The 72,089-nt window shown below is 31.2% G+C and overlaps 1 protein-coding gene and 1 pseudogene across 1 annotated transcript; one reads left to right on the plus strand and one right to left on the minus strand.

The window, feature by feature from the left end:
* Window positions 1–23,338: 23,338 nt before the first annotated feature.
* Window positions 23,339–25,326, minus strand: LOC122850522 (annotated as a pseudogene).
* Window positions 25,327–38,085: 12,759 nt separating this feature from the next.
* Window positions 38,086–38,502, plus strand: LOC122850523. The gene has a single exon (XM_044149654.1). The coding sequence runs from the start codon at window positions 38,086–38,088 to the stop codon at window positions 38,500–38,502; it is 417 nt and encodes a 138-aa protein (XP_044005589.1).
* The last annotated feature ends 33,587 nt before the right edge of the window (window positions 38,503–72,089 follow it).

Consider the following 72,089-nt stretch of genomic DNA (forward strand, 5'->3'; position numbering starts at 1 on the left):
GGGCCGAAGCTCCATTGTTTATTTTCGACTAGAGCTTTAGGCAGCTGACCTCTCGATAGTGCATCAGCTGGATTGTCTTCAGATTTGACATGTCGCCAACAAGCTTTTCCAGAAAGCTCTTGAATATTTGCTACTCGGTTGGCAACGTATATATTCAATAAATTAGGAGGAGTCTTCAACCAGTGTAAAACAATGGTGGAGTCGCACCGGAAGATTATTTTTGAAGGCACAAATTTAAATGACCTGGAAGCTTCATTATACAATTGAGCCAATACCTGAGCTCCACAAAGCTCGAGACGAGGTATTGTTATTAATTTTAAGGGGGCTACTCTGGATTTAGCACAAAGTAGCCGACAATGCACTGACTGGTCTGGTAACGTGGCTCTCAAAAAAAGACATGCGCCGTAACCGATGTTACTGGCGTCACAAAAACCATGGACCTGAACGTCACAACATATGTCAGTCAAAATATGACGATCAAAGGAAATATTATTTAAATAATTCAATTCCTTGACAAAAGTCTGCCATAGTGTATATAGATGAATAGGGACTGATTCATCCCACTTAACCTTGGCCTGCCAGATGTCTTGCATAATCTTTTTTGCGTGCAAGACAACTGGTCCAACTAGGCCTAGTGGATCAAATATTTTGGCAATTTCTGATAAAATATTTCTTTTAGTAACCTTTTCCGGTATCTGAATGGAATTGACTGAGTATCGAATCACATCAGGTTTAGTTTCCCATGCGATTCCAAGGGTTTTTAATGTACAGTCTTTATCAAGTGAAAAATTGGAATTAATATTAACATTTGACAAATCTGACACAATTTTTGAGTCATTGGAGGCCCATTGACGAATATTAAATTGACCACATTTCAATAAACTGATTATTTCATCTCGGAGCTGACGCGTTTCTTCGAGCGTACTAGCACCAGTTAAAAGATCGTCCACATATAAGTCATTTTTTAAAATATGAGCAGCCCGTGGAAAACGGTCTGACTTGTCATTTGCTAATTGATGAATGACACGAATGGCAAGGAAAGGAGACGACGTCACTCCGAAAGTGACTGTATTTAATTCGAAAATTTTTATTTGATCATCTACGCGCCAAAGTATTCTTTGGTACGCGCGGTCATCTTTATGCAATAAAATTTGGCGATACATTTTCTCAATGTCAGCAGTAATGACGTATCTGTGAGAACGAAATTTGAGCAGCTGATTGAAAATCGTGTCTTGAATGGTCGGGCCAGCCATCAATATGTCATTTAATGATTTATTATTGTTTGATTTTGCGGACGCATCGAAGACCACTCTAACCTTGGTGGTCGAGCTTGATGCCTTAATGACCGCATGATGTGGTAAAAAATAATTATGATCAGAGTCATCTGAGACAGGTGACATATGACCGAGATCAATATACTCCTGCATGACCTTATAATATTCGAATTTTAATTCTTTGTTGGATCGAAATTTATTTTCTAGGGTATGGAAGCGCCTATAGGCAGCTGACCTAGAATCGCCAAGAGTGTGATCACCCTTGATAAATGGTAACCTCACGATATATCTACCGCTAGGGTCCTGTGAAATATTATTAATAAAATGGTTCTCGCATAACATATCTTGTTCAGCCTTCAGTTTTTCAAAACTGATTTCTTCTAACCTCCAAAAGTCGGTTAATTGCTTCTCAAGCCGAGTTAGCTGACAAGATAGGGACTCAGGTTGATCTGTAGTCCTCGAGGTCCCTGCCATAATCCAACCTAATAAAGTTTTTTGTACACAAATTTGATAATTTTCAGTTGATAATTTATGTTTACCGACCGACATCAAAGATAGAGTCGGCTCGGCTCCTATCAACATATCTATTGGCTGTGGCATATAAAATTTAGGATCTGCTAATCTTATATTTTTTGGTATTTTTAAATTTGTGTCATGAAAAAGTTCGGGAGGTGACATACTTACAATTTCTGGTATGGAGAAAAATGTAAGAGTTTGATGAAAGTCACTAGAGTGCGCATAAATTGTCAACTCTAACGTACCTTGTGTCATGGTTGTCATTGAATTTAGACCGTTGATAGGGATAAAGCATTTTTTCATCGGTAAATTCAAACGAGAGGCTAGCCTATGAGTTATAAAATTAGCGGTCGAGCAGGTGTCTAGAAGAGTTCGACAAAAGATGAATTTTTGTGAACTGCCCTTGGCTCTCACTACAGCACTAGTCAGCAGAGGAACAGCTGGTTTTAGTGATCGCGTCATTAGACATGTGCCCTGCTCGTTAGGAATTTCTCCGGCTAGTCACTCTTTCTTTTTCTCTGCATATTTGGACTTAGTCTCTCTTTTTAAAGAGACTGGGATATCTTCATGCAAATGTATGTTATGTTTTTTGTTACATAACCTGCAATTTTTTAGATAGCATTCACCTCTGTGATAGCGAAGACAAACTTCACATAGATTAGCTTTTTTTACGATCTCACGTCTTTCCGTCACAGATAATTTTTTAAAATTTTCGCACGTGTATAGAGGGTGTTGCCGGTCGTTACAAATGACGCAATTATTGGACGTGCTGATTGCAAATGTCGAATGAGTATTAGTGTTATTTGGTTTATTTGTTGGTTTATTATTAAAACGCCTCTTCTTAGACGGAGGCTGAACTTTTTTACTTGATTCGGTAATATCGGATTCTTTTCTCTTGAATTGCGCTAAACAGATTGCTTCGTTAGTCAAAAAATCACAGAGAGAATCCAGAGTGGGAAATGTGTCTCGTTCGAGTGTGTTGACCCACTTTTGACCAGTGGATCTATGCAACTTACACTCTAAAAGACCGATGAGCATTTCCGGACCAACATGTACGTTCAAAGCTTCGAGACATGTTACGTTAAGTCATAATTGATCAACAAGATTGTTTAAACCTTCGGTAGATGCTTTATCTTGGGCGGGCAAATTAATCAACGATGCTATATGGCGCGAGATAATTATTCTTTTGACTTCATAAGCCCGTTCTAAAGTCGCCCAAGCCTTTTCGAAACTTGATTCGGCAATTGGGTAATTTGCAATTTTCTTTTTTGCCTCACCAATTATGGCATCATCAAGAAGACGGAATTTATCGATTTCGTCTAATTCTGTATGTGCTCTAATTATAGCTTGAAAGGCATTTTTAAATGACAACCAATTCTCAAATTCTCCATTGAACTTTGGGATCTGAGTTTGTGATAATTTGATTTTGCTTTTCTTTTGAATGTTTTCTGGAGGAACGGAAGTTGCTTCGATTGATTGCGAAATTAATTCTACCTTAGTTGCTAACGTAAAGTATCGTTCAAGTATTATGTCATATTCGACTTGATGGTTTTCGTTGCCTCATCGTGGAGTATTTCGTATTCTTTGTATAATTCGGTAATTCGATTCATGCGTAATCAAATGTTTGTCTCTTCGATAGACTCTAAATTCCGGAGGGTCGTCATCTGAGTTTTCAAAGTTGCCCTTTTTTGGGCGATGTTCCTTATATTCACCATATTCGATTATTTTATTGACAATACGATAACGGACGTCAAAAACCAACGCACTCAACTCGATACAATTTCAAATATATTTTATCAATTGCTCGATATTAAATTTGATTAATAAAATTTAAATTGTTTTTTATTAGAATTTATTACGATACTTTATTAATTGTGTTTCTTTAATTTTTTGTACAATCGTTAGACATTTAACTTACGTAAAAGGCAACTAAGTTTAACTGTAAACGATTGATCAATTAATTTAGTTTTTAAAACGGATAGCAAAATTGTAATTCTATCGAAGAATTGAATGCGATGATGTTCCGAGCGCCAGTATCGATCGTATCAATAATCGATTGCTCGATTATCGATTAATTATTTATGATCTTTCGATTATCGATTGATCACGGTTATTCGTCGATATTTTTTTTGAATTCTTTAATAATTTATTAATTTTTTAATTCTTCGATTATGTTCGATTTTCAATTACGTAATTGTTACTATTTGGTTATTTTAATTATTCGATTATTTAATTGTTCAATTGATCATTCACTTATTATTTATTAATTTTATAATTTGATTGATAATTCAATTATTTAATTGGATTATCTGACATTTAATTTTCCTAAATATTTAATTTTTTAAGCAATAATTGTTGACTTTAATTTTTTAATTTATTCGATTTTTACTAAACAAATGATCAACTGAGCACTTCGATAATTGTAATAATTTCAGGCTGTAATCATCAAATTGATTATAGCGGTTATTTAAAAAACATCTCAAACGTATTAATTCGATTATTTAATAATTAATTGATTATTTGGGGTTATCGCACATATATTCTAATCGATAAAAATTCAAAAGACTTGCCGTTTGTTGATCCTTGATTCGAGCTGGTAGAACTTGACCGTCTGCAGGTTTGCTGACTCAATGACCTCTGGCTGGATGGATCACGTTGTTGTTTATCTTTTTAATTATTTTTTTACACAAATATAATAACTGAAAATTATATTATTCAATTATGGTTTATGCACAAATGTTTATGTGTGAATTTTATAATAATGTTTCATAGTTATATTTAACACAAATATAATTATTAAGTGATATTGATCACTTTTTATTTTTATTTATTTTATCTAAATTGTTCTTTAGATTTATTGTTCATTACTTATAATAGTTGACAACAATTATCTATCACTTGAGATTTGTGCGTAGTTGCGTTTATGCGCACGTATACATTGAGTGTATATGTGTCTATGCACACGTATATGTTGAGTGTATACGTGTCAGTGCATATATGCATGTATGTGTCTGTACATACGTATGTATAATTCAAGTTTTGATAATCGTTTGTGGCACTTGTCACTTGTCTTAATGTTTATAATGAATATATTATATATATTTTAATTGTTAGTTTAATATTATTTGCGCAAAAATGAAATGCTGTCACTTTAACTTTGATTAATTTATATTGTTTGAATATAATTGTTCAAATTGTTTATAGTATAATAAATATATTTTGTATATATATTTATTATGAGTGTATGAGTTACACAAATGTACGCACTTGTCACTCGGTTAAATTAAATTACTTCACTTAATTTGTATATTTATTTTTTGTTTTTTGATAAATATATTATTTTATTTAATTTATTTAATCTAAATGTCCCTGGTTTCGGCACCAAAAAATGTTGGATATATTGCCCGTTAAGGGATTTATATCTAGTAAGGAGTTTAGGATAGTTAATTTGAATAATCAACACAACAATTTTGTTTGTTACTGTTCTAGTTTAAGGTTGATTCTGGAAATCTGAAATCGCAACAGATTGTTTTTTTTTTTATCTTATGTTTAAATGAAATAATTATCTACATTGTCAATTTTTTTCAATTTTTTTTTGTTCGGTTTTTTTGAGATATTTACTGTCAAAGTTGACAACTTTAACACGCAAGGTATAGGCGGTATCTCATATTTTTATTAATAACTTTTTCAAAACGCAACAGAAAACGTTAAATTTCTATCAGTTTGTAGTGCTAGAAAAGACAAATTTTTTGATATAAATTTTTAGTATTTCGTCTTCTGCGTTTAAAAAATAAATAACTTTGAAATTCAAAAATTTTGCGAGAAGCGCAGCACACAGACATGAACACAAGCATGGCTTCAGTGTACGATGTAATCTTTGCTCGCTAGTGTGTAGCCACGACACACATACTACTAAAGAATTTGTTTTTTTCATCAGTGGCGCCACAAAAAATTTTAGGACACGGGAATAAAAAATAGCGTTATTGATATACGGGCCCTTCGTGGCATAAATATTGGTTCGGTGATGCGACTGGGAATCAACCTTAATAATTATCATGTAAATTACTCTTTAATTTTTATATTATTATTCAATTTATTTGTGACATTATTTAAGTTGATTTTTTGTAATAGCAAGTGACAAGAAAGAGTTCCGTAGGCTACGGGATTGCGAATGCAACTGATGCTAGAAAAAAGGTCCAGGACGCTAACCAGCTTCTGGGCCTTAGTAATGAAAAATCTGGAAAATTCTAGAAGGCCAAACGACGCTTGTATAACCAAGCGTCGCTTGGACCCGACAAAATTTCCAAATGTTTTAAATGTATTTTATGGTATTCCTCGAAAGACTGGGTGGTCTTCGAGGTCAGCGGCCTAATCCTCATTGTCCTCAAACTGCAACATTTTCTAATGGCAAACGTTGTCAGTTGAGGGATTAGTCGGCATCGGCTCGTGCCGTCAGAAGATTAGACTCGCTAGCTCAATGTGTTGTATGTTTTATATATATTTTTTTTATTTTATTTTACATTTTCAAACTTATTTTTTCTCAAATAAAATTTATCTTTTTCTTTCTCTCTCTCTTCTCGCTTACCTCTATTTCCGACGGAACACCTCCTTTATACATCTATTTTTTGTCAACCTTTCTCCTTCTGCTTTTTGATATTAACATCATTTTTGTTTTTTTCGTATTTACCTTCATCATGTTCTTTTTTTCAAATTTTTTAACTAGCTTTAGTACCTCTCTTTTTTGTGTTTCATTTTCTGCAAACATGATGACATCATCTGCATACTTTAGCATAAATATTTTTTTGTTCCCTATTACTACTCCCCCTGTATTTTTTTTCCCCATTCTTCTCCCATATCATCTATAAAAATGTTAAAAAAGATGAAGCTCAGTGCACAGCCTTGTCTAACAACACTGTTTGTTTCATACTCCTCTGATTCCCTCCCTTTTACCTTTACTTTACATTTTTTTTTTTTTTGTATATGCTGTTTAAAATTCCCAGCATTTTCCCTTTTATTCCTATACCCTCAATTTTTTTGAATAATAAATCTCCGTCTACATAGTCAAACGCTTTTTTGAAGTCAACAAATAGCGCATATAATTCTTTTTTTTCTTTAAGCTTGTGTCCTATTTTCGAGTTCAGCACAAATACCTGCGCAATCGTTCCTCTACCTTTTCTAAAACCCGCCTGAGATTCCCTTAATTTGCCATCATCTTCTATCCATGTTTCTAATCAATTAGCTATGATATTTGTAAAAAGTTTATACCTGAATTTAATAATGATATTCCCCGGTAGTTGTCGACTTTGTTTATCTTGCCACCTTTAAAAATTGGACAAATTATCGCGTTACTCCAGTTTACCGGTATCTCTCCTTCTATCCATATTTTGTTTAACCCCGCTAACAATATCTCTTTACTTATGCCCCTCAGTGCGATCAAAAATTCCAGCTCGATACCGTCTGTCCCTGCAGCTTTCCCTCTCTTTACTTTTTTTAAAGACTTCTCAATTTCCTGGGAGCTAATTAATCTGTTCATTTTATTATTCTCTGCGATCATGCTAACCTTTGACGTCATAATCTCTTCTTTTTTTCTTTTTATCCCCGTAGAACGTCTGTTTTCTATATTTACTATGTTTTCCTCGGCTGTACCTGGACTGTGTATCTCTCCCTTCCCTTCTGTAACTTTTCTAAAATGTTCTGGCCATTCATTTGGTTTAATACTCTCACTCACCTTTTTCACTTTTCTCTCGCCTCTAAATTCATTTATTATTCCCCACTATGTACCCATGTCTCTACAACAGTCGAGGCTTTTCCATCTCTTTTTTCTCTACTTATTTCTCACATTATGACAGACTCTCACATATTCTCTTTTCATGCTTTTAAACGCTTCAGTTATTGTCACATGCTATTTTCCTGTACTCATTTGAACATTCATACATCTCTCTCTTTTTTAGTGAACATTCTCTGTTGTACCATGCAGTGTGCTCTCTTTTTTTTTTATTGCCTATTTTGTTCTTTTTTTTAATTTTATATTCATATTTTTTCTTACCGTAATTAATGCTGCTGTCTTCATCTCTATTACCTTGTTTTGCCTTATTTGGATGGAGACACTGCTTATTGACAATAAAAGCATTATCTTTTTTATCATAAATAATTGTAAGGTTAAGAATTTAATTATTTAATTTTATACATATTGTGTGTATTGGACCAAAAATGATGTACCCAAACGTGCCATCCCACCGGAGTTTAGGAAATTTTTAATTTCCAATTAGTAAAAGACTAAAGGTCGTCCGTTAATGAATTTTTTATTATTTTGAATTTGTTTCAAATATTTTAATTTTTTTTAATATCATTTGTTTATAATTATTACTCATATAAAAATAGTTTATAATATTTTTAATTTGTTTTAAATATTTAAAAATTTTTTTTTAATATCATTTGCTCATAATTATTATTTACACAATAATAATTAACAATATTTCGAATTTGTTTCAAATATTTTAATTTTTTCATTATCATTTGTTTATAATTATTAATTATACAATAATAATTGATAGAATTTTGAATTTGTTTCAAATATTTTAATTTTTCCAATATCATTTGTTTATAATTATTATTTATATAATAATAATCAATAATTTTTTGAATTTGATTCAAATATTTTCATTTTTGTTTATAATTATTATCTATACAATAATAATTAATAATATTTAGAATTTGTTTCGAATATTTTTTATTTATTTAACATTCCTTGTTTATAATTATTATTTATATGATAATAATTAAAAATATTCCGAATTTGTTTCAAATATTTTTAAATTTAAAATGAATTGTTTATAATTATTATTTATACAATAATAATCGATATTATTTAGAATTTGTTACAAATATTTTAATTTTTTTGAATACTCCCTTGTTTATAATTATTATTTGGACAATAATAATTTACAATATTCAGAATTTGAATCAAATATGGGGTGACGATCACACAGAAAGTAAGTGAATTAAGAAAAATTTCCGACAAAGAGTCCAGGTAAACTTGCAACCGTCCCTCTAAGCGAAGAGGGACAGCGTAAACAAATAATTAACGAATTTAATTAAAAAAATATTGCAACTATGGTAGCGACTAGATTTGTATCTGATAAAGAATGTGTAATAATTAAAGAAATTAATAATAACTCAAATAATGAAATATTTTAAATAAATCAAATTAGATAGAATAAACCAGTCATCCCCATAAATGCAACAAATTTTAATGCTATCCCCTATATAGAAATTAAGCTGGATAACGGTAACGACAAGGTCAAAATGATGTTAGATTCGGAAGCAACCCCAAATCTTTTAAAAAAATCCCAGGCATCAGGCCTAGAAATTAATAAATTAATAAATATCGGAGAGTCTTATCAATACTTTGGGTAAAGCCAAGATAGAAATTTGGGGGGAAGAAATAATCTGTTTAATTATACCTGAAGTGCCTATTAATTGTGCAGGTATCTTAGGTTCGGAATTTTCCGAATCAACGGGCGCAATTATAAATTTTGAAAAACATGTATTGGAAATTAACGATAATTTCGTTGTTTTCGAAAACCCAAAAATTGAGGGATTTATGAGAATTCTACCAAACAGTCGCAAAGTATTCTCGGCTTTGATAATTAATAATGACAAAAAAGAGGGCTATTTGGAACAACTGAATTTGGTTGAAGGTATCATTGCATGCTTCCACATTTATAATACGAATAGTTATGAAATGGTTATTAAAGAACCAAGGATAAAAATGGTCGATTTCAAAATTATTGACGAAAATTCTTTGTGTGAGAATGTTAATGAAAAATTAAATGAAAATTCTTTGTGTGAGAATAGTTATGAAGGGTTAAATTCTGTGTGTGAAAATGTCAATAAAAAATTAAACGAAAATTCTTTGTGTGAGAATATTTATGAAAGGTTAAATTCTTTGTGTGAAAATATTAATGAAAAATTGAATGAAAATTCTTTGTGTGAGGATGTTAATGAAAAATTAAATGAAAATTCTTTGTGTAGGAATGTTGATGAAAAGTTAAATGAAAATTCTTTGTGTAAGAATGTAAATGAAAAATTGGAGAAAAATTCTTTGTGTAAGAATGTTAATGAGAAACTAAATGAAATTAAATTATTTCACCCATATAATAAAAATACGTTTAATATTATTAAAAAGATAAAAGAAAATGAGGAAACAAACTGGCGAAGAAATTTTGATTTCGCGTTAAATAAAAATGAATTAAATTCTCTAAATAATACAAAGTCCAACTCATCCGAATACGCGGAAATAAATTTAGTTAATAAGGTATACACAATAAATAAAGTGAATAATTTAGAACGTTATATACAAGTCAAAGAATTAATAAGACTTGATCATTTAAATACGGAAGAGTTGGACCATGTAAGTAATATAATAAAAAAATATTCCGATAGGATTAAATTGCCCGATGAACCATTGAGTTCAACGCATTTAGTTCGTCATCGTATTCCCACAACAGATGAACTTTCAATAAATAATAAAATTTATAGACCTCCTCATAATCTACGGGAAGAAGTTGAGAGACAAGTACAGGAGGGAGTTTTGAAGGGCATAATAAAGCCTTCAGAAAGCCCTTACAATTGTCCTGTTTGGATTGTCCCTAAAAAACCCGATTCCAGAGGCAGTATTAGACATAGAAAGGTAATTGATTATAGACCATTAAATGAAAAAACGATTGCGGATGCGTTTCCGTTATCCAATATTACGGATATATTAGACCAGTTGGGGAGATCAAAATATTTCTCTGTATTTGACTCAGCATCGGGATACCATTAAATAGGAATGGATCCTAAGCACAAGACTGCTTTTTCAACTGCACGTGGTCACTGGGAGTTCACACGCATGCTATTTGGCCTAGCTAATTCCCCTGCAACTTTCCAGCGATTAATGAATTTAGTCTTTGTCGGTATGCGAGGAATCTCTATGTTTGTCTATCTAGACGACATAGTCATTTTTGCAAAAACCCTCGAAGAACATGACTCAAAAATCACTGAAATGATTGAATGGCTTCGTAAAGCCAACCTACGCTTGCAACCAGACAAGTGCGAATTCATAAAACCGGAAGTACATTATTAAGGCCACGTAATTGGTGAAAACGGAGTCAAACCCGACCCAAAGAAAATTAAAGCGGTTAAAAATTTCCCTAAGCTCAAAAACCAAAAGAATGTTTGTCAATTCTTAGGGCATAGTGGATATTCACGTAGATTCATTAAAAATTATTCAAAAATTGTTACTATAAAAAGCCTCCTTTGTAATGCCCCAATTCTACAATATCCAGATTTAAGCAAACCGTATATCATCACTACGGACGCTTCCGGATATAAGATAGGTGGCGTTTTGTCGCAAGGCGAAATTGGAAATAATAAACCAATCACTTATTTCTCAAGAGCTCTTAGAGGAGCTGAACTGAATTATAGCACGTACGAAAAAGAAGCCAGAGCCAATTTGGACTCAGTGGTGAATTTTTGAACTTACGTGTATAATTCAGAATTTACAGTGGTAACTGATCACGAAGCCAAAATGGTTCAGTAACCCAGTTAACAATAATAATAGAATATGTAAATGGAGGCTAAAATTAGCTCAATATAGATTTAACGTAGTATATAAACCAGGTAAACTAAATTTGAACGCAGACGCACTGTCCAGAAACCGAGTAGAGGAACCTGAAGGCAAACGCGAAAAAGGTATTTTTGTTGTCTCAAAAAACGAAAATAGAAGGCCTCAACCTGTTGTTGAAACAAGGTCCATTGAGGTTGTGACAACACCAGAACCCATTCAAAAAAAGGGGAAACAAATAGACGAAACGATCGAGACTACACTAAGTAAACATCCAGTTGATGTTGAAATAGCAGTAGACACGCCAAATCAAATAAATAAAGACCACTTAGACTCACAAGAACCAGAATCGAGTAAGGACGAGATCGAAACTACAATTAAACACGTTTCAAATAATATTAAGATTTCTAGAGAACCTTTCCAAGTTCAAAAGAATTATAAATCGTACTTTTTATCAGAGAATGGCGAGCCGTGTGATTCAGGCGCCAAGGAGTTATGTAAAAAGCATAGTAGTATTCTAAAACACCCTGTGGAAGCAGGAAGAGCAAGTTGTAAAGTGGGGCGTAAAAAACTTCGTTTCCTTCTAATAAGAAAAAAGGGGGGGGGGAATCATTACTTACAATAATTAAATATATAGAAGGAGCATTAAATCACGCTCATGAAATTATGTTGGAAAAAGATATAGAATCTGTAGTAATTTTAAAATCGTATAAAATTTGTAATATAGAATGGACGGAAATTTTGGAAATTATAAAAGAAGAGTTTATAAATAGTAAAATTAAAATCATAATTTGCACGAATGGAATTGAATTTTTCGATATAAAAGAAAGGGATAAAATTCTTAATGAAGCCGATCAGGCACCCATAGAAGGACATAAAGGGGTAAATAAAACTTACAATAGGATTCAAGAAAGATTTTATTGAGAAAATTTGAAAGAAGATATCCAGTCACGGATACAACATTGCTTGGACTGCCAGAAAAATGAATTAGTTTGCAAGAGAACGAAGCAACAAATGCTGATTACTGATACACCAAGGTCTGCCTTCGAAAAAATTGCTGTAGATGTGGTGGGTCCTTTAACCACCACCAAATCGGGCAATCAGTGCATCCTCACTATGCAATGCCTATTGACCTAATTTGTAGTGGCAGTAGCCATTCCCAACCAAACTACTCCAGAAATAATCAAAGCTTTCATTGATAACTTCGTAAGTACGGTACTCCAGTCACAGTCCTCGGTGACAGAGGGAGAAATTTCGAAAGTCAGCTCTTAAAAGCGATGACTGGTCGTTTCAAAATTGATAAATGTCGGACCACTGCTTTTCATCCACAAAGCAATGGTTCATTAAAGAGATCACATCACCCCCTGGAAGAATACCTTAAACAATAAGTAAATCACAAAAAGGACGATTGGGAGGAATGGCTCAAATTGGCAATTTTGTCATATAATACGAGTGTTCATGAATCTACCAAATTTACCCCATATGAATTAGTCTATGGAAAAAGGGCAATATTACCCGCAGGTAAACCTAGAGTCGGAAAAAGTACCAACAGTCCAAGGGTACATGGAAACCTAGTAACAAACATTCATGAAATTCAAGATTGTGCAAGACACAACCTCATACAAAGAGAAGAGAAAACAAAAAAATATTATGACCAAAAATTAAATCCAGTAGATTTTAGGATTGGAAATTACGTTTATATTGAAAAAGGACCCAAACCAGGGAAGCTTCACCTTTATTGGGATGGGCCTTTTGAAATCCTAAATGTAACAGATAGAGAGGAAGTAGAATTGATAGTGTTACGTCTTGGTATAATTAAAATTAATAATCAATAAAAAAATAATAATCTCATAAATTAAACGCATGTAAAATGCCGAGCAAGCAATAAAATTTTTCCTTTTTATTTTAAATTATTTCTATTCATTTTAAATAAAATGAACATTTTACATTTTTACACAATATTATATTATTATTTTTAAATGATTTTTGTAAGCAAATTTTAAAGTCACCTTTGCAACGCGAGATGTTACATCCGTTGAAATTATTAAATTATTATTAAAAAAATGTTTAAACAAATTAAATAATGCTGACTATCGTGGGACAGGTAAAATATAATTGGTCGAGATGTTTCCACTTTTAATCATCCCTTCCTTATTTTATTATCTTTTATGGGAATTATTTTTTTATAATTTAAGGAGCTTCATTCTTGCGACAACTTTTGTTTGGACAATATTTGAATTAAATTTAAATCAATTTTATGAAATCAAATATAATTAAATAAATAATAAAATCAATCGAAGTTTAAATAAAATGTTACAGTGAATTTAAATTAAATAATCTTTGTGTTTGAATTATTATTTTTTTTTTCGTTTATCAATTGACTGTTCCTAATACTTTATAAAATAATTGACTGTGACATTTTTCCGGAGTGTTGTTTTTTTGTGCTTCAAGTTTATTTTACCGTTTGGATTATTCGAGACTACCAACATCAACAGGCGACCATCCAGATTGACACGCTCTCAACAACAATTGTTTCGGATTATTCTTCCATCAAGGTACATCTACAATCATACACATTCCCTTCTAACCCGTTACCCTGTAGGGAATAACAAAATAAGAGGATTTTTTAATATTAACGTTAAATACCAAGTTGATTTATTCTAATTATTCGATGATTATTTGCCTATTTAATTTTGGTTTTACATATTCTTTCTTTTTTTTGTTATTTCATAGTTTAATTTTAATTTTTCAACTTGGTACGTAACAATAGACGGTGGAGAATGGGGAAGAAGTCTTTCCAAATCGTCTCAGGTTATCAAAAATTACTCCTGAAGAAGCTAAAATAATAGATAAAAATAAAACTAAATTAAAAGAATTAGAACAAGAGGAGGAATGTATATTGTAACGAAATTTATTATTTCGTGGGTTCTCGAAATAAATAATCATCCGAATAGATATTGATTATTTATTTGTTAACGTTTACGTATTGATAACCAATGGGAGTTGGTTATTAATAAATAAAGGATCACTAGTGCAAGGCTTTGTGTAGGGTCAAGACTATTATATATGACATCAATGGGGCGCCTATTCGATGTTTATAAGATGTCTTGATACGTAAACCTTATCGCGGCGATGCTTAGAGCTCACAGCAGCTAAGCACTGAACGTCGTCGTTAGAACTTGTCTGGCTCTCGAACTGATCACTACCTTCTCTTGACTGGCTCTCTTGGTTCACTACTGGTTCTCTCGACATCGTTGGATCTCTTGTAAAGGTTCCCTAGGTATCAGACGTTAAGTCCTGGTGAAACTCTGCTTGAATTTCCAATGACGGACTGATACTAATGATCACGCTATATGGTTCTCTTACTATAATAATAATAATTATTATATTCATCGCACATAAATGTGTATGTGTGAGTTTACGAATGGATCGCTGTAAATAATAACAATAATAATAATATTGAGATTTATTATTATTGCAATGGCAACGTATGTGTAAGACTTGGTCACGGATGGATCGCTGTATGGTTCCCTATACAAAATACATATCTCACATGTAGACTATTTGCTCCCACACTTACGATACTTGTGACGTAGGTATTTTACTATAGTATGGTCGCAATGTAATATAGGCGTATGTAATACACTGTGCTTGGTTCACGATAGTTCCCTCAGGTTTGGTTGCGTATTTCATAATCCAATCAGGTGGACCGCACCTCTCTACCATTTCTAAGACTGAGTTAGGCTCCTGAATTAGTTCTCGTGACTCCCACGGTTGTTGGCTTCCGTGATAACCAACATGGCCCCTGGTGATTTTGAGGAGGATGGTGAGAAATCCTCGTTGTTAACCTTGGCCGATAGTTCTCGCCGTGCAGGTCAAAAAATCGGTTACAATATATAATTATTAATTACAACATTCACTTACAAAGTTTATCCGCATGTTAGATATAAGGTAAACATTTTGGACTAACAGTCAACTCCGTCTCCAGTGAGTCCAAGCTTACTGTGGGGGAGGGGGGAAGTAAGAGTCCAAAAGAGTAGAAATTGGGATAAACTAACATTGTATAAATGCCAGAATATTATAATAATAATTTACAGATGAATAAGAAAAGCATAGCCATTTTGGTATTAGCGTTGACCACGGTCGAAGCCCTCATTGGGTTCGATTGCACAGGGCCCATGTTAAATACCACAACCATTTCGCTTCTGGACGTCATTGAGTGTGAGATTGCTCGAGATCCAGTGAAGACCAGTAAAGCACAGATGATGCTGAGCGAACTGGTCTTGTACAGTCAGGCAGAGGTGTGGCTGTGTAAAGTTGAAGTATCTAAGATAGTCTTCAACTGTGGAGCAGCTACAGATTATTTGACAATTACCGATAACGGAAATGCTAAATATATTAATCCTATTTCAAGGGATGCGTGTAAAACGTTGTACAATCATGGTACGGTAACAGTTAGCAATACGGTTATACAGCAACTGTTACCGAATATTGAAAACTTTAGATCTGTTACACTGGCAGGAAGTGCGAACTCAGATGGAGATTGTTCGGGAGAAAAATACTCAGATGCTCATGGAAGCTGGAACCATGTAGTAGTAACAGCTTCCGTAACCATCGCATATACTAAACAAATAGTTAGAGTTAAGTTAGAACAAGACAAAATCCATTTTTTTTCGGGAACTTCTTGCCAGCTGAGTGCTGAATCATGTATCGACATGTATGGCGGTTACGCTTTCTGGGACAATAGACCAGCAAGTCAATGGTGTGATGTAGATAAGTACCCAACCATATAGTTTGGCGAAGCTAACGTAGCGGAAAGCAAAGAAGGCACTTTATACTCAGTGGACCAAGACGGTTATAGTTTTTCTCTTAGGACAAAAAGATCATTCAAAAATTGCGGTATCAAAATACTTACTACCGAACACCCCAGATTATTTATAACCAGAGGTCACTCGTTATCCTCTAAAGATAGAAAAGATCTCGAATCACACGATATGATGAATTATGTAGACGCTAAGTTCGTTTATGTTGAACGTTAAGCAAGAAACCAAATGAGGGAATTATATTATAATTCATTGGAAAACGAATGTAGATTAGAGAGGAAGCTATTGCGTGCAAGTCTGTTCCTCGCTGCAAATATCCCCGATGAGTTCGCTTACCAATATATGGGTAAACTTGGCTATACAGCGATAGTAGCAGGAAAAGTAATTCATATGATTCAATGTATCGCCGTGGAGGTAAAAATAAGACAAGATGGTAAATGCTACAGTAATTTACTTATCACCAAAGGTAGAAATGAAAGTGTGTTCATAACTCCTCACACACATATCATGACCCCCGAAGCAATTCAATTACCATGTAATAGACCCCTACCACAATTTTTCAAAATTGATAATTTATGGTATAAATTTTTTTCTAATCCAGTCTTAGGCAAAGCACCTTCAATGTGAAGCCTGCCACTACAGCTAGCTGCAAATACAATGCATTGACAGAGTTAGCCTCATTAGTAGAAAGAATTATGTTTCCTATTGAGAGATCCATGGTATTAGGTGACTTTGCAGCCTAAGCCTCTGGTACAAGTCTAGTGTATGCTAAAAGATCGTATATGTATCTTCAGTGACGAAGATTTTGAAAAGATATCTGAAAGTGTATGGGAAAAGACTTGGGGTAAATTTACTGATTTTGGCAACATTAGTGCCGGAATTGACGGTGTATTCACTATTGTACACATTTTTAAGCGGACACCATATTACGCGGTTACGCCCTTCATGCTGTATACGGTTAGTCAGTACACTTGTTGGCAGCATTATGGTCGACTCTTGCCACTGGCCTCTTGCACGGAAGAAAAGCCAGCCGAATTGGTAGCGGCGAATATCTCAATGTGACCTCCCCCGACGTCGAACTACCCCTTAAAAACGTAGACACAGGCTTGTACCCTACTGCTCCCACCAATAACGAATATCACCCGATTTCCCAATCAAAATAAGTATAATTAACAATAAAATTTAGGAAGTGAGTTAGAAAATTAAGTTACGTTTAATTATGTGGTAATAAATAAATAAAAAGGTATTAAATTGAGGTTATTATTGTGGTTGTTTTAGGGTCTGATTGATTGTAGATGAAGATTCAAGTCATAATAAATAGCCCGCTACCAGAGTCTACAGGAACCATCCGGATCACCTATCGACAAATCCGACGGAAGAAGCACTCGTAAGTGGCCAGCAAAATCAATCAGCTGGTTACAAACAGAAAAGCAACTTCACGGTTGTCGAGGTAGCGGATGGGAACAATTCTGTTACAACAAACAACGATTGTTACCACCACCAATCGATAAACCAAAGGAGACGACTCAGGTGAATTTCAAGCCGTATCGCATGCGAGGACGAGCAAATTCATTGGGTGAACATGCTTTTTGCCCAATACAAGTCTCACCTTCAAAAAATCAAGGTAATAAAACTCCTATAAGCTCGCTAGAGGAAGGAGGAAGAAGAACTCCGCCAATTGAGAGTTCACCCAGAGCAAGCAACAACGCAGTTCTACCACAACCTGGCCAAAACAAAGTTGGTGAAGGGAACTGGGTGTTGTTTGATGGGATCCCTCCTCCACTAGAAGACGATGAGGTAGACGAAGACGCAGAGATGGATGTCGCAGGAGTGCCATCACGATACGCACCACTCCAGTGTCCAACGCCCACAAGAGTCCGACGACGCCTGAACTTCGGATAATTGACCACCATATTTGTTTTACCATGATGTATGTAAATGATGGATACGAATTTTTTTTTGTAATTTACACTGTTAATTAAATACACACTTTTATAATTGTTTATAATATTGACGACGGATATCTATTCATACAATCATACATACTAGCGCCGTCGACGGCCGCAAGCGGCCGCCTCCGTTGTTGCTATTGCTGTAATGCTATATCCTAGATGCCAAATGCCAATGACACGTCATCAAGTGGTGTGAATAACAAAAAAAAAAAAAAAAATGAAATTTTTAATCAGAGGAAAAATCAATTTACAAATAATATTTGACGATGCCTAATAGAATGCGTAAGCCCAGCTCACGGAAACGGAACCGTTTTAAAATACTCTTTGGAAGCCTTTTGATTTGTACTAATATGTAATAATTTTCTGCACAAATTTTAATTACTCCCTATTGAAGGGTTAGAGGATGGTTCAATTTTTTTTCTAATTAACTCAGAATCATGAAAAAAGTTGCTCAATGATCAGAATTATTTTGTATTAATTTGGACTATTAACATCGAAATTTTCACTTGAAGAATAACGACAAAAAAAATAAAAAATTACTCCAAAATGTTTATGCAATATACAGACGCATGGTGCCTTTAATGATAAATTCTTTTTTTATTTGTTTCTTATCTATTTTAAAGAAAAGAGCAAAGGCTATAATTTGCATCAATAAAATAAAAAATTACACCTCAATAACAATAACATAGATTGTAAAGTAAAATCACGTAGCTCATGTCTTTCTCATCAAAAATATCCACATCAAAAATAATAGGCACCATGCAATTGTTGATAAATAATTTTCATTCAACAGTTTTTTTTCATCTATCGTCTGCCATCATCTGCTATTTATTGTAAGAAGAAATAGCCTAGTCCAAATTTTAATTCACAATATTTTGTTATTATTATTGATGTACAAATTCCGATTTTATGAGTGCAAATTAGCTTCTGCTCTTTTCTTCAAATTTGATAAAAATTCAATTAAAAAGATCCGATGCGTTTGCATATGAACATTTTAGAGCAAATATTTAATTTTGTCGTTGTTCTTGAGGTAAAAATCCAATGTTTGTACAAATTAGTACAAAATATTCTGATTATTCAACAAAGTATTGTAAATTTAAGTTCTCGAGTAAACTATTTTTTTTTTAATATTATTAAAGTACGAATCCTGCTTCCATTGATTCAAATAAGCTCATTACTTTTTTTTCGAGAATAAAGAAAAAAATTATCTATCATTATTTATTATCCGAGGTGCCATGCAATTGTTAATATTCAATTTTCGTCAAACAATTTTTTTCTATTATTTTCCATTGAAGGACAAATTCTGTTATTATCAATATAAATTAACCTATGACTTTTCCTTCGAGGGTAAAAACAAATCATTCAATAACATTTATTTTTTGAGACACCATAGAATTGTTAATAAACAATTACATGACACGCTCAAAATAATAGAATAATCCTTTTAAATAATTCTTTTTTTATCTTTGGAGAGAAAAACGTTGGCTGATAATAGCAGAATTCGTACTTCAGTGGAAAATAATATAAAAAATTGTGAATTAACGATTACATGTCACCTCAAACAATTGTTAACATTTATTTATAAATATATTGTTGAATTAATTTTTTTTTTTTCTTGAAGAGAATGTCGTGAGTTTATTTAAACCGATGATTGCAGGTTTCGTACTTCAATAATGATTAGATAAAAAAATCTGTTTACTCCAAAATTTTAATTAACAATACTTTGTTATTGTTAATCATGTACAAATCTTGATTTCATTCTTACAGGTTCACGTGCCCTATTTAAAAATGAATCTATCTTTTTTTTTTTGTGTTTGGATGTAGTTTTTTTTTTCAATGTTTCGTTTTTTTTTATTTATAACACAAGAGTCATTCTTTTATTTATAACAATTCAAATAAATATTGGTAAATCATTTGAAGGTAATGAGCATTAATATTTTTCGACAGATATAAAATGTTGTTATAATCACATATGTCAACACACACATACATATGTAGATGCAATTAGCGCCACCCATATCAATTTATACGACATGCACGTGACCTTTTGATACCCCACTCAGATTCCATCAAATTCAAAAATGAGGCGCTAAGTTTGAAAATGAAGCGCCAAGTTCAAATTTGGATGCGCACGCAAAATGTGACGCCATGACACCATGCTTTTTATAGTATAGGATGTGCATCTTTAGCCATCTTTAGTTTCATATACCATGCAATATGCATTATTAGAAGGGGGAAAAGCTTATACCCACTCTATGCATTATACATTAAAAGCGCCCCTACATTTTACTTTTTGAACGATTTTACTGACGTCATTTTTTTGCCGCTCACCAATAGAGATGTAAAAATACCGGTATTTTTTTTTTCGGTATTAATACAATGACAGATACCGTATTTTTACATGGGAACATCGGTATTTCGGTATCTAAATTGTATTTGGCGCGCGGTATTGATACGGTATTAATACAGTATTTAATACCGTATTAAATACGGTACCGTATCGACTCACATCTCTACTCACCAACGATTTCAGAAAAATTTGAAAAAATTTTTTCACACATTTCTCAGTATGGGTTAATTTTAAAGAAATTCAGACTAATTTGATACAGATGAAGTGCTACTACTTTTCACTTCTTATTGATGAGTCTACATTTGTGCGAAAGACTTGAAATTTTATTTGGGAAGAACCGGGCGAGGTCAAGTATATAATTTTCTCAAAAGTTAAGACCATTCATATGGGTCAATGATTTTCAAAGAAATTAGTACTTTTGTACTTGACTTTTTTGATATTCTCTTTTTTTTGTATGTTTAAAAAAAAAAATAATAACAATTTCGAATACTTGACTCTCCTTTTTGTACAAAAATTTATTTTTGTTTTTTGTTTGATATCACATCTTTTTGTAGTGTTTTTTGATCGTTTACAATAAAAAATAACAACATATCATACGTCCTGATCATCAAAATAAACGCAAGGTGTTTAAAGCTTGTCTATTTTAGACTACCCCATACAAAAAATATTTTTTATCTTAAGATAGAAAAACATGAAGGCGCTTGTTGTTGCTTTCATGTGAAGCTGCCATTGTGGTATGCAAATGCAAAAATAAGGTAAAATTTACATGAAAGCAACAAAAAGCGCCTTCATGTTTTTCTATCGCGAATAATATTTCTTATCGGCGAATCATTATTGCGAGACTCGCAATAACTCCCGCAATACGGGACCAAGAATAGCGCCCCAGGTCTTATTATTCTTTGTAATTGATTTGTTTTAACCTATCCCTGGTAAAAATAATCTGGCAGAATCTGGCAGTTGTTCCGAAAACCGGTGTAAATCTGCGAGAATCTGTGAGGATCTGTCAGAATTTGCCAGATTTTTTTTCACCAGGGATATTATTTCATCAACTCTATCATAACCCCATAGCTGTAAACATTCACGACCAAATTCCGTAGCACGTCCAATTACCCGAAGAAATAATAAACCTTTCTCTTGTAATGCTGGTATCCCTGGTAAAAATATTTCTACGAATTTTCTAATAGCTGTCTGCGAATTTTAACGAATTTCTACGAAATTGACCCATGCGGAGAAAAAATTTTAAAAAATCTTCGAAAGTTTTCTCCGTACTCTTAATTATTTGTCTGAGCTTCGGGAAATATTTTAAGGTTTCTTGCCGAATAATTCATAGTAGAAATACTTCTACGAATTTCAACGAACTTTTTACAAATTTCTGAATAGTTCTTCTAAAGTTCGCAAACAATCGAAGAAGCTTCTTTGAAGAACTAAATAAATTCCGAAAAATGTTCAAAGAAAATCTATAAATTATTTCTACCAATAGTCCATCTTCTCTGAAGCTCAAAAAAACTCGGAGAAACATTCAAAGAAAATTTTGGAACTATGTTAACACATGGTTGACTTTAAGAGAAGTTCCCGAGCAATTGGAGAAGTTTCTCCGAAGGCCAAAAAACTCGAAGAAAAATTGAGAGATAACTCCGAAACTCTCGACTGGGTCAATGTTGTAAAAATTCGTAGAAAATTCGAAGAAATATTTCCACCAGGGATGCCCAACTGTTACATTTCATCATCAGACATTGTACTATATGGTAATTCCATATGTATATTCCATCAACTTCATATTGTACATATCTGTTGAAAATCAATTATTAAAATTCAGTATTACTACCAGGTACTAATGTTGTAATTTAATACGAATTTCTTTTTTTGACAATAAACAAAAACCGATTATTTTGTGTAAAAGCTCCTGTTTTTATAAACAACGTAATGAATGAATGAAGAAATAATTTAAAGTTTATTTTCATACAATTCATTTTTTGTTTAATTAATATTTATAAGAATTATTTATTTATTTAAATATACAAATTTTTGAAATTTTAATTAGTATATTTTATGAGGTTAAAAAAAAAATCAAGAAAATATGAGTTCTATTGCACGCAGCCATTTTAGCATTATTTAAAAGAAAAAAAAACATAAAAAAATAGATGCACATATGAAGATGAATTATGAAAGAAGTATAAATATAAATAGCAACAGTCATTTTGAAAAAGAAAATTTCAGAAAGCTAAATGTCCACTTTAAATTAATATTGGCAGTGCAGCCAAAATATAAACACTAAAAAAAAGAGACGTCTAGGAGAGAGAAGAAAAATAATTGTAAAGTTTTATACCAACTGAAAGAAAGAAATCTGGTCAATTTGATAAAAACTGATAAAAACGCAAAGACCGTAAATATCAATTATGCTTTAAATATATATATTACCGCAACGAAAAAATCTGATTTTTTTTTTTAAAAAAAGCTCGACATCGATCTATGGGATCATAACTAAACCTCAGCATCCTCATTCAACTCTATCATATTTTAATTAAATTTCTAAAAGATTAGAGACGGAAGGGGACAAAATATTTGATGTATAATAAGGCACGGTAGTAGTTAACTCTCATCATCACACATATTCTCATCAACACAAATACATTTCTTTCGTATTTGGTAATTGTTGTTGTGATTCAATTTGTTGTTGTTTATCATCTTTAATGTTATAATCTTGATTACCATTTGTCATTTCAATAACTGGCTGGTAAAAACTCATCAGCTGATGCTGGTCCACGAACTGATAATTGTAATAATTTAAATATATTATGACAACAATTAATAATTGATCATCTGTTGTCTGTGGACTCATGTAGATTCAATTGATGGATCAAATACCCAGTTAGATCAAATTGTCTATACAAATCTTTGGGTTTTAATTTGGAATGTTCTGGTGGTAAACTAGCAACACCAGTTATTGGTATACCAGCTGCAATATTACGTGGTATTTTTTGTACAACAGAATGATAATGTCTTTGTAATGCAACAAGTTCCCATAATGATGTACAATATGCATCACAACATTCTGGTTCATCAAGTTCTGGTTGATAAAAACCATCAGCAGAATTAGCATCAGTATCAAAAAGTCCCTCAATTGATTTTGTTAGCATTATTATTTTAATAATACCAAGTAGCCTCAATGATCCATGATGTTGTAATTGCAATGACATTGGTGCAATTCTCTTGATAAATGCTATTAAACGATTTTGTGTTATTTTTTTTCTACGATTAATCAACACTTGAATTAATATTTCAATGATAATATGACAATCTTGTTGATTTTTCCCAGCATTAATTGATAATAATGAATTTTTATACAAATGTACATAAAATCTGTATGAAACAATATTTAATGCTGGTCCTTGTCCAGATGATATTGTAAATACAGTTTGTATACAATGTAATTGTTCACGTAAACCTAAATTTTTTCTTCCATCAGTGTATTTATGATATTAGCTAAATCTTGATAAAATTTAAGATTAATACAATGTGCAAATTTAGCTAGACCCTCTGAACATTATAGGTAAAATTTGACTATTTGGTGCTTGTTTTAACATTCTAAAATATATTGTAAATACAATACTTGTTATTTCAGTTAATATTTTTTGTTCTTCAACTTTTCAAGCCCTTTTTCAACAACTTCTAATTTTTTACTTTTTTCACTTTTACTCAATGAAAGTATACGTTGTTGATGACTCATTAATTTTTTTTGTGTTATTTCATCATCACGTTTTTTATCAAGATCAATATCTTTTATTCTCAATGACAATAATACTTTAACAAGTTCAGTATGAACCAAGTGACCACGTAATTTAATATATTGGTTTAATTTACGAATAATAACAAGTGATAATTTACCACGTTTATTATCTTTAAATATATTTTTTACACAATTAAATACTTTTTCACGAACTGATGGACGTTTATTGTCCAAAAATGATACCAAAAAATTAGCTAAATTTGTTGGATAGTTGAAATAAAATATGGATGTGTTACTAAAAGATCACTAATACTTGTTTATGTTATTTCAGAGAGAGTTATTTCTGGTAATGTAAATACTCTTCTGTCACCTTTTTTTTTTCTCAGCTTATGACATGTTACCCATTTTAATTGACGTATTCTATTTTGTATAATTAAATCTTAATCTCATCTCACACATATTCTCATCACACACATACTTTTCTTTCTCATACTTGACTCGAAGCACTACGTGCCTCTTGATTTTTTTTGGGTGTTCGGAATAATAATTCCGATTCATACAAGTTTTAATAGTAAGCGTATACTCTGTGTTAAGCGCTTAATCAAGTAATCATTGAATAACGTAAAATATTGTGGCTAATTTAATTATTGAATAGTGTATTGAAAACATTTAATTTAAATATAAAAATTAACTACCTCGTGGTCATACATTTGGTTTAACTACATTTTATAGAAGTCAGTAACAAGTTTGAACAAGTTGTAAATTAAATAGAGCTTATATATCGAACAATATATTGTAACCGCCATTGATTTTTTGGTGGGTTACATATCCTGCCAATATGCCACCACAATATATTGTTATCGCCAACGGTTTCTCGGTGGGTTATTAGCGGGTTATAGATCCCGCAAATATCGCGTCACAGAATATTGTAACCGCCAATGATTCTTGGTGGGTTATTAGCGGGTTATATATTTTGCCAGCCCTAAAAATATCATACAACAAAACAATGGATCATTTCGGAAAAAGGTAGGACAATTCACACAGTACTTTTTTAGTAAATTTGTATACATACATCATTAGGATTTATAAAATGATACATTTGAATATTAAATATCTCTATAATAATACATATCTCTCGTTATCAACTCCTCATCTGTCTATAAAAATCTGGTTGTCGACTCGGCACACTCCCCAGCATTTTAAAAAGATTTTGACAATAACTCTTTTACAATTGCTTTATTGTCATTATTATTATCAGGCACAGCATGAACTGGTTCAACTTCTGCACAACAGGAAACCGAAACAAATCAAATTTTACTCACCCGCACAATTATAGATGAAAAAACGAAAATCGTTTTCTATTTTTATGTGTAATTTTGCCTGATACTTCATTTCCGCTTTTTCTATTAAATGATACATTGTTTGATTTGTTAACCTCTGAAATACAATGGAAACAAATTATAAGAAGCTACAAATGAAGTATTATCAAGTTTATGAAAGATTCATACCTAAAGGTAATTGTTCAAAAAAATCAAGAGGCACGGTAGTGCCCATGAGAAAAAAAAGTATGTGTGTTGATGAGAATATGTGTGAGATGAGATTTAATCACAACTACCGTGCCTTATTATACATCAAATATTTTGTCCCCTTCCGTCGCGAATCTATTAGAAATTTAATTAAAATATGATAGAGTTGAATGAGGCTGCTGAGGTTTGGTAATGATCCCATGAATCGATGTCGAGATTTTTCCGTTGCAGTAATGTATATTTAAAGCATAATTGATATTTACACTGAAAAAACGTTCCCGCTGCCGTAGCAGTAAAGTAGACTGCGAAGCGCTGTACTGCTGTGAGAGCAGTACACCCAACTTGGAATTTCTGTACTGCTCTCACAGCAGTACAGCACTGCTGCCATTTACTGTCGATGAGTTCAGGTGTATTAGCAGTACAAAGAATAGCTGTATGACACGTAAAGACTCATTCGATAAATTAAATGATGTATATATATGTATATTATTAATATTAATTATTAATAAATATAATTATATATTACTATTATTATTGAATATGAACTGATTTTAAAATCTTGTATATTATAAAAAAATATGAATAAAGAATATGAAAAAAATATATTTTATTTGAATATAGAATTAAAAAAATTACATTTTAATTTACCGTGTAATAATAAATTAACTTATTGAATAAACGAAAAATTGCATTAACTATAATGAGCATAATAGTATATTTCGTTACAACACTCAGAGAGTGCTTCAACGAATTTGGAAAGAGCACGAGCCTTGGCGAAAATGAGTTGTGAAGGCCTTCTGATTGGGCACATGTATTGAACTATATTATGTTATTAGGGATAGATAATGTGAATTTCTGCGCAATTTCTCTTCTTTGAAAAATTATTCATCACAAATAATAAAATAATTAAAAATGTAAAAAATTTAATTTTTTACGTGTAAAAAAAATTTTCAAATTTAACATTAAAAGAAATGTTTAATTGAACATTTAAAAAATTCTAAATTTCAATCCTAACCTATAAGTGATGTCAAAGTCATAAACCGTATATGACCGCGCATACAGATGTGCACATTCAGTTGCCACAGTAGTGCTTTGTACTGCTCTCACAGCAGTACAGTTTACCGAGAATATACGAGTGCTTACTGTGGATTTACATGGACATCCTGCTACTGTAGCTGTCTACCATTACCGGTACAATAGACCGTGCCTGCAGCGGGAACGTTTTTTCAGTGTACGGTCTCTTCGTTTTTCTCAAATCGACTACATTTTGTTCGTTCAGTTGGTATGGTATAAAACTTTACAAGGGTGTTGCCATATTGGCTGCACTGCAGAATTTTATTTTATTATTTTACTCCTTTACTATTCTTAAACGTCAAAAATATATATATTCCTTCTATAAAAAGGACAAACATCATCGGTCTTCCGGACATTTGATTGGTCGTTTTTCATCTCACTCACTCTTATATAGTTTTCTTTTTTTTTTTGTTTATTTCTATCATTTCTCTATTTATTTCGTTAGCAACAAAAAAAAAGAGTTTGATTAACAGATAGTTTGTTTTTTTGTTGCTAACGAAGTAAGTCAGTTAAGCAAAGGGTAGAACATATTTAAGTCGATAGATTACCGTCTATAAATTGATTTAAAATAATATATATATATATATTCATTTATATTGGTATAATTATTTTAAAAAAAGTACAATTATATAAAAAATGTCTAAAAGTGATTTTGAATATACGTGTGATGACGGAAAAAATGCTTTTCAAGATATGGAAAGAAATATGTAAGTATTTTCGTTTTTTTTTTAAAAATTTATTTATATTTATTTGTTAAATTCATTTTTGTTTTTAAAATTATTTATTTGTTATTTTTTTTGTTATTTTTGTATAAAATTTATCTGTTTTTATGATCAATATATATATTTTTTTTTGTAAAGTGATATCTTAGGATACGTGGACTCGATCGACGGGATTGAAAAAGTGAGAACGGAACAGCAAGAAGTTAATGTCAGTGTCATACGGATATAATATTAAAATATTTATGATAGGGCTCAGTAGATGGCAGAGTGAGTGATTTTCATCAGATTTATTTACTTTCATATTTATTCAAAATTACATGTATTTTATTTATTTTTGAAAAATAAAAATGGCCAAGGAGAAGCAGTAGCTGAGGAAAAGATGGGGCTAAGGAATTCAGGTTGTCAAAAAATTATGTTTCAAGGACATAATGTTGCTTCAAACATAATTTTTTGACAACCTCAATTCCCTAGCCACTGCTTTTCCTTGGCCATTTCATTTTTTACGAATAAATGAAATACATTTGAGGTTATGGCATGTTTTTTTTAATTTATCGCTCATAATGATATTGCTAATAAAAAAATTGCCTTCTTCATCTATACATATATATTAGGGTGGTTCTTATTTGAGTGATGGCAAAATTTTTATCATGCCGCCCCCTAATATCGTTGGAAAAAAATTCAAAAAATTTTTGGGCTATATAAGAAATTTTTATTTTCATCCTAGCCACTCCCGGTAAGAGGGTGAAGTTTCCCATTTGAAATACATGGGGTTTTCTTACTTAGACGTAAGAATCGATCTAAAAGCGTCAATTATGCATGGAAAAAATCTTTTATTATATTAAATCATCGAGAAGGAAGTCTGCTTTAAGATAGAAAAAAAAAAAAATTTATATGGGTCATTCCATAATTTTTTTATTACCTAAAGTTTTTTTTTTTTTTTCGATTTCGGTAGTTTTCAACGTTTTCAATATAATATGAGTGTTATGACATTATACTTTATATATTTGATAAAAAAAAATTTTAAATAAAAAAATCTATGGGTCATTACACGTAAATTTATGAAATGTGTCATTTTTTTACACACGATTTATGTTTTACAAATTATAAGTTATAAAAGACTACAAATATTGAATTTTCAAATTCGATTGCATGATGTGTATAAACCATGGAGTTGAATAAGAAGTGTAAGCTTTGCCTTTTTACTGCGTTGAAGCATAGGCTGTCATTGAAGCCTAAAATTTCAGAGTAAGTCAGTTCGAAAACTACCAACTGCAGCGCTGACATCAGCCCTACACCAAAAAAAAGACAGAACGAAATATTCTTATTCACTTTAGCTTGTACATCTATGTTTGAATACCTCCTTGGACTATTCAGGTGCAGTTTAATTATTAATATGGATTAATTGATCAAAATAACCAATAACATCTTATTTTTTCTTATTTTCCAATAGAATTAAAGGTCATCTTATAACTCAAATTGTTCAAGGGATGTCATTTCTTGCAAATCATTTTATAATTTTTTTAAGTTAAAACAAAAATTTTAATTTTAAGGGATTTTGTCGATTTTTCTCCGAATATGAGAATGCTTTGAAATTTGTACAGTATATTATTGAAATACTAATACATTCTATGTAATTTTTTGGTAATTGTTTGGATGCTTGTTATTTTTCAAAGTTGGCAACTATTACCATAGGCTATTATGGAGGATGCGACAAAAAAAAGTTCATATAAATAGCAATACCTCTAATCGACAATATTACAATGTAAAAAAAAACTATCGGGTTATAAAATGAGACAAGACAAAACGTATGGACATAAAATAAAAGAGGTTTGGAGCTTAGTTTTTTTACAATTAATAATTCAAGTAAAAAAAAATTGGTTTTGATCAGGAATTATTGAAAAATCAATAGAGACCTCTTGTGGATGACTATTAGAAACACAGTATTTCTATGAGTGCGAAAAAGACAAAAAACAGAAGAAAACTGTTGTCTTACTCTTTGATTTAAAAAATCGGCAGAACCTCTTAACGTGCTTTCAATTACACCCTTTTCAAGAATTAAATAGATAAATAAATCAATTAAATATTATACAAAAGTTCCTTTTAAATACATTAATTTCTAGTCTAAATTAATTCCACAGCAAAATATTTTATAATCGATTGAAATATTCAAGGCTAATGTCTGAGGAATCAATTTAGACTACGAATTATTTTATTTGGTCACAAATAAGTTAATTTAGATTATAAATCAATTTATTTTTTCTTCGTTTTCATTTTGATGAAAGATTTTTAGAAGTTGATCCATCTATAGTCATAATGATATTAATTACAAAAGAGGTTTGAAAACGGTGACGGAGTTGAGAGCTGAATGCTGCTGCTAAACGAGCTGTTAGCATGCTTGATGAATACAATTCAACAATAACATAAAATGAAGATCAAAAGCGATTTGTCATACAGATTGTGTCAGAATACCGTTTTCTAATGCAAAAAAAAAACAATGGTCATGTAGAAATTAAAAAAAAAGTAAATAATTCAAAATGTATAAATAAATGTTTTTTGTTTTTTTCATTCCAAGACAATATTTAATATTTAATAATAATAGAAATAGTTTAGAGTTGAACGAAATTTCGTGTAATGACCCATAGATTCTTTTGATTTAAATTTTTTTCTATCAAATATATAAAGTATAACACTTATATTATATTGAAAACGTTGAAACTAGCGAAATCGAACAAAAAAAAAAAACTTTAGCGTAATAAAAAAATTATGGTATGACCCATATAAATTTTTTTTTTTTTATCTTAAAGCAGACTTCATTCTCGATGATTTAATATAATAAAAGATTTTTTCCATGCATAATTGACGCTTTTAGATCGATTCTTACGTCTAAGTAAGAAAACCCCATGTATTTCAAATGGGAAACTTCACCCTCTTACCGGGGGTGGCTAGGATGAAAATAAAAATTTCTTATATAGCCCAAAAATTTTCAATTTTTTTTCAACGATATGTGGGGGGGGGGACGATGAAAATTTTGCTATCACCCAAATAAGAACCACCCTAATATATATAGAACTTGACTCTACTGCCATCTATCAAAATTCAATACAAGTGATTATTTTATAAACAAGTCTGAAACGACGTCGATCCGACATCGACTAACGTCACCCTTCGACATCGTTTCGAGCGCTTTTCAACGTCGAATAGACATTAGATTTCTACCTGGGGATATATAAATTTTTTTGCAGATTTTTGAATGAGATTATTAAGTCGAGAATTTAATTATTGATCATTTTTAATTATTTGAAATTAATTTTTAATTTTGATGTTATTGAATATATTGCTTTGAGATAATACTGCTCTTAATTATTTTAAAGAAATTTGAAAAAATGCCTGCAAATCATGTGAAACGTTCTATCGAAGATGGCATTCACGCCAAAAACAATTTAATGTGATCGGAAGAATGTATTCAATTAGCCTAAGTCAAATAGAATTATTTCATCTTCGATTGTTATTGATAACAGTCAAAGGAGCTACAAGTTTTGAGAATCTAAGAACTATAAATGAAATATTACATGATACCTATCGAAGTGCATGCTTAACATTTGGACTTATTGAAGACAATGAAGAGTGGAACCGTGCTATGACAGAAGGAGAAGTATGGATGATGCCTAAGCAATTAAGACATTTATTTGTACGTATATCAATTCATTGTAGTCCTGTTGAGCCTGAAAAAATTTGGGAAAATCATAAAGATTCAATGTGTGAAGATTTCAAAAGAAATTATAGTTTGGCTCAATCTCAAACAAAAGCATATTACAAAATAATAAACCTTCTTGAAAAAGAAAAATCGAATATCAATAACTTTCCAAAGATGCCATCATTAAATGATTTCGAACAGATAGATAACCTAAAAAATTCGACCGTTCAATATAATCATGAAGAAATTGGCTTAGCCCAATATTCAATTTTAAATGAAAATCAAAGAAACATAGTGGACACAATAATGAATAAAGCTACACAAAGGAATAATGAAAGTCAAACTTCATGTTTTTACATAGATGGCCCAGGTGGTTCGGGAAAAACCTATGTCTACAAAAAAAAACAGATTTTTTAGATGTATACTTTTCTTTTAAACTTCAAAATCATTTTCAGAAATTGCGCTTTTCTTAAAATTCTTATAAAACCTTACCGCACTCTGACAAACATTATAAAACCAAAATCAGATCAAAGCATTATAGCTGCCAAGAATGGTGAATGGTGTGAAAGAACCTTTATTTATATCATATACAGTATTCAATATCGCATCGTTGGTGCTACAGTATTCAATATCGCAGCGATGGTGCGCACGCCATATGCCGTTGGGATATGGGCGTGAATCGTGCTCATCAGGTGTGCTAATGTACTAATATACAACATACACATGCTTGCTGATAAACGTAACCTTTTATTTATACATCCTTTTGTCTTTATCGTGCCTTTGTTTCTTGTGCCTTTTGTAATATATTATTTGATTGATGTGAAAAATATTCTGTCTTCTGATCATCTTATAAATTAATTGAAACTTTTTAATAAAAATAAAAACAGATTTTTAAGATGTATACTTTTTTCTAAAACTTTAAAATCATTTTCAGAAATTGCGTTTTTCTTGAAGATTATTTAAAACCTTACTGCACTCTGACAAACATTATAAAACCAAATCAGAGAAAGCAATATGGTTTCCAAATCCAGAGCAATTTGACAACATCATAAAAATGAAATTGTGCAAGGTAATAGTAGATGGTGTGGGAAACCTTTATATTTACTTCAGTATCCAATATCGCATCGATGGCGCAAATTAAATAATGATACTTTAAGCTATGTTCCCAAACTTAAGTCACCTGTTATTGTTTATTTCTCTTTCTATCAAGTTTAATGAGTTTTTTTTTTTACATCATATGTAAACAAAAATATAAAATATTTTTATTTACGAAAGGATTTATTTTTGAATTTTTAAATCATCTGCCAGAAGCATCGGTCTATAGAGCAAGAAAGCTAACATATTTAGATGGTGTGAAAAAACCTTTGTATATGTCAGTATAGTATTCAATATCGCATCGATGGTGCGCGCGCCATATGTTGTTGGGATATAGGCGCGAATCTCAGGTCTGTAAAGTTAGCACATACATTATAGCACATGCCAGTCATGCTAATTATGGTAATATATACAACATACACATGTTTGCTGATGAACGTAACCTGTTGTTTATATAGCTTTCCGTTTTTATTGTGCTTTTGGGAATATATATATATATATATATTATTATGTTCCTTATATAAAAAGGACAGTTGTCATCGATCTTCCTAAGATTTGATTGGTTATTTGGTTCTCTTTGTCATTCTCATGTCATTTGTCATTCTGTCTTTGTCGGTTGTTAATGAAATAAATAAACAAATTTTCTTTCTCAGTCACTCACATTTTTTTTTTTTTTCCTGTCGTTAAGGTAATCAATAAATTTATTTGTTTATATATTTTGAAATCAAGATTTGACAGATCGCTTGAACAAAAAATAGTCTTTAAATTATAATAACTGTTTTTATTGATAATAAATGAACTGATTTATATATAACTTTATTAATATGATGATGGAAAAATCAATAGGCTTATGTACAAGAAAATAAAAGTATGTATCTATATAATATCCACATACATTCTATTAAGAAACAAAAAAAAAAAAAAAAGAGAATCATTTTATTCACAATTTTATTGACAATTGAGAATGTAATCATTCTATTTTGACAAAAAAAAAAACTGATTATTTCAGTATAACTATTGATAAATATATGACTGTTATAATTTATTGATGGAACTGGTCATGTTGATATGATTAATGGCATAGGTGTTTATTTTTATAATTTCTTCTTTCACATCTTATAAATAATTCACGAAAATGAGTAATGTCACACTTTGTTTAGAAGTTGTGGTGAATTATGTAATGAAAAGAAATTGAAACAAATAAAATGAGGATTCGAAACTTTAAAGGTAATAATATGTTGGTGTTGTCTTGATATTAGTCATGATCTCACTAAAATTTCATTGGAAAATATTTATTGGTCTTACAAGATTTTCATGTATCTAAGCTAGGCAATTTTTTTGAAGAAGTTCTTTGATCAGGCTGGCCTTAATAAAGAGAAGTTAAGGTTTTCTTCATCAATTCTTGATCAGGCTGGCCTTATTAAGGATAAATTAAGGTTTTCTCGATCAATTCTTGATCAGGCTGGCCTTATTAAGGATAAGTTAAGGGTTCCTTGATCCAATCTTGATCGAGTTATCCTTAATCAAGAATCTTGATCAAATTTCTATCAGGCTTCCAGTGTTAAGGGAACATTGATCAAGTCTCAATCAAGACTTGAAGTCAAATCGGGCTAGCCTGACCAGATTTCCACTCGGGATCATATTTATAAAGAAGAATTCATCTTTTTTAAATACTTAAGAACATAATAATTCGCTCTGTGTGAATGAATGATTAATTAATCAAAAATATACATACCCCTGAAAACGGAATAGTAAAATGGAAAATGTTTGAAGTAAGCACAAAAATGTTATAAAGAAATGGATTTTTTTTCGACAAAGGTTGCCGGAAATTTCATTGTTTTATAAATTATATGTTATTCGTGAAAATATAATGTCGAAATTTTTTTGAAAATTAATAATCAACATAAATGAAAAATAATTGAAAAAGAAGATTTTAGAATAGGCGCATGATTTTTCAGATCTTTAGTTTATGATTTGACAAATGGCTCAAGAAAAACGAAATATTAGCCACTTTTTGAATTTATTTTATCTACAAGTCGTGGTAAATATAAAACTGCATAAAATAAAGAGTTATAATCATTTCATGAAATTGTTTGGAGATTTTTATTGAGGGTGAGTTTGAAGTCTCAGATTCATAGTTTCACAAAAATTCTATTTAGAAATATATGTTTTATGTACATGACTTGAAGCAGGAAACGTCGTATTTCGTGTACAAGTTATAGCAAATATGAAAAAGAGTCAAAATTGATTTTAAAATTTTTTAGGATAGAAGTACTGCACGGACAAAAATGAAAAGTAAAATTTATCATAAAAAAATTGTATAATTAATATTTTACGGAGGAAAAGAAGAATCTAAGGACGAAATCAAATGAAAATTACCTATTAATAAAATGAAAAAACGGAGACGTGTTTTTATATTTTTTTAATATGAATTTTACAATTTAAAAAAATAAAACACAAGCTTAACCATATTAATTTATAAAATTTACATTTTTTTTTTCCTGTAGTTTTTTTCATGAGGTGTTTTTTGAATATAGGAATCATGATTTCGGGGAAATTCTATTTAGAAATATTTTATTATGAACATGAGTAATTTTGAAATGAATGTTTAATTAATTAATTGGGAATTGCATCACAGAAATAAAAGAATCGAAAATAAAGTGATCGAGACTTTGATGAATAAAGTATTATGGGTAAATTATGAGAAGGGTTTTTTAAAAGACATGAGAAAACATAATTATAGTTTGCTCTTTTTGTAACTGAATGATTAAGTTATCAAAAATACTCAGCCATGAAAAACTGAATAGTGAAATAAAAAATATTCGAACTAAACATCCACAAAAATGTCATAAAGAAATGAGTTTTGCTTCAACAGTGGCTGTACGAATTTGTTTAAACTCTATCTTTTTTAAAAATTGTCTTTTATTCGTGTGAACAGAGTGTTGTTTTTTTTTTTAAATTATTACTAAATAACAATGAAAATAATTGAAACATAAATGTGAATTACTATTTTTACAAAATAGCTCAATGAATAATGACATCAAGAGAAAGTATGATTGTGATAATATTTTTTAAAAAACTATCTTCTCATTTTTATAAGAAAAACAGGCGCGCGAAGCGCGCCCAGTGATCTCGTATTATATAAAAAATATTCATAATTATATATTTATTTGGTTTAAATTTGGATATTAATTGTAGGTAATTAATATTATAATAATACAATAAATAGAAAAACTCAATATAGATTGATGCATATAGTAATTAAGTATTGTGTGCAATTGTGTGATATTTTGGTGACAATTCATTTTTATTTACAAATGAAAAACAATAGAAGAAAAGAATGAAATTAAATGTAACCAGTGCAATAAAATTTTTAGTGAAAAAAGTAGTCTTTATGCTTATACAAGTTGAATTCATAAAATTGAGCTGGTTAAGACAATAACTGAAAACGAAACTTGTGTATACTGTGATGAAAAATATGCAAATAAAACAAACTTGTATTATCACTATTCACATTTTCATCAAGTCTCAGATTATCAAACTATGAATTTAGTTGGCAGTCCTAGAAGTTCTTTCTGAATGGTCGTCCTAGGACGGAAATGGAAGTTTAAGAATTTAGTTACTTTTTTGGTGATTTTTATAACTGCCATTTTTGCAAGCGGAAATTTTAGCTTGTCGTGAGTTCGCACCCTAAAATTGATGTCAAGTATTGGTTATTTGATTGTAGAAAACCTTAAATTTTCCAAAAAAAAATTTAAATCTTTTAATACTAAATAAAAATAACACATTCATTTTACAAGAACTTATTGATCAATCACTATCATTGTGGCACAAAGGAGTTTAATACATGTGTCGATTGTTTTAGATCAACGAAAATTCTAAGAAAGATTGAGGTCCTCAAAATTAATGATATCATTGTTTTAGACCAATAAATTTAAATGTTCAAGTAAAAATGATAATTGCTTAATGAAAGGAATACCCACTTCTAAAATTCACATTTGTGGTTCTACCAAGACGGCTAGAAAGAAGGAGAGTCAACTCCGTACATTGGAAATGGGACAAAATATGTCCTGTACCTCGAGCTCCTCAAATTTGTCAATTTGGCGCTGATTGGGTTCTACGTATAAAGTTAGTTATTTCGTCAGTTATTTCCGCAAGAATACTAGCTGGATAAAAATTGATAATTTGTTCGTTGCTAGCAAAAACATATACTTTTTAATATTATCGTTTTTTCTATCGAATGATTAAAGGACTTTACAAAAAGATGTGATATCTAAACAAAAAAAGAAACACAGTTTTTTTTACAAAAAGGAACGTCAAGTATTCGAAATCCCCACTAATTATGTGATTATAGTAATTTTATTTTATATTGATATTTATTAATTTTTAAGATACAAAAAGATATAATACCAAAATAAGTCAAGAAGGAAATATTAAACGCATATAATTAAGTCTTAATCTTTGACAAAATTTTATACTTGACCCCGCCCGGTTCTTCCCAAATAAAATTTGAAGACTTTCACACCAATGCAGATCTACTGAAATTTAGTAGTCGTTCTACATAAATGTATGCGCAGTCACAACCTCGCGACTTTATTATAGTAGTTTCATATACAAGAGACAAGAATAGAGCGTGACAAGTGTGATTTTTTTGAAAATCTATGAAAAGTATTTGAATTATATTAAATTAATGTCTTAGAGCTCAAATGCACGACAAGCTAACTTTTGCTTGTAAACATGGCTGACGTAATTCTGAGTGATCTAAGCATGCGCAACACGTAAAATTACTAGAAAAACCACGATGGCTGGGGACATATTACTAGTTTCATGGGAATTAGGACGGCCATGTTTACAAGTTCGACACAACCCAACTCGTTGCGCGTGCTCAGTGCGCTTTACAAGCAAACGTTAGCTTGTCGTGAGTTAAAGCTCTAACTCGTTACACATGCTAGTGCGCTTTACAACCGAAATTAGGCTTATCGTGAGTATATACCCTTAGCTTATTAGCATTGTAACTGAATTCAACTATAATTTTTGGTGATATCTGGGAAAATTGCATAGTGGACACCACCTTTTACACTGTAAAATATATATTCGGCGCTCGTGTCATATTGTGTCATACGCATTCATTATTGAATTGTTGATTGACGAAAAAAGTATATATATGTATATATATATATATATTTTTTTAAACATGCCGGAAAGTTAACAAGATTGTACGCTGCCAGTCCTAAGCCTAGATAAAATGTGAAGGGTACATATTTATAATAAGGGATAATTGGAAAATACCATTAACTCTGTTGTCGAGACGTGTGTAGGCTTTAAATTTTATTTGGGAAGAACCGGGCGGGGTCAAGTCTAAAATTTTGTCGAAGATTAAGACTTAATTATATGCGTTTAATATTTCCTTCTTGACTTATTTTGGTATTATATCTTTTTGTATCTTAAAAATTAATAAATATCAATATAAAATAAAATTACTAAAATCACATAATTAGTGGGGATTTCGAATACTTGACGTTCCTTTTTGTAAAAAAAACTGTGTTTCTTTTTTTGTTTAGATGAAGATATAGTTCAGAGTATTTTCAAAGAATTAATTGAAAATCGTAAATATGGGGATCTAGCCAAAGTAGCCGTATTGTCAGCAAGGCACGTAGATGTAAATGAAATAAATGATAGAGTAGTTTAATTATTAGATAATAAAAAAGAAAAAGTATATACAGGCATGGATAGTACAGATAATTGTGACAATGGAGAACTCAATGATATACTACCAGAGTATTTAAATACTTTAAATCGACCAAATTTCCCACCATATAAATTGAGTTTGAGATTAAATTGTATTGTCATGCTTCTTCGAAGAATAAGTACAAATGAAGGTTTATGTAACGGGACAAGATTACAAATATTAGATCTTTCGAATAATCTATTGAAATATAGAATTTTAACTAGTGATAAAGAAAATGATATAGTATTTATCCACAGATTTACTTTATATTGTGAAAATGTTTATCCTTTTACATTCAAACGAAGACAATTTCCAATAAAAATAGCGTTTGCGATGACTATAAATAAAAGTCAAGGACAAACATTCGAAAAAGTAGGAATTGATCTTAGAAAGGATATATTTAACCATGGATAATTATATGTAGCATTTTCTAGAGTAAAATCTTGGGATTCATCGAAATTATTTCAAAAGGTTTCTTTAAACAAAATAAAAATAACGTATCATGTTCATTTTGTAAATTAATGATTGAAGCATCGAAACTAAGTGACCTTGATACATTGAAAAGCAATTTGAAAAATATCCAAATTGAACATTTCAAAAAGTGTGAAGAAGAAATGGATTTTTTTTCAACAGAAATAGGAGGGAATTTGAATCATTTAAAAATTGTGAGTTATACATGTGGAAAAATTATGAATATTATTTGAATAATATTATTAAATATAAATTTAATAAAAATCAATAAAAAAATATTGATTGTTGTCATTTGTAATATGTTAATTATGTTAATAAATACTGACAAAAAAACATGAATACAGGCGCGCAAAGCGCGCCCCTGAGTCTCGTATTTATAATAAAAACTGATTTATTTACTGATTGAAAACTGATTTGAATAATCAAAACATAGTTCATCATTCTGTTTTCGACTACCCTACCGACAAGTCAACAATATAATTTAAAAAAAAATTTATTGTCCCAAATAGAAGACATTTGCGGGTCCATTTCGACCACCTTGTCTACCACCTTGTCTACCTTGTCCACCTTGTCGTCCTCGTTCTCGTCCTTGTCTCCCGGTGTTATTTCCTGGTCCTCGATTATTACCACCACCACCACCGAATATTGATTGGAAGTATTGCTTTCACCAAAAATATGGGCTTTATGGGTACATTCCTAAAAAATTTTTTTTCGCTCTGCAGTCCAATTCACAGGGCAAATTTTATACAATTTAGAGCTTTTTTTTGCCGGTGATGGCGCTTGTAAAATTTTTTTTATATACATTTCCCATACAAAAGCTCTACAAGAGCCGCCAGTGGAGGAAAAAAGACCTAAATTGTAATACCCTGTGAATTGGACTGCTGGAATTTTGCCTTGTAAAGCGGTGTCTCCACGCTATATAAATGCTTGCAAGATCGAACATTACTAGATAAATACTAGAATTTTGGTGGAAATCAGCCTTAAAAAGCCTTGCAAGAATATCACAACCAATGGAACATGTTCCATTTTTTCGTGCAAGAACTTGCATGAAATTTTTATAGCGTGGAGACACCGCTTAATACTGACTGAAAGCTAGAAACAGAACCAATGACGAAAGTGATAAAACCCCCTATGTAATTCTCCAGACTTTAAACATGTACAATAATATCTTCTTGTACTATTTTTGTGACAATAACAAACAATCACAAAGAGTCAATTTTTTGTTTATGATGAATTCATATAAACATTAAACATTTATCCAGGTTATTTTGTCAATAATTGGAGCCAAAAGTAAAAAATGTCATGTGCCCGTACTACCACAACAAGAAACAGCTTTTTCCTATAAAACTTTGGTCGGTATTATAGGGTGAAATTGCTGAGTGAAAAAAAATTTTTATTAAAAAAATGCACCTAGGAAGTTGATCCGAAATATTTATTTAATGAATTAAAAAAACGTTGACTTCTATAAGGTGTTACAAATGATCTTCTTTAAGCACAAGCCATGATGTATGATTTTTATGTTATTATACAGTAGTATGATACTTTCCTAACCCTGACGTTTGTCAGACAGACCACACCCTTTTTCCTTGTCGCCGTTGACATAGACTCGTCGCACTTAAGATAACGTTTTGACATTCACGTGATAATTTTAATGTGTTTTATTGTTTATAGAATAGTTTATTTAATATATTAAAGTGATGCACATCTATCTGCCAAAATATTATTTTATGTTAGAAACTTTTTAATTTAATTTTGTTGATTGTTATTTGTTTGTGTATGTGATTTCCCGTTTGACGTTCATCTAACCTATCTTTTTTTGTCCATTTTGCCTACTTCTTATCTTTAAATTATTTTCCAAGTTCCTTCATCAATTTTCAAGTTAATTCTCCATTTTTTTTCCAGGATTTTTACTTCTTTCGAAAAAGTATTTTTGACCTTGTCAAGAGTTTGTTCTCTTTGTAGAAGAATTCATTTCCTTGACAAGAGTATCTTTCCTTATTCTTCCGAGAAAGTTTTATTGACCTTGTCAGGAGTTTTTTTTTCCTTTTAGAAGGATTCATTTCCCTGGCAAGAGTATATTTTAAACCGTCTTAATTGTATAAAATTAGATATATATTAAATATATATTAAAAAATTTGAGTCGTAATTCTTTTTATATACATATAATTTTTTCAACTAGAAAAAAAATGTCTGACTAGCAATACGTAACTGAACGAAGTGAAATCGTTTTAAGTTCTGATTCATGGCTGAGAGATGAGGAAATTGACTTTTTCGCCAATTTATTGCATGGAAAATTCAATTATGAGTTTATACGCTGTTGGGCTTTCCAACATGTTGATCTCGTAGTACAAATACCGGCTCATAGAAAAGATATTCAAATTTTACATTCAGCAGCTTTAGATATTTCTAATAAGAACGCATATGAAATGATCGGTGGTCATTGGATATGTAGTTATTATGATGGTGATTTGATTCATATTTATGATTCCTTAAACAATTTAAAATTAAATGATCAAATTTTGAATAAGCTGCGGATGTTATATGGCAATGCATTTAATGGAGAAACTGTAGAAATTCACACAGTACAGAAACAAACTAACGGTTCTGATTGTGGAGTATTTGCTATTGCAAATGCAGTAACTCTTGCATTAGGCAATGACAATACATAAATCTCAGGGAGTTAGTTTAGAGTGCGCTATTGTTGACGTCGGTGAAAATTTGCGAGTTACAACATTAAATGGTTTGCATTTAATGAATTTTGACCCGTCAAAAGCAATAGCAAGTCAGCAAGCAATCGAAGAATATAATCGTTTGCGGAAAATTTATAAACCTGATTTGAAAGAAATTCCAATTTCAAATAGAAGTTTTCCGAAAAATTTTGATACCAAGTGGTGTTTGAAATCATTTTTGGTTGATATAGAATGTGAAAAAAAATCCAAAGTGATCGACACGCTCTCTAATGTACATGGATTATCTAATAATAATGGTTCATCATAGCTATGTAATCTCTGTGATACAATGTATATTACACTCAAAGATCATAAATGAGTCATTGAAAAAAGTTAGCAACTCTCACCATTCGGTAGTAGCTAAAGTTTTCAATGAGTACATTTCAAAAATGACTTCTTCAACAGATGAAATTGAAACATTTGTTCGTGAAGCGTTCAACCATAATAACAAAGATGATCCTGCTAAATTTTTAAAAGCACTCTGTACAAAAGATCATGTTCTAATCAAGCAATGAGGCCATGAAGAAAAGTATTTAGAAAAATGTGAATCCTTATACGTAAATGTCTCATTGACAAACCAGTACATTATAAACCTTTAATACCAAACGGACATAACACTCTCACATTACAAGAACTTATAAAATAATTGTTTTAATTGTGGCACGAAGGAACTGGTACATGTCTAGATTGTTTAACTTCATCGAAAATTTTTAGAAAATTAGAAATTCTTAAGACAAATGATGTTGTTGTTTTTAAAGTCAACTCTTTGTCAATGAATCAAAATGGTCGATTGCAAAACAATTATTGTTCGATAAAAAGGATACCCACATCTAAAGTAGAAATTTGTAGATCTACATATAAAGTTAATTACGCTATATTCACTGATAGCAGTAAAACAAACCAACATTTCATAAGTTATATCCGTAATAAAAATCGTTGGATAAAAATTGATGATCAGTTTGTTACCAATGAATCTTGGCCAAAAAATGCAAAAAATTCTTATATTTTATTTTTAGAACGTACTCAAAAGTGTACAAAGCTCACTAAATAAATTTTAAAAAACGATTCACGATCTGGACGCATGATGGGTTGTTATTTTTCATATGTGAACGATTAAAAGACTTTACAAAAAAATATGATATCACACAAAAAACAAAAATAAATTTTTGTACAAAAAGGAGAGTCAAGTATTCGAAATTAATTTTTATTTTTTTCTTTTAAACATACAAAAAAAGAGGATATCAAAAAAGTCAAGTACAAAAGTACATATTTCTTTACAAATTATTGACCCATATGAATAGTCTTAACTTTTGACAAAATTTTATACATGACCCCGCCCGGTTCTTCCCAAATAAAATTTCAAGTCTTTCACACAAATGTAGGCTCAATAAAAAGTGAAAGATAGAAGTAATTTAACTGTATCAAATTAATTAACATGCATATGAAAAATATGTTATGTATATAATACTGAACTATCATACTTAGCCAACTACTGGTGATAATATTTCTCCACGTATACTTTGATTTTCTCTATAATTTGTCTGAACTCCTCGCAAAATAAACCATACGAGGAAATGTGTAAAAAAAATTTTTCTCCAATTGTCCATGAGCAGCCAAAAAATGACGTCAGTAAAATAGTTCGAAAAGTAAAAAATAAGGGCGCTCCTGATGTGTATGAAACTACAGATGTATGTATATTGATACACCAGTATCATACTTACTGGTCAGTATTAAACGGTGTATTTACATGCTAGAATTCCAAATTCGATGCAAAATTTTGCATTACTATTCACTAGATATGACCAAAATATATTCAGTAATCCTATTATAAAAAGAAGAACTGTAATGCCGGTTCTTCGTTGTGTGATTGGTTGTCTCTCGGGTTCCTAGATTATATTCTTTCTATCTCTTTTTATTTTAATTGAAAAAATGAATTTATTCATTTGTCTCTTCGTCTGTTTTTTTCTCATATATTTTTTTTTTGTCGATTTTATAAATTTTGCGGTTAGCAACGGTTGCTGTAGGGTCAAACATTCTCTCTCTCTTTTTTTTAACAAGCCGACAACGGCGCAAGACGTGTGGGGCTTAGAAAATTTGAAGCAATACGTACGGGGTTTAAAAAATTGAAGCAATACGTATGAGGCTTACAAAATCCAAAACAATACATATGGAGCTTAGAACATTTAAAGCAATACGTATGGGGTTTAAAAAGATAAAGCAATACGTGTGAGGCTTAGAAAATTCAAAGCAATACTTATAAGGCTTACGAATTCCAAAACAATACGTATGGGGTTTAGAACATTTAAAGCAATACGTACGGGGTTTAGAAATTAAAGCAATAAGTATGAGGCTTACAAAATCCAAAACAATACGTATGGAGCTTAGAACATTTAAAGCAGTACGTACGAGGTTTAAAAAATTAAAGTAATACGTATGAAGCTTGAGAAATTAAAGCAATACGAATGGGGCTTAGAAAATTTGAAGCAATACGTATGGGGTTTGAAAAATTAAAGCAATACGTATAAGGCTTAGAAAATTCAAAGCATAACGTATAGTGCTTAGAAAATTTGAAGCAATACGTATAAGGCTTACAAAATCCAAAACAATACATATGGGGCTTAGAACATTTAAAGCAATACGTATGGAGTTTGAAAAATTAAAGCAATACGTATGAGGCTTAAGAAATTAAAACAGTACGAATAGTGCTTAGAAAATTTTAAGCAATACGTATGGGGTTTGAAAAATTAAAGCAATACGTATTAAAGCAATAAGGCTTACTGTTCCGGGTCGAACTACATGTCTGTTGGTCCCAGACTGACCAGATTTTTATTCTTTTTATTTTTTAAACAAAATACAATAAGTTGATAAGTTTTAAACATTACTCTGTTTTTTATGGCTAGATCACGAGATCATACAATTTCAAATAACATATGACTAACAATTTTGGTTTATATTTTTTCTAAAATATTCTAAACAACGATTTAATTTATGTACTTTTTAATAGCTTTTTACAAACTCGAATATTCCCACACATGGTCAACTCATGCATAGATTTTTTAAGTAAAAATCACGTAACAAATAAAACCATAAACTCAAGTTTCTCTTTGGTACTATTATAACATATTTTTTAAAACATTATTTGTCAAGAATTAGAGAAAATCTCACATCTGTCAAACAACTGCACTAACGTATTTTCGATACACAGAATGATCGTAAAATCGACAATAAAAAAGTAAATTTATAACTTTTTAAAATAAACTAAATTCATGAAAACGTCTTGGACTTTCCGGTCGTAAAATCTATATTTTTTTGTTTACACATGGTATTTTTTATGTCACCCTTTGGACCACACAAGGCCCAATTTTATGTCTAAAAATCCCACCACCTACACCTAGTATCTAGGTAAAATATAATAGTAACTCGTAATGTGAATTCTTGCTACAAGAACTTGCATGAATAATCTAGCTTATGGACACACCACCTTACAGGAGGAAATCCAGTGGAATCGTAGAATTAGATTATTAATGTCGTCGTCAATATATATTATAAACAATTATAAAAGTGTGTAAGCTTGAAATTTTATTTAGGAAGAACCGGGTGGGGTCAAGTATAAAATTTTGTCAAAAGTTAAGACTATTTATATGGGTCAATAATTTGTAAAGAAATATGTACTTTTGTACTTGACTTTCTTTGTTTAAAAGAAAAAAATAAAAATTCATTTCAAATACTTGACTCTCCTTTTTGTACAAAAATTTATTTTTGTTTTTTGGGTGATATATTAGCTTTTGATAAGTTCCTTCTGTGAGAGGATATGCTTAAAAGTTGAGAAGATCAAAATATTTATTTTTTTTTACAACTTGCTTTCATTTTGAGCTACTGATAACTGTACTTAATACTATCTTTAGGATAAAAAAACTAAATTAATGTTAAAGTGAGTATGATAGTTTTTACATTGAAACATGTGAAAAACAAATCTAAAGTTTGCTTGTATTTATTTTTGATTAATAAATCAAGCTATAGCCTAATCAATAATGTTAAATTGTTAAAAGTCAATTAAAATAGTTATCTTTTTTTTTTCAAGCACTTACCAATAAACAATAGACATGATCAGGTCCAACTACAAGTGGTGAGTGGTGTGAATGTACCTAGTTGTTCAGTGAGTGCCAATAAAACTTCATCTCCATCATAAATTTCTTCCGTCAAAAAAGGCATCAACTCACTACGAGTACGTTCAGCAGCAAGTGCCAAAATAATCGTTGAAAGTTTTTTAATTAAATTTAATCGCGCTATAAAATGAAAATTAATTAATTTTTTACTATATTTACATTTTAAACAAATTTTCGGTCAACTAATATGATGAAATTAATTTTAAAAGAACCACTGCATTCAAATTTTATTTCACTTCATAATCACTGTCGTCTGCTAATGTTTGTGCTCGAATTGTATCACTGTATTGAATTTTTAATTTAATTTTTTATGTAAATATGTTTTATGTTTAATTTTAAATCTGTTATTTTTTTAATTTTCTTTTTCATCAATGTATTTTTTTTTGTGTTTTTATCACTCAGTTTTATTTTTAGTGTTCCGTAGGACACTCATGTTTTCACTTTTCGAGTGACTTTTTGTTATTTCGCGATAAAAATGAAAGTTATGAGTCTAGAGATAAATACTAAGTTTACAGAGGCTTTTACTAGATTAAAATCATGCTTTTTAAAATCACCGATATTACAGTATCCAGATTTTACATATGAATTTATAGTAACGACAGACGTGATGTTGGGGTTTTTGGAATCTTATCTCAAGGATAGTGGTCTTCGATTTTTGCCGATGTATCGACAAGCCGATTTTAAATCGGAAAGTATCGAGTACTTTTACTCGATACTTTTTTTGGGCCGATGTATCGATTCTCGATACTTTTTTTCAAGAATCGGAAAAAAAATCGGGTGTACTGAGCCAAGAAAAAATATGAAATCACTTGGTTAATTTTTTTTATTTTGAATTTTTTTTTCTATTTTTATTTGTTTGCAAACCATGGTTCTATTATATTAGAAAAAAAAAATAGTGTTTTTACCATTTTTCACTAAAGTGATGATTTCTTTACCAACCGAGTAACGTATGGCCTACCGTGAAATGGATTTTTTTTTTAAGGAGGTTATGCACAAATTTATTGCGGGTGTTGCGGGGCGCTTCTGACGTCACAGACAAAACTGAAATCCGACTACACTGTAAAAAAATAAAGTGAAAAGCGCCTGCGCCCCATATACAATATATGGGATTGCGGGTATGTGTGTGTGTTTGAACATGCCATACGTTGCCACATCTAATTTTTGTAAAGTTTATAATTAATTACTCATTAATTGACCGATCAACATATGAAAATTTTTCGCGCAATTAATAAAACTCGGTTTCTAGTATATGTGTGATTTTTTTCAAGACTTTTTCATTATTTTTTCTATCCGAAAAAAATGGTTGAAATCTCCATAAGAGCCAATGTTAAATATTATTTTCAATAATTAATTACAAAAAATTTAACCGATCAACATAAGAAAATAATTATACCGTTGTATTCAGAATGAAAAGATCTACTTGTGTACAAAATTTCAGAACATTCTCATTATATTATTTAAAAAAAGAGTAATTTGTGCAGAACCTCCTTAATTCAATTAACGAATCAATAAATAGTTGTATAAATAAATAAACTTTTTTTTTTTTTAAATTTTCTCAATATTCTCATGAATATATAGTTAAAAAAAAATAAAAATATTATAATCAAATGATAATTCATTCGGAAAAAAAAAAAAAAAAGTACTCGATACTTAAGTATCGAGTACTATTTTTGGCCGATGCATCGATTTTCCGATTCTTAAAAAAAAAAGTATCGATACTCCGATTCCGATACTTTTTTTAAGAATCGAAGACCACTACTCAAGGACCTATTGGTCAAGATTTGCCTATAGCTCATATATCCCGTGTCCTGCAGAATGCCGAAAAAAATTATAGTACTATCGAAAAAGAAACTTAAGCAATTGTTTATTCTGTTTATTAATTTAGACCTTATTTATACGGTAAAAAGTTTACTTTAGTAACAGATCATAGGCCGTTGGTATGGTTAAATTCTATGAAATCTACCCATTCAAGGTGCGTTCGGTGGCGATTTGAATATGACGTTGTATATAAACAAGGTCGTATTAAGGCAAATGCGAATGCCTTGTCAAGAATCATTCTATAAGCGAAACTTGATGCGGAGAACAATGTAGAGCGCCAAGCGATAAACTGGATCAAACAGCTGTTTGTTCTTACTAATAAAACTGGGTCACGTAGAAAAAGACAGAAGACTTCGTCATCTGATGACACTATGGGGCTACCACTGAAAGAGTTGTGGAACCCATCTTATCCCTACTATTTTTTTAAAGTACACTGTGCATGACTAAAATTCTATACACATATGCAAAAGCTAACGTGTGTGTCTCGGGAATATTCGGCGGATCAAAAAAAATAAGTCTTGTCACGAATTAATTGAGTTCTAGATCAGAAGGAGGTCGAAAAAAAGTAGATCGGCGAGGGGACACGGGACTGCAATTCAGTCGGTAAATCTCTGTTTAGAGATGGTAAAGAAACTTGTCATATGATGGTGTAAATTCCGAATTGCCATGTGTCGGTAATAAAGATTTGGAAAAATGAAATTTTGTCAATTTAACGTGTAATTTCTCATGTCTCATGTCCCATATCCCATGCTTCGTGTCTTATTTCTTGGATCTTATGTCTCACATATCATTTGATGGTGAGAATCCTCAATTGTTATGTGTCGGTAATACAAACTTAACCGGGAAAAAACAAATTTTGTCATTTCAACGTGCAATTTCTCACGTCCCATGATATGAAGGTTTACTCGAACACCTACAGAACAGGGCAAATAATACAAATAGTCAAATTGGAAAAGTCGTAATTCTTCCATCATCATATCAAGGCTCTCCACGCAATATGCTACAAACATATCAGGATGCGATGCCTATTGTTCGTAGATTTGGCAAGAACGATTTATTTATTACAATGACGTCGAATTCAAAATAGAAAGAAATCGCTGAAAATCTTTCAGATGGTCAAACCGCTTTAGATAGATCAGATTGAGTTCACGTGTTTTTTAAGGCGAAAAAAAAAAAATTCATTAACATTATTAAAAATAAAAAAATATTCGGTACAGTTCAAGCTTATGTTTTAGTAATTAAATATCAAAAACGTGGCGTACCACATGTTCATTTATTATAAACTTTGCAACATAATTCAAAAATAACAACTGCAGCAATTGTAGACAAGTTCATTTCAGCAGAAATTCCTAACCCAAAAAAAAATCCTCGATTGTACGAAATTGTGAAAAAAATATGATTCATGGTCCATGTGGTGACTGGTGCCTGAATAAAAGAGGTAGATGTTCCTAAACATTATCCTGAAGAGTTTACTTATGTAACAACTTTAGATTAAAATGGTTATTCTTAATATAGACGCCGCGATTTTAAGCCACTTTAAGCAATAAACATGTGCCATACAATAAAAAATTGTTACTACTACTTAATTGTCACATAAATGTAGAAGTTGTTTCAAGCATCAAAGGAGCTAAGTATTTGTGCAAGTACATATATAAAAGTCATGATGCTGCTGCAATTGTTGTCCAAGAAACAGATACAAATGGTGATCAGGTTCGTCAAGAAATTCATCATGATGAAATTCGTGAGTTCATAGAAACCCGCTACGGTAGTCCTTTTGAAGCCTGTGCACGAATTTTGAATTATTCTTTACATGGTAGGTGTCATGCTATTGTAAGACTACCCATACATTTGCCAAATCAACAAACAGTTATGGTTGACGATATCGATAATGAAGACGCCATTCAAACTGCATGAAGCAAAGAGTCAATGTTAATTGCTTATTTTGCTTTGAAAGCACATGATACACAAGCAAGACATCTTACGTATTCTGAAATACCGACTGAGTATGTGTATAAAAAGTTAGCTGGTACATCTACTTTTACCTGGGAACAACGGAAAAGTCATTTAAGTACTTTAGGGCGTATGTATTCAGTCATCCCAACGCAAACTAAATTATTTCATTTCAGATTACTTTTAATTTGCACAAGCTATAGAAATCTGAGAACAGTAGATGGAGTTGTGCATGAAACATATGTTAGTACCTACTTAGCATTAGGTTTAACAGAAGATGATAATGAATAGAAAAATGCCATGCATGAAGCAGAAGTTTGGATGATGCCTCTCCAATTTCAATAATTATTTATACGAATTTTATTTCATTGCCATCCTATCCATCAAGAAGAGTTGTGGGAAGATTTTAAAGATGCACTGTCCCAAGATTATTCTAGAACAATACTCTTGCAGCAAGCAGACAGAACTGCTTATATTAAAATTAATACATTATTACAGAATGAAAGATCAAGCCTAATGGATCCCTATCAATGCCACAAATCACGGAAATTGAAAATGATGATAGTGAAATTTCACTTAAACAGCACAAAGATATTGGGTCAAGACAATATAAAATACTTAATAAAGAACAAAAAGCAGTCGTTGATACTATTTTGAAAAGAGTTATGGACAAAAATAGCAGTGAATCAAAATGTTTCTTTATTGATTGGCCAGGAGCATCGGGAAAAACTTACATTTATTCAACTGTATCATTCACTACAAAGTCAAAGTAAAATGTAACTATGGCTTATACTGGTATTGCAGCAACTATTACAGCTCAATCGAAGGAAGCAGATCATTGCAGAAAGATGGATTTTATAATGTGGGATGAAGCACCAATGTCACCAAAACATTCATTGGAATTTGTAAATCGAACCTTGCGTGACATCATGAATAAAGATAAACTGTTTGGAGACTAAATGTTGATTCTTGGTGGTGATTTTCAACAATTACTCGCAGTAAAAACAAATGCTACTCGGGGTGAGTTAGTAGATGTCATTTAAATTCAATCATTTGTGGCCATATTTTACTAAGTTTGCGTTGACTTAAAATATGCGAATACGGACGAGAGAAGTTGAATTCACTAAATATTTATTAACAGTAGGTGATGGCACAGCAAATAATAATGATTATAATTTCAATTTGTCAGACTATTGTATAGCACCACGTGAAGCTGATATAGCTGAATGTCGATGTAGACGATATCAATATGAGAGTTGTTGATTTATTAGATAAACCAACAGAGAAAATTTATTCCAGCATAAATAGTATGAAAAACTGTGACAATGGTGATATTTCTAACACTCTTCTACCAGAATTTTTAGAAACTTTAAATCCTCCAAATTTACCTCCTCATGAATTACGGTTAAGAAAAACACTGTAGTTATGTTAATCAGAAATTTATCTGTTAATGAAGGATTATGTAATAGAACAAGATTGCACGTATTAGATTGATCAATTCATTTATTGCTATGTAAAATTTTAACAGGTGATCAAAGAGGAGAAATTGTTTTTGTTAATCCTGTTACTTTGTATAGTGACGATGTTTATCCTTTTGCGTTCGGAAGACGTCAGTTTCCGATAAAGTTAGTTTTTTACCGTGACATAAAATGAATCACAAAGGAAAACTTTCGAAAAAATTGGAATTGATCATCTACAGAGCTGGCCTTTTAAACTGTGTGACGTCATTAGACTTTCTAAATTGAACGACTTTCACTCTAACGATAAAAATGAGCAATACGCTATTGTGAAGTCCGTAAACAATAACGTATACGATACTAATATGATAAACACACTAAAATCAAAATTGTTAAAAAGGTTATGCAGTTATCACTGTTTTTTTAAATATAATGAGAATGTTCTGAAATTTTGTACCCAGTTAGATCTTTTCATTCCGAATACAACGGTATAATTATTTTCTTATGTTGATCGGTTGAATTTTTTGTAATGAATTATAATTAAAAACATTTAACATTGTCCCTTATGGAGATTTTAACCATTTTTTTCGGATAGAAAAATGATGAAAAAGTCTCGAAAAAAATCACACATATACAAGAAACCAAGTTTTATTAATTGCGCGAAAATTTTTCATATGTTGATTGGTCAATTAATGAGTAATTAATTATAAACTTTACAAAAATTAGATGTGGCAACGTATGGCAAGTTCAAACACACACACACACATACGCAGTCCTCAATATTGTATACGGGGCGCAGGCGCTTTAGACTTTATTTTTTTACAGTGTAGCCCGATCTCAGTTTTGTCTGAAGCGCCCCACAACAACCGCAATGAATTTGTGCGTAACCTCCTTAAAAACAAGTTCCATTTTAATCTGTATGCATGAAAAAATAAAAAAAATAACTATAAATAATATATATTATTATAAATAATTTTTTTTTACAATTATTTAATCATGTACCATATAAAAAACTTTTGAAATTTACTATCATTAATGAATTAAAACAATACAATCAATTAAATGCTAATTTTCTTAATATATTTAAGCAGCAGGTTATTTATACCTGTGAGTTCTTAGATTTCTGGATTATAATCAGTCGTAACCATATGATAACCATCAATGTTATCGTTATTATTAACAATAACAAGTTATTTATTAACTTTTCAATCTCCGATTATAAATTTATTCAATTGTAAATTATTATCTGTAGCTCGAGCATCAATATTTTTACATGTATGTTTAATTTTCTTTTCAACCACGATTTTAGTTCGGATATTATTTTTTGATAATAAAAAAATGATAATTTATAAAAATATTATCTTTATGAATTATAATTATAATAAAAAATAATAGTATTATAGTAAAAAAAAAATTCAACTTTTTTATGGTTATTATCATTTTTATGATAATAACAATAATAAACTCTCTTTATAATAAGAGCATAATTCACAAACATACACTGTGATTGGCTGCGGCTTATACGTTAGTGTTTTGTTTTTTCATGAGAACTCCTTGAGAGATCCTCATTTTTTCGTTCATTCGGTTTTTGGCCCGCACCAGTGAACATGATTATCGTCCATCATGGGTAAGTTTATTAAAAAGGCGCGTGGAAAACTAGTGAGTACCAATATTAAAAATAAAACAAATGACACCTTGACATTTAATTTAAGTAATTAATAATTTGAAGGAACAATAAAATTTTTTTTTCACTTTAACATAAAAATTAAATTATACGTCGTGTTGATCAACAGACAGCTAGTTCCATTAAAAAAAATTTTATTTTATTTGTTTTAAATATTAAGTCAGTCGTGTTTTTGATTTCTTCTCGTGTGATTAATTTTTGTTAAAATACATATCATATTTTTATTTTTAATAAATTTAATAATTTTTCCCCATATTTTCTCATATGATTAATTGTCAATAAAATATATATTATATTTTTATTTTTAATAACTTTTGATAATTTTCATTAAAATATCTATTTATAATAGATTTTACAGGTTCTATCTTGTATGCAACAAGAAAAATAAAAAAATATGTAAACAGGGCGGTACCATTTGCATAATATCTGGAATTATAGTCATCAAGCATGGTCACAATCATCAAAAAGAAAATCATATAAAATTGAAGATTGACTTTGATGATGCTATAAAAGGACTAATTAGAAAAACATTTTGGCCAGCTGAAAAAATTTATCATCATTTTTTACAAAAAGAAAGGTAAAAAAAAAAACGTTTACATATGTCATTGACAAAATAAAATTTACATACATTCTATTGATAAATGATTATATTTATTTTAATTTTATTATTACTGATACATTTTTTGCATTTTTTTTTATTACATATGTTTGGATTTACGTCAATTCCTGATATTTATTCATACGAAGATAACAAGATATTGTGTTATATAATCTCACGAAAAAAGAAATTCCAGAAGTTAATTCGTATGAGGATATGGATAAAGTTTTTCAAAGTGAACAATGGAACAACCTAACAACATTAAAACGTGCTACAATGTATATGTCAATTGATTGAACTCCCGATGGATCCATATGCATGTTGGTTGGTGATACAAATTATCTTCAAAAATTATTGTCAAGCAGTGGATCAAATTCATCACCAGTAATTACTCTAACAAGTACCAATACTGTTGTACCAGAATTGAGGGTCCGGATGCAATAACGACCTGCACGCTCGAAAAACGGTAGAAGTATTGTCTAATGGCTCGGACAATTCTTAATTTCCAAAGTCGTCAAAAAAAAAATTAAAAAATATAGGCATGTAGGAAAAGTTAAAAGAAAAATATATTGCTTTTATGGTTTGTTTTTTTTTTAATTATTTTAATTGAAAAAAATTAATTAAGAAAATTATTCCATCTCTGATTTTTTTCATTTTTCAATAATAATACGAGTATATCTCTTTTGTTTATCAATAAAAACTCTTGAAATTTTACATATATATATATATATTTATTAACAAAGAATAATGAAAAAAAAAATTTTTAGAAAATAATGATATTATTTATTTATATTATTTATTTAATTTGTGTCTATAGAAAATTGAATCTTTTTATCTTTGACTCAACCGTTTAGCGAAGAAATTTAAAAATTTTAATAACTTCCAGCGTAAAAAATGTTTATTTATATATGTAGAATATATTTCTAAAATTTCAAAAATTTAAATTAATAATTAAAAAAGTTATTGAGTTAATAACAATGGAGCAAGCACGAGCCTTGGCGAGTGTTTCCCCTTCAAATGAGTTGTGAGCGGGCTCTCTGATTGGGCACATGTAACGAACTATATTTTATGTTACTAGAGACAGTGGTAATAATGTGTGAATTTCTAAAAAGCGCACTACCCCTCTTCCGCTTTGGAAATTCACACATTATTCCCACTGCTCTTGTAACATAAAATTTTTTTTTAAACTTTTTTCCTACTTGATGAGTTTTATCAATCGTTAATATAAAATTAGGAAAAAAAAATCGATACACCGAAATTTTAAAATCATTGATTATTGAAAATTACTGAACAACAATAATTGTATGAAAATAGAAAAAAATAAAATAAAAACAAACAATATTTTTATAAATGAATGAAAAAAATTTGTTTAAATGTGTACTTATTATTATTTTGTTCAATTACAACAACACGCCGAAGATGTTTACACATAATAAACCCGCGAGTCTAGATGGCTCACAATTTTTTTTTTCATGTTTCTTGAGTCAGCTGATTTGGACTACTTTTCCTTCATTTTTTTCTGTTTCATGGTACACGAACACATTTGTATTCTGTCTATTTTTTTCTTGAATTGAGATAAAAATTATACTATTCAACTTGTATTTCTGTCTTACAGATGGCGTTTCAATTTTTTTTCAATGTAGCTACTACTAGCTCGGAAGATTAAAGTATATACTATTTTTACAAGTTATTAAGTATACTTTGGGTTTTTTGGTCACCACCATCATGTACAATGCATGCTATGGGAAACGTACATCCACATACATCTACTTTCATTATTTATTATTGAAAAGATTTCATTTCCGTTTTTTTTGGATTTATAAATCCAAATTTGGAAATTCATAATGTTACGTACCAAGTTGAAAAATTAAAATTTAACTATGAAATAACAAAAAAAAGAAAGAATGTTTAAAGCCAAAATTTAATGAGTAAATAATCATAGAATAATTACAATAAATCAACTTGGTATTTAACGTTATAATTAAAAATCCTCTTATTTTGTTATTCCCTACAGGGTAACGGGTTAGGAGGGAATGTGTATGATTGTAGATGTACCTTGATGTAAGAATAATCCGAAACAATTGTTGAGAGCGTGTCAATCTGGATGGTCGCCTGTTGTTGTTGATAGTCTCGAATAATCCAAACGTAAAATGAACTCAAAGCACAGAAAACAACACCCCGGAGAAATGTCACAGTCAATAATGTTTTATATAGGATTAGGGAAGGTTAAATAACACAGGAAATAATTATTTATTTATTTATTCTTTCGATCAATGTTTGATATGATTGAGAGGTTAATTCTTTATTCAAAAACTAATTGAATCGTTTTTTAACAATAATGTTTGTGACTAAAGTGAATTTTTATTATTTGAGTTTCTTAGCTGTCTTTCCGAAACAAACTTATCTGTTTTAACCGATAATCATTTGCGGACGAAAAAGACAAAAATAAAAAATAAAAAATGTTTTTTCGTTAATCGACATTTTGACAGCACTAGTAAAGCTTATTATTTACAGAACTGAAATTTAAATAATTAAAATTAAAACTCACTTACTTATATGAAAATAAAAAATCTTCTAGATTTGATATAGATTGTTCTTGAAATTCTTACTTTTTCAATATTTTAAAAACTTGTGTAGAATGGTTCAATACAAATTATTCTCAAATTGAGAAAAACTGATGCGAATTGAAGAACAATAAGATTCCATTGCTTATTTCTTTTCTCTATTCTACAAAAATATTTTTATCACAAATAAAAATTTCTCCTAATAATTCTAGTTTATCGAAATTGAAAATAGTGTTGATATATTCGAAAATATAATTTGATGAATTTTTTTTCTTTTTAATTAATTAAAGCTTATTATGACTCACACACGGCATTCTTTTTGATCAAATCGAAATTTTTTGGAATGAAGTGGTTCACGGTTAATTTCATATTTCTTCATCTAAGAAAATTTTTTACCGGCAAAATCTAAAAATTTTTCAATGTAGAATTTTCCATTTCGTTGGATTTTCATGGCTGGTAAATCTCATCAAAGATATTTATGGTACCAAATTAAAAACAGCTATAATTTTAACATCTTCATCTTGGTGTAGAGTTTTAAAAATATCATTTCCACGAGCATCTGTTAAACTATTATTTCATGGATTATGCCAGGTAATAAAAATAATAATTCATATCGTAATTTGATTTTTTAAACTAAATAATTTAATTGATAATTTTGTTTATTCATATTCATGTTCATGGAATACTATTCATATTTATGTTCATGGAATACTGAAACAAACACCAAATTAGAAACCAAGATTTCGATCAATTATGGATTCTGCTATAGATAATTATTTGACTGGAATGATTGACTTCAGTTGTTATGATGATATTGAATGTTGTCATACAACATCATTCCTGAATGTCAAGGATTTAAAAATATTCGTTCTAAGAAAGGTGCAACAAAAAATACAAAGCCTTGGAAGATTTATCGTAAGAATATTTTAATACTTACAAGAATATTTAAATACTTACAAATAGTAATATCCAAAAATTATGATTTAAAATTGTATATATTTTTTTTCTTAGTTGAATGTATTAAATCTATTGACAAAGGTTATAATAATATACCAAGACCTGATGGTCTTTCTACAATAATTCAATTTCCAAAATCAACGTCATTTGGCAAACCAACAAAACTTGATGTTCTTTGGAATTATAATACAAATAAAAAAGAAGGATTAAAAGCATTTTTCCTCGATGCAGTGTCAATTTTTGAACCACATATTAAAAATATCATTTGTTTTTTACTATCAGAACCATCCGACAATCAACAATTAAATCCTGTTAAATCAAAAGAAGATGTTCATCATTGTATCAAGTGATGGACATGCAAGTCACATCGCAATTCCATGCAGACATTTGCATAAGTTGTGTAAAAAACCAATCAATATGTCCAGAGTGCAACTAAGAAATTGTTGAACAAAAAAAAATATTTATTCCTATCATTTCAGGTAAAATAAATAATAAAATAAATCGAATTAATTATCGTACATGTGATATTTCAGACTGCAAAGTATATGTATAATTGAATTTAACTTTGATTTTAGGTGGTAACAACAAGTGCTCAATTTGTAACGAAAAACGTCGTACATAAATGGCCAAGAAATGTATGCATTTGGATCTTCGCCAAACTTGTTTGAAGAAGTGGATTGCTACCAAAATATCAGTATATAAATCATTGAAAATAGTATATTGTGCAACAAGGACGCTTGGGTTTTACCTTGCAGTTTTATCTTGTCGATACAACCTGGAGAATTTTTTACACGTAAAATGTTAAAATAATATTTCCTATTATTGATTATTTATAATTGGAAATTTAAGTATTATTAATTATTGTTGAAAGCAATTTACTGTACGTTGACAACTAATTTCACAATATTCAGGGTTATAAGCATAATAAAACAAATAAAAGAAATCAGTATGAATTTAAGTTTAAATTGTAATTACCCAGTTGATGCAAAGATGCTGTTATGTCCGAAGTACCCGTTATAATTGTGTTGTTAATTAGTTATTTGATCCTAACCTTTCGGTCAATAGATCAGGTCCACAGCGTAGTAGGAGAAGACTTAGGGCAAGAAAAGAAAATAGTAATGTTGTTGATGATATTTTTTTAATAATAACGGTTAACTATATTTATTTAACAATGTGATTTGACGATACAATAGTTGACAGTAAATATTACAAATTGTAGAGTTTAATTCTAACATGGTTTTTAAAACGTTTGTATGTTCTGTCGAGTTACAATGTGTCTAATTACAAAGATTTTAAGTCAGAAGACCTAACTCTAACGTAATGATAATTACATGGCTATGTTTAGGCTCCCGGTCCCTAACAACAACCGATTTGTCTTAGTTTTTCGGGGTGTATTTATACTCGTATTTTCTCAGAGTAGGAGACAAAAGGCCGGGTCACAAATGTGCCGCTATCCGAGGGTATTGCGTTGGTCTATCGTAAATGTAATCTAATCTGTCGCCTCTGGCTCCAAGAAAGTCGTAAAAATTCTATGTATCCGGTAAAATAGTTTGGGAAAAGTCTCTTTAGTTTGAATATCATTTTATTACTTTTTAAGTGCATACAGCTGTGTAGTTTTGGGTCTTGAAATATCGTAGCCGGATTATTTACAAGACATAATTATTTTGCCCTATAAAATAATCCTGCATGATTTGTAATTAATTGACCCAATTCACCCAGCGCACTTAAGACAAACTATAGGTAGGTTTGGGCAGATAGACGCGTAATTTAGGGAGGGTAAATGACACCTGAAAAGGACACGAAAAATATAACACAAACACAAATATAATTTTATAATAAAATAATTGAGACGACACACGACATTTATTATTCGGAAAAAGCATTAATTTTATTTATAAGAAACACCATGATTTGAATTAAAAAGTACATAGAAAAAAACACACTTAATTCAACGTAAAAATTATAAAAATATAAAAATATAAAAATACGCAAAACTAAATTAAAACAAAGGCCCCACGCGTCGATAATATAGAGAGAGATCAAGTGAAAATTACGGAGTCAGCAAATTGAAATAATAAAGAAACAATCGGTAGGATAAAATTAAACCGGATAAAACTCAACTAGATTGGGAAGCAATCTAGTTGATTAATTTAATAAAACACTGACTCTACAATAACGTAATTATGACACTTGATTGACGATAACAATTATTTAAAATTACACTGATAAAACGCGGTCAAACATTTATTATAAAAATAATATTGGTACTTACAATGATTGTTGAACTTAATTTACTGGCTAATGAACGACGTGGACCTTGACCTTGGCTTCGTTTTGATTACAATATAGATCGATGGTTGTGTAGTGGATTGATGATGAACAACGGTATTAATTGTAAAAATAAAGCACTCGCGTAGCACACAATTTAATTCTCTAATTAATCAACGATTTTGTTGGATTAAAATATATTTAAAACCAAATTAATTAAATTTATTGTATAACAGAGGGCTATACAAATTATTTAAAGTAATTAAAGAATTTAAATCTGATTGAGAAATATTAAAATATCAAATAATTAAACTTGCAACTGATTTGACAATAAGAATATTCTAAGTTTTAATTCAGAAAAATAAAAATATTCTAAGTTTTAATAAAAATTATTAAATTTTTCTAAGTCAAAATTCAGATATTGTAAAATTTTCCAAGTTTTAATTTAAAAATATTAAAAATTTTCTAAGTTTTAATTCAGAAAAAATAAAATATTTCTAAGTCTTTATTTAGAAAATTAAAAATATTCTAAGTTTTAATTCAGAAAAATAAAATATTCTAAGTTTTAATCAAAAAAAAAATAATTAAACTTTTCTAAGTCAAAACTCAGATATTGTAAAATTTTCCAAGTTTTAATTTAAAAATATTAAAATTTTCTAAGTTTTAATTCAGAAAAATAAAATATTTCTAAGTATTTATTCAGAAAATTAAAAATATTCTAAGTTTTAATTCAGAAAAATAAAATATTCTAAGTCTTTAAACTCAAGAATAATCAAATTTTCTAAGTCTTTATTAGAAGAATAAAGCTTCGGCGATTAAGTAGAACTTAATTAGAGCTGGAAGAGCTAGTTATGGTGCAGAGGCTGCAGACCAAGTAAAATTAAAAATCTAGATCGATTAAGTTTGGGACTCAATCAGCCCTTAGAAAAGTGGGGATCTTTCGGAGACGTTCGGTTTTCTCCTGGTCCATTTCCTATTTTCCTTAGTCTACTTATTTTCTATTGGTCAGCTCAAAGGCGTGATCTTTGCGTATCAATTAAAAATATTTCTAATTAAAATTTTATAACATGAGTGGTATCAAGAGAATCCTTGTATTTTTACGATTCTGTTGATATCACTCATTGCACTAATTTATCTTTTAAATCAATTAATAAAATTGGCGGTATTGCCGCTTGGCATTAGTGCCGGCTCAAGAAAATTATTGAGGGGGCAAAGTCTCTGGTTCCCCAAAATATAATGCTCTCCTATTGCGTAAGATGGAGCTAAGGGTATCGAAATATACCCTGAATATATAAAAAGATAAAAATATTAAAAATAGAAAATAAAAAAAATTGGTGCGCCTACCGCAGGACATTACACCCCCACAGTAAAACCTTTCGTTCAGGGAACGAATGTACGTAAACGGAAGGCCTAACGTACTGTTCCGTTATTATTTTCCTTAAATTTTACCTTAAAGTTAGGATTACAATATTTCTTAATATCTATCCGTTGAATCCAGAAGTTCTTGAAGTTCTTGAAGTTCTTGAAGTTCTGATGGGTTATCTTACGACGCCTCTTGTAGTTGGAGTAGTCTTCAGCTTATACCGAACTCTGGGTTCGTCTTGCTGCCTTGGCCAATTTTTGGGCGTAAATTTCTTTGAAATCTTTGAAGGTTAGAAATTCTCTAACGCAATCTGCACATTTATTTGGGTCGTGTTGTTCCAACAATATCTCAGCGCAGTTTGCACAGCTGAGTGGCAATTCTGGATCGTCCGACCACATGTGAGGATGGTCTATGTAGGTGTATTCGTTGTGGTACTTTATTAGGTCACTTTTATATGTACATGTCGTACACAATAGTTTCTCTCCCTCTGCTTGATAAATAGTGACTCCGTGGATATAGGGAGCCTCTTTGAGACAGAACAGGACTCCTGCTTCTTTGAGCTCTTCCTCCACGTTGATTTGTCCTCTCTCAATTTTCCTCACTAAACTATTGGACACCATGTCAAGTTGACAGCCGGGACGGTAACACCGTCGTAGATATTGGAAAGTTTTCTCTGGTTCCAAATTTTCTTGTGTGGTTACTGACTCTTGAGGACAATATTTTATATCGTGACCTCCATCACATTGCGTACATTTGTCATTGGAGTCTTGGAATAGTATTTCCAATCCTACATCTTCTTCTGTGTCCATCCACTCTTCTTCTGCTTCTTCCTCTTCTTCTTCTTCTTGCATTAACCAGTATGGATCATTCGAATTTAAATAGGCTTTTTCGATATTTCCGACAGATTCAACATACATGGAGTCGGGTTTGTTGAATAATAATCCAATTCCCCACTCTTCTTCAGTATCTAACCATGTTTCTTTTTCTAATGCTGATTTGAGTTGACTTAGGTCTACTCCCCAACCTTTATCTTCATATGCACATTGTGCACACCAATTTACCAAGTGAAATTTGGCTATTAATACTCTACAGCGTCCGCAATAGATATCCACTTGTTCGTGGTGGTTGGCCCATAAAGTTATGTTATGGATCTCTTCGTACGTTTCGTCCGACGTAATATCTCGTTCGATATCGTAACAACTGATGCAGTAGAAAGTCTCTGCGTACCTATTTTTACTTCGGTACAACACCAAAGCCTTGATCCCTGGTCGTGGTTGAATTTCATCCGTCTGCGTCTGCCTTAGTGAACTTATGGCATCCAAATAATCACCTTTTGGAGAATAACGGGCATCGAACTCTTCCCACCTTGGATCTTGCGTGACAATATACTGGCAAGTGATATATTCAGCAGACATCATGATGATATATTAAAAGTGATACAGATTCACTAGAAATTAGATAAATCTAAACAACAGATGATAACATTAATTAATTTAACATTTATTTTAACTTATTATTATCATGCTTACTACTTAAAAATTTTGTTTTATGTCAGAGGATAAATAATTGATTTTAATTATTTATCCCTTAACATAGGTTTCTCCCCCCCTAAATTATATTTTTTTTTTTTTTGTGTAGTTTTTTTTTTTTTTTTTTTTTTTGTTGTTTTTTTTTTTTATATATTTTTTTTTTATACTTCGGGGTCTTAATTATTTATTAAAATTAATTTTATTTCCTACAATGTTTTTTTTTTTTTTTATTATTATTATTATTATCTATTTTTCTGAACACCCATCTTCTCGCATCTTCTTAACTAAGAAATCTCTTATCTCATCAAGATGTGGGAGGATTTTTTTTAAATCTATTTCTTTTATAGGGAACGTTGAGGTATCGATTGTATTGATACTTATTTCTCTCTTTTTATTTTTGCAGTTAGTTGTCGCATGACCTATTCTTCCACATACATAACACTGGGAAGGAAATCCCGGTCGGACAGGTTTACATGTAAAACACCTTTGTTCCAATGCCTTTCTACGTTCTAATTTTACCTCTCTTTTACTTAGTTTGGCTTGCTTTTGGCTTGCGTGAATTAATCCCCATATGTCCATGTAAGTTTCGTTACAAAATTCACAATTTCGGTTTGTAATCTCTTCTAGAGATTCTAATTTATCTTGTATTAATTCTAAACGCAACCCAGCTAGCTTTGCGGATAGCCATCTTGGGCAATGTTCTGCAGTGTGATGTTGATTGCAAAGTTGGCAACGAATATTATTTTCTTTGGCGTATTCTTCCGACCTGAGTCCTTTTTCTGTTACAAAACGGAACCCTTCTCTACAAATTTCGTCTGGTCCCCAAATCTTAGTTTTAATGGATGAAGTAGGACACCAGTTAGCGTCATTTCTCTTCATATAGATTACATATTTTTTTGGAGGTTGAAACTGAGAAGGTTCTGTCACTGTTGAGTCATTTGATGAGTTGTCTAAACCGTTTGATTTGGGTTCTGGTTCCCTGGGTACACTAATGAGATCTTGCACGATGATTGTCTCATATTCTTCCAGCAAATTATCATGGATAATGTATTCAGCTAGACAATCTTCACAATTATGGGTCCAGTTTTCTTGTAACAGTTGAGTGTGACATTCACTACAATAGCAATCCAAATTCTCCTCCACTGTTAATATATGGTATTTTTTTAAAATTGTATGGTATTGGACCTCAGCCTCGTTAACATTCTTTGTATAACATTGTATGCATAGCAAGGTTTCTTTAGGATCTTCAGGTCTTTTCCTGATGACTATTGTAGTTACATCTTCGGCGAGCTGTATACACCATCCGAAGCAAGCACCATTAAATAAATTTACACCGCTTCTCCATTTAGAGTTTATCACTCTTTTTAATTGATTAGATGACCATGCTACTGCACATCTATTGAGTTGACAATTTCTTAGATTCTTGGCAGCCTGTAAGTATTTTGGTGCTGCCATTTTTACGAGGTAATTCTGTAATCGTAGACAGAGACATTGGTTCTTAGTGAAGGGATTATTTTAACCTAAATGTAAAATAAATTTTTTTTTTTTTTTTCATAAACTAATTTAGATTTTCTTTAAATTAATCTTCCTTGAGAGAATAAATAAAAAAAATTATTATCTATTCCCTCAATCGAAGAAGATGTCCCTCCCTTTTTTTTCTATAGTAAGAAAATTAAAATTATTTGTTTATAAAAGTAATTGTTTAGGACATCAATTATAACAAAAATTAAAAAAAAAAAAAAAAAATATAGTATTCTTAATCATTATACATCATGGTAATTGGAAAAAATTTATTAAAATTGGATGCGTCGTCTAGCACAAGTTTTAGTTGAAAATGGGGCCGGTGAGTATTCGACTAGTGGTTTTTCGATGTCTATCTCTGCTACATCAACCCTAGTGTCATCATCTTCTTGAGGAGGAGGAATCCCATCAAACAATACCCATCTCCCTTCAGCAACGCTGTTTTGATCAGGTTGTGGTGGAGATGAGGTGCCATTTGAAGTGGGTGGACTCGCAGATTGTGGAGTCCAACTTCCTTCTTCTGATGAGTTCATTGGTGGTTTTTCCCTTGAATCTCTGCGTGGTGAAAATTTTTCCGGACTGTATGCGTGTTCATCCAACACGTTGTAGTCGTCGGAATACGGCCGGTATCGGGCGGAAGCAATTTTCTCCATGAGTTTTTGACGTTCTAAATCTCTGATATGCTGTACCCATTCGCAAACCCTGTCGATACAGGAGAAAGACCATTCCTCCCCCCGTATTCCGTTAGTTTGTCTCTGCGTGAGTAACCATCCCAGAGGTTGACTTCGTCTTTTCATATAATTTATTTCTATTGAATCATCGATGAGCGATCCGGATTCGGAATCATGCAGTGGCAGATTTTCGTTCACAATATGCTGTGCTTCCATCTACAATCAAATCAAAACAAAATCCAACCCAACACACATATATCGTGAATTTAATACCTTCTATCGTTTACCATGATGTTTACTAATCGTAGCTTAATTTCTAAACTTACTTTCTAAAATATAATATTAATTAAACTTATTTTGATTGAGGGACTGAGCGATAGTCGTTATTGGTGGCAACAACTGGGTACAAGCCTGGTTCTGGGGTTTGAGATGTCATTTCCAAATCTGGAGATGCTTCACTTCTATATTCACCGTTATCGGTACGTCTGACTTTCTTTTCATGTAACAAACCAGTGGCTAAAGTTGACCATAGGGCTGCTAACAAGTGTACTGACCAACCATATACGGCATGAAGAGCATATCCATGTAATATGGTGTCCGCTATTGTCTTAAAAATGTGTACAATAGTGAATATACCAATTATTCCAGCACTAATATTGCCGAAATAAGTAAATTTACCCCATGTCTTTTCCCAGACACTCTCAGATATCTTTTCAAAATCTTCGTCGCTAAAGATTCCCATATAAGATCTTTTAGCATACACTAGATTTGTACCAGAGGCTTGGGCTGCAAAGTCGCCTAAAACCATGGATCTCTCAATAGGGAACATGATTCTTTCTCTCATGTTTTGGAGATCTTCTGAAGTGTAAATACCTGACGAGGCTAACTCTGTCAATGCATTGCATTTCCAGCTAGCTGTGGTGGCGGGCTTCAAAATTGAAGGTGTATCGCCTAAGACTGGGTTAGGAATAAATTTGTACCATAAATTGTCGATTTTGAAAAATTGTGGTAGGGGTCCATTACATGGTAATTGAATTGCTTCGGGGGTTATGATATGTGTGCGAGGAGTCATGAACATACTTTCATTTCTACCTCTTGTGATTGGTAAATTACTATAGCATTTGCCATCTTGTCTTATTTTTACCTCCACGGCAACACATTGAATCATATGAATTACTTCCCCTGCTACTATCGCTGTATATCCAGGTTTGCCCATATATTGATAAGCGAACTCATCAGGGATATTTGCAGCGAGGGACAGGCTTGCACGCAATTGCTTCCTCTCTAATCTACATTCGTTTTCCAATAAATTATAATATAACTCGCTCATTTCGCCTCTTGCCCAACGTTCTACATAAACAAACTTAGCGTCTACGTAACTCATCATGTCGTGTGATTCGAGATCTTTTTTCTCTTTAGTAGTTAATGAGTGACCTACAGTTATAAATAATCTAGGGTGTTCAGTAGTAAGTATTTTGATACCGCAATTTTCGAATGAACTTTTTGTTTTAAGAGAAAAGCTATAACCATTTTCTGTTACTGAATATACTGTGCCTTCTTTGCTTTCTACTACGTTAGCTTCACCAAACCATATGGTTGAATATTTATCAACATCACACCATTTACTTGCTGGTCTATTGTCCCAAAAAGCATAACCGCCGTACATGTCGATACATGATTCAGCACTCAGCTGGCAAGAAGTTCCCGAACTAAAATGGATCTTGTCTTGTTCTAACTTAACTCTAGCGCTTTGCTTAGTATACGTGATGGTTATGGAGGCTGTTACGACAACATGGTTCCAGCTTCCATAAGCATCCGAATAACTTGCCCCTGAACAATCTCCATCTGAGTTCGCACTTCCTGCCAGTGTAACAGATCTATAATTTACAATATTTGGTGACAATTGTTGCAAAACCGTATTAGCGATTGTCACCGTACCGTGATTGTACAGCGTTTTACACGCATCCCTTGAAATAGGATTAATATATTTGGCATTGCCATTGTTGGTAATTGCCACATAATCTGTAGCTGCTCCACAGTTGAAGACTATCCTAGATACTTCAACTTTACACAGCCACACCTCCGCATGACTGTACGAGACCAGTTCGCTCAGCATCACCTGTGCTTTGCTGGTCTTCACTGGATCCCGAGCAATGTCACACTCGTCGACGTCCAGAAGCGATATAGTTGTGGTATTTAACATGGGACCAGTGCAATCGAACCCAATGAGGGCTTCGACCGTGGTCAACGCTAATACCAAAATGGCTATGCTTTTCTTATTCATCTGTAAATTATTATTATAATATTCTGGCATCTATACAATATTATTTTCCCGATTTCTACTCTTTTGGACTCTCACTTCCCCCCCCCACAGTAAGTTTGGACTCACTGGTTGACTGTGAGTCCAAAATGTCTAACTTATATCTAACGTGCAAACAAACTTTTATGTAAGTGAGTGGTTATTGACTAATTATATGTCTAATCGTCTTCTTTCTCCAATTCTTTTAATTTACTTTTATTTTTAGTAAGTATTTTAGCCTCTTCAGGCGAGATTTTTGATAATCTGAGACGGTTTGGGGAAACTTCTTCCCTTTTTCCGCCGTCTATTAATTCTACTTCTCCTCTATCTGTTACGTTCAATATTTCGAAAGGCCCGTCCCAGTGAGGGTAGAGCTTCCCTGGTTTGGGTCCTTTTCAATATAGACGTAATCTCAATCTTAAAATCTACGGGATTTAGTTTTTTATCATAATATTCTTTTGTTTTTTCTTTACTTTGTATCAGATTGTGTCTGGCATGATCTTGAATTTCATGGATATTGGTTACCAGATCTTCCATGTACCCTTGGAATGTAGGTAATTTTTCCGACTCTAATAACGGTTTACTTGAGGGTAATCTTGCCCTCTTTCCATATACTAACTCGTATGGTGTAAATTTGGTAGACTCATGGACACTTGTGTTATAGGACAAAATTGCCAATTTTAACCACTCGTCCCAATTGTCTTTTTTATTATTTACATATTGTTTGAGATATTCCCCCAGTGGATGATGTGATCTCTCTAACGAACCATTGCTTTGTGGGTGGAAAGCAGTGGTCCGACATTTATCGATTTTAAATCTGTTTGCCATTGCTTTCAGAAGCTGGCTTTCGAAATTTCTCCCTCTGTCACTGAGGATTGTGACTGGAGTACCATAAAAACTTACGAAATTATCAATAAATGCTTTAATTATTTCTGGAGTGGTTTGATTAGGGATGGCTGCTGCCACTACAAACTTCGTCAACAGGCATTGCATTGTAAGGATGCATTGATTGCCCGATTCGGTAAGGGTTAAAGGGCCTACTACATCCATCGCAATTTTTTCAAATGCCGACCTTGGGGTATCCGTGATCACCATTGGTTGTTTTGTTCGCTTACGGACTAATTTATTTTTCTGACAGTCCAAGCAGTGTTGTATTCGTGATTGGATATCTTCCTTCAAATTTTCCCAATAAAATCTTTCACGAATTCTGTTGTAAGTTTTATTTACCCCTTTATGCCCCCCTATTGGTGCCTGATGGGCTTCGTTAAAAATTTTATCCCTTTCTTTTGCTTCTACATATTCAATTTCATTAGTGCAAATTATAATTTTGATTTTACTATTTATGAATTCTTCCTTTATCAAATCTAGAATTTCTGCCCATTCTATATTACAGATTTTATTTGACTTTGACATTACTACTGACTCTATTTCTTTTTCTGACATAATTTCGTGCACGTGTCTTAGTGCCCCTTTTATATAATTAATTATTGTTAATATTGACTCCCCTTCCTTTTTTCTTATTATCAAAGGGAAGTGAAGTTTCTTACCCACCACTTTACAACTTGCTTTTCCTGCTTCGACTGGATGTTTTAAAATACTACTATGTTTTTTTCGTAACTCTTTGGCACCTGAATCACATGGTTCGCCATTTTCAGATACGAAATACATTTTATGATTTTTCTGAACCTGAAATGGTTCCCTGGATATTTTTATATTATTTAGATTGTGTTCCTCTAGGGTTTCGATCTCTTCCTCGCTCATTTCTGAGTTCTGTGAGTCTGAGTCGTTATTATCTAAATGGTCAATGTTATTTGGCAAATCTACCGCTATTTCAACATCAATCGCATGTTTACTTGCTGTAGTTTTGGTTGTTTCGCCTGTTACTTCCTCCTCTCTCTGTATCTCAGAAGAAGGTGGAATTTTTCTAAACCTACCCCTTTTTCAACAAACTCGAAATTTCATTTGTTTCCAAATGTTTTGTTTCTTAGGTCTTCCCCGTTTTTCAACAAAATTGGAAGTTTATTTGCCACGAAATTTTTTAATTTCTTTGGCCTCCCCCTCTTTTTCTGAGTAGGTTCTTGTGTTGCCACAACCTCAAGGGGCCTTGTTTCAACAATAGGTTGAGACCTCTTATTTTGGTTTCTTGTGACAACGAAAATTTCTTTTTCTTGCTCGACTTCAGGTTCCTCGACTGGGTTCCTGGATAAGGCGTCGGCGTTTAAATTTAATTTACCTGGTTTATAAACCACATTGAATTTGTGTTGAGCCAGTTTTAGCCTCCATTTACAAATTCTATTATTATTATTGACTGGGTTACTGAACCATTTTAAAGCTTCATGGTCAGTTACTACCGTAAATTCTGAGTTATATACATAAGTCCGAAAATTCACTACTGAGTCCAAAATGGCTCTGGCTTCTTTTTCGTATGTACTATAATTCAGTTCAGCTCCTCTAAGAGCTCTTGAAAAATAAGCGATCGGTTTATCTTTTCCAATTTCGCCCTGTGATAAAACACCACCAATAGCATATCCAGAAGCATCCGTAGTAATGATGTACGGTTTGTTTAAGTCTGGATATTGTAGAATTGGAGCATTACAAAGGAGGTTTTTAAGAGTCACAAATGCTTTCTCTTCCTCCTCTGTCCACACAAATTCGACGCCATCTTGTAATAATTTCGTCAAAGGTTTTGCAATTTTTGAATAATTTTCGATAAATCTGCGGTAGTATCCACTAAGCCCTAAGAATTGACGAACATTCTTTTGGTTTTTGAGCCTAGGGAAATTTTTGACCGCTTCGATTTTTTTAGGATCGGGTTTTACCCCATTCTCGCCAATTACGTGGCCCAAATAATTTACCTCGGGTTTTAAAAATTCACACTTGTCTGGCTGCAAGCGCAGGTTAGCTTTGCGAAGTCTTTCCATCATTTCAGTGATTTTTTCGTCATGTTCTTCGAGGGTTTTTGCAAAAATGACTATGTCGTCTAGGTAGATGAACATGGAGATTCCTTGCATACCGACAAAGACTAAATTCATTAATCGCTGGAAAGTCGCAGGGGAATTTGCCAGGCCAAACGGCATGCGCGTGAACTCCCAGTGACCACGTGGAGTCGAAAAAGCAGTCTTGTGCGCATCTTTAGGATCCATTTCTATTTGATGGTATCCAGACGCTAAGTCAAAGACAGAGAAATATTTTGATCCCCCTAACTGGTCTAATATATCTGTGATGTTGGGTAGCGGAAACGCATCCGGAATGGTTTTTTCATTTAATGGTCTATAATCGATTACCATTCTATGTCTAATATTGCCTTTAGAGTCAGGCTTTTTAGGGACAATCCAGACAGGACAATTATAAGGGCTTTCTGAAGGCTTAATTATGCCCTTCAAAACTCCCTCTTGTACCTGCCTCTCAACTTCTTCCCGCAAATTATGAGGAGGTCTATAAATTTTATTATTTATAGGGAGTTCGTCTGTTGTGGGGATACGATGACGAACCAAATGTGTTGAACTCAATGGTTCATCAGGCAATTGAAATCTGTCAGAATATTTTTTTATTATATTACTTACATGGTCCAATTCTTCCGCATTTAAGTGTTCGAGTCTTAATAATTCTTTAACTTTATCGTAACGTGTCAGATTATTTACTTCATTTATTGTATATACTTTATTGGTTAAATTTATTTCCGCGTATCCGGAAAAATTGGACTCTGTATTATTTGGAGGAATTAATTTGTCTTTATTTAACTTAACATCAGAATTTCTTCGCCAATTATCATTTCCTTTTTTCTTTTTAATACTTTTAAATGCTTTTTTATCATATGGGTTGAATATTCTAATTTGATTTTCGAATTCATATTCTTTTTCATGCAATAACTTTTCCTTTAACTCGCGACCCTTTTTATCAACATTTAATTTTTTATTTTCATTTGTACCCAAGGCAATTTTATTTAATTCAACATCATTTATTTTTAATAATTTTTCATCCAAATGCCTACTCAAAGGACTTTTATTTAAATCAACATCATTTATTTTTAATAATTTTTCATCAAAATGCCTACCCAAAGGACTTTTATTTAAATCGACATCATTTATTTTTAATAATTTTTCATCAAAATGCCTACCCAAAGGACTTTTATTTAAATCAACATCATTTATTTTTAATAATTTTTCATCAAAATGCCTACCCAAAGGACTTTTATTTAAATCAACATCATTTATTTTTAATAATTTTTCATCAAAATGCCTACCCAAAGGACTTTTATTTAAATCAACATCATTTATTTTTAATAATTTTTCATCAAAATGCCTACCCAAAGGACTTTTATTTAAATCGACATCATTTATTTTTAATAATTTTTCATCCAAATGCCTACCCAAAGGACTTTTATTTAAATCAACGTCATTTATTTTTAATAATTTTTCATCAAAATGCCTACTCAAAGGACTTTTATTTAAATCAACATCATTTATTTTTAATAATTTTTCATCAAAATGCCTACTCAAAGGACTTTTATTTAAATCAACATCATTTATTTTTAATAATTTTTCATCAAAATGCCTACCCAAAGGACTTTTATTTAAATCAACATCATTTATTTTTAATAATTTTTCATCCAAATGCCTACTCAAAGGACTTTTATTTAAATCAACATCATTTATTTTTAATAATTTTTCATCAAAATGCCTACTCAAAGGACTTTTATTTAAATCAACATCATTTATTTTTAATAATTTTTCATTTGAAACCAATTTGGCACTCTCCAGAGAATTTCCGGTTCCGGATTCCATCGTTCTCTCGAGCGTGTCGTCCAAAGTTTTAAAATCGACCATATTTATTTCTGGCCCTTTAATAAACCCTTCTTTTTTTGGGTTTTCAAAAACAATACATTTATCATTAATTTCTAAAACATGTTTCTCAAAGTTTATTATCGCACCGGTTGATTCGAAAAATTCCGAACCCAAAATACCCGCGCAATTAATAGGCACTTCATCAGGAATAATTAGACAGATTATCTCTTTGCCTAAAATATTTATTTTGGCTTTTCCCAATGTATTTATAAGGCCCTCCGATATGCCCTGTAAGGTTTCTATTCCACCTTCGTTAATCTCGAGGCCCGATGCCTGAGATTTTTTTAAGAGATTCGGGGTTGCTCCCGAATCTAACATCATTTTAATCGTCTCGTTACCATTAATTAGCTTGATCTCTATATAGGGAATAGTGTTAAAATTTGTTGCATTTATGGTAATGACTGGTTTACTTATTCTACTTGGTTCTACTTTTTTCTTTATCTTAATCATGTCGTTATTTAAATCATTTCCAGTTTCTTTTATTATTACACAATCTTTATCAGACACAAATCCAGTCGCTACCATAGTTGCAATATTTTTACTATTTATTTCCTTAATTATTTGTTTACGCCGTCCCTCCTCGCTTAGAGGGACGGTTGCAAGTTTCCCTGCACTCTTTGTTGGAATTTTTTCTTAACACAATTAATTTCTATATGGTCATCACCTTTACAAAAATCACAACCTCGAATCGAACCGTCTCTTCTATTATCCGCATAATTATTACCACCAATGTTACCATTATTATTACCATTATTATTACCACTCATATAATTATTGTTGTAGCCATTTCTATTACCATTATAATAGCCATTATTATTACCATTATTGTAACCCCTATTATAACCATTGTTGCTTCCATTATTATAACCATTGTAGTTTGGTCGTCGTTGCTGATTGCAATCTTTTGCTTGGTGCCCAGTTATATTACATAATTGGCAGGTTGGACGTTGGTTCCACATCGGTGTTGGTTTTTCATTGAATTTTACTTGAGGACGCTGTTGATTTTCTCGTTGCATTCCACAGTTTCTTGCAGCATGTCCCTTTATTCCGCATATTTGGCATGTTGGTGGAGCATAGTTTTGTTGTTGTCTGGTATAATTTCCAATCTTGTA

Source organism: Aphidius gifuensis, linkage group LG2, assembly GCF_014905175.1.
Source record: "Aphidius gifuensis isolate YNYX2018 linkage group LG2, ASM1490517v1, whole genome shotgun sequence".
Lineage (NCBI taxonomy): Eukaryota > Metazoa > Arthropoda > Insecta > Hymenoptera > Braconidae > Aphidius > Aphidius gifuensis.

What these genes read in the sequence shown, in the direction of transcription:
- LOC122850523 (XM_044149654.1), top strand. Translation starts at nt 38,086, where the DNA reads ATGGATAGTACAGATAATTGTGACAATGGAGAACTCAATGATATACTA.